Source organism: Empidonax traillii, unplaced genomic scaffold, assembly GCF_003031625.1.
Source record: "Empidonax traillii isolate 1590-97213 ecotype Southwest subspecies unplaced genomic scaffold, ASM303162v1 scaffold1430:size110176, whole genome shotgun sequence".
Classification (NCBI taxonomy): Eukaryota; Metazoa; Chordata; class Aves; order Passeriformes; family Tyrannidae; genus Empidonax; species Empidonax traillii.
In genome coordinates this window covers 21,997-91,815 of record NW_020956623.1, presented here as the reverse complement: position 1 = coordinate 91,815, position 69,819 = coordinate 21,997, and the positions used below count along the sequence as shown (strand labels likewise).

At 43.2% G+C, this 69,819-nt stretch overlaps 4 protein-coding genes across 6 annotated transcripts in view; 1 reads left to right on the top strand and 3 right to left on the bottom strand.

Annotated features, from left to right (window-relative positions):
* Positions 1-12,217: 12,217 nt before the first annotated feature.
* RIBC2 (RIB43A domain with coiled-coils 2) lies at positions 12,218-18,996 on the bottom strand. Its single transcript, XM_027907250.1, has 7 exons — positions 18,844-18,996; positions 17,270-17,351; positions 15,636-15,977; positions 14,891-15,009; positions 14,285-14,509; positions 13,321-13,487; positions 12,218-12,366 (listed from the first exon to the last, which is right to left on the bottom strand). The coding sequence occupies exons 1-7, from the start codon at positions 18,958-18,960 to the stop codon at positions 12,285-12,287; spliced, it is 1,134 nt and encodes a 377-aa protein (XP_027763051.1). The 5' UTR covers positions 18,961-18,996; the 3' UTR covers positions 12,218-12,284.
* Positions 18,997-19,180: 184 nt separating this feature from the next.
* SMC1B (structural maintenance of chromosomes 1B) lies at positions 19,181-42,207 on the top strand. Its single transcript, XM_027907246.1, has 25 exons — positions 19,181-19,453; positions 21,266-21,454; positions 21,945-22,057; positions 22,717-22,920; positions 23,318-23,556; positions 24,058-24,316; positions 24,630-24,770; positions 26,451-26,533; positions 27,035-27,242; positions 28,194-28,379; positions 28,788-28,967; positions 29,247-29,393; positions 29,992-30,129; positions 30,611-30,727; positions 32,030-32,136; positions 32,916-33,057; positions 33,802-33,947; positions 35,709-35,862; positions 36,628-36,726; positions 37,584-37,740; positions 38,470-38,624; positions 39,733-39,884; positions 40,388-40,457; positions 41,478-41,588; positions 41,801-42,207. Exons 1-25 carry the CDS (start codon positions 19,345-19,347, stop codon positions 41,909-41,911), a joined length of 3,717 nt encoding a protein of 1,238 aa, XP_027763047.1. The 5' UTR covers positions 19,181-19,344; the 3' UTR covers positions 41,912-42,207.
* Positions 42,208-43,193: 986 nt separating this feature from the next.
* Positions 43,194-51,992, bottom strand: FAM118A (family with sequence similarity 118 member A). 3 transcript variants are annotated; one of them, XM_027907248.1, is made up of 9 exons: positions 51,002-51,454; positions 50,729-50,782; positions 49,606-49,858; positions 48,473-48,694; positions 47,745-47,873; positions 46,519-46,804; positions 45,436-45,468; positions 44,277-44,418; positions 43,194-44,177 (listed from the first exon to the last, which is right to left on the bottom strand). In XM_027907248.1, the coding sequence occupies exons 1-8, from the start codon at positions 51,178-51,180 to the stop codon at positions 44,321-44,323; spliced, it is 1,254 nt and encodes a 417-aa protein (XP_027763049.1). In that variant the 5' UTR covers positions 51,181-51,454; the 3' UTR covers positions 43,194-44,177; positions 44,277-44,320. The 3 variants fall into 3 exon arrangements, with proteins under 3 accessions (XP_027763049.1, XP_027763050.1, XP_027763048.1); XM_027907249.1 differs by lacking the exon at positions 51,002-51,454 and adding an exon at positions 51,867-51,992 and having other exon boundaries at positions 43,194-44,418; XM_027907247.1 differs by having other exon boundaries at positions 43,194-44,418; positions 51,002-51,453.
* Positions 51,993-65,437: 13,445 nt separating this feature from the next.
* UPK3A (uroplakin 3A) overlaps positions 65,438-69,819 on the bottom strand; it is a 13,924-nt gene continuing 9,542 nt past the window's right edge. The window contains exons 4-7 of the mRNA XM_027907245.1: positions 68,732-69,005; positions 67,482-67,564; positions 66,873-67,005; positions 65,438-66,082 (exon numbers count right to left, since the gene is read on the bottom strand). Of these exons, the coding sequence (XP_027763046.1) occupies positions 65,995-66,082; positions 66,873-67,005; positions 67,482-67,564; positions 68,732-69,005 (578 nt within the window). The 3' untranslated portion in view covers positions 65,438-65,994. The remainder of the gene's footprint in view (positions 66,083-66,872; positions 67,006-67,481; positions 67,565-68,731; positions 69,006-69,819) is intronic.

Here is a 69,819-nt window from a genome sequence, read left to right as displayed (position 1 = left end):
TCTACACAGAGCATTCCCTGGAACAACATGGGCCAGCTGTGCTGAGCCCCTGAGAGATTACCCAGAGGTCTCTAAGGCAGAGCTTTCCTTTAGAGAAGCCATAACGAGTCTCTTCTGTAGATCATAGTGAGTTGGGTTTCCACTCCTTTTAATCTTTATTATGAATTTATAACTGAATTCTGCATGGAACACTAACTGTGAATATTTTCCTTCCCTGTGATGGAATTTGATTTAAAAACAACCGTATTAACTTGTAGTTAATCCTTTTTTAAGGAGATACCCACAGCCAGTGTCCAATGGCCAGCTGCACTACCCTGTATCCTCTCCATGCCACACTGGCTCACAATCACAAGAAAGTTCAAGCTAAACTGATAAATATTCTTTTTCTACTGTCTGCAGGGCAGCTAGGCTCCTAGGCCCATCTGTGAAGGCTCCCTCAAAATCAAAGATGAGTAAAAAAATACTTTCTGAATCATTATATTTTATACATTTCTAATTAGTATTTATATTAAGACTGGCTATATTTGTAAAGGTATTTAATTCTTTCTGAATTCAACATGAATTAGCACCTAAATATATTTAAAACTCCACCATGTAGGACACAACGGGGAACAGAATTCCTTTTAGAGGTCAAAAGCACACATGTGCCAAAATATTCCTGATTAAACTTTAGGGCAGAGAGGTGAACACACAGATGGAGGACAGGCTGGCAGAAGGAGGGCAGTGTTCACATAAATAGATTGTCTTGTCTGCAATAGCAGCTGAGCTGCTTGCCCCCCTCTTAGTGAGTATTTTCAGTTTTAATTTCTTTGATCAATAACGAACCTTTCCTCAAAGCAGCTGTAGAGTAAATCCCAGGGCTGTACAAGGGCAAACAGTGCTGGCAGGGCAGACACAGAGCAGTGCCCTGGGTGTGGGGTGTGGGCAGCAGCTTGGCGTGGACAGGACACTGCATTCCAATGTCTGCTCCTTTAATGACGAGGAGCGTAGCGCAGATTTTTTGCCAAAGGGAACTGATGCAAGACACCAGGAGCAAGGAACGTGAGTTTCTGGAGATGTGCTGTTCATGTCTGTTGGTAACAGCCAGGGCTCGGCCAGCACTGAAGTTGCAAACCATATGGTAAACATCACAAACACTTGGAAAATACTGCTGGGAAAACTCCTGGAGACAGCAAGGAGCATGTTCCAATTGCAGCATCCATGGGACACAAGGCAGTTACAGCAACACCGCGAAAATCAGAATATTTTAGGGGCCGTTGTTGGGGCTTTGGCAATAAAAGCTGTGCACGAGTGAAGGACATCTTGGGCTTTAGTGGTTACAATAATAATAGCTATAACTGAACACTATTGCAGGGAGGGGAAAGTGTGGGGTTATGTCTTGTTTGTTTGTTTGCTTTTTAACTGTAATCACTTGAGACTGCATTGAGTTGTAGGTTTGATTTCCTTGCAGGGCATCTCAAACAAAAACCCATCTTTAGCACAAACACATCCTTGTCTAAGATATTACCAACACCTAACATCTATTCAACTTCTTTCCAATCATTCAAATAGCCAGTGTCTGCTCCCCACCCAGCTTGCTGCACAGCAGTAGATATTCAGTACCCCATAACATTTCATACCCAGAGGTACCAGGCTGGTGGAAAAGCAGCCCTTTGCTTCCAACACCCCTGTGAGCACGAAGCCTAAGCTCCAGTGCTGCACTGATGGTTAGGCTGCCACTAAACTGCTGTGCTAGGAAGACTGGGTGTCTCTGATGAGGGGGGCTTATCTCCAGTGTGTTTGAAATTCAATCTCCCTGCCTCTCCAGAGCACCACACAACTGGGATGAAAGAACTTCCCAAAACAGAAGAATCGACTTCAGATGAAACCTTGTCTAAGTGAAGAATCCCATCAGAAATCCCTCCTTTCTCTACCCAAACACTGGGAGTACAAACACTGCACCTCAGCATCAGATAAGGAGTATCGTGAGCCCAGCAGAAAAGCTGCCCCTCCCGACCAATGGACGGCAAAGGCTTCCCACTGGGATGCTCTTAGGTCATATTCCACCCTAGGGAGCCACTGTCAGGGGACAATATATCAAATCTGCAGACGAGTTTTTACCTCAGCACGTTGAAATTTCCTGCCTGCAGCCGATTACTGCTCCATGTTACTCCAACTGCATCCCTGCAGCTTCCTGTTACATTGAACTGCTGAGCGATTTCTAGTTGAACTGGTATAATCTTTGTAGATAAAAAGTCTTCTAGGGCAAACATTAAAGGCTAAAAGAAAATAAACAGGGGCAAAAAGGAAGTTAGATTGTCTAAAATACTTCTTAAAACTAAATGAAATTGCTGTTTATTTTCCTAGTGCTTTCACACTTCTGTCTCTTGTACATTGTTTTCACAGCCTGGCCCAAATTCAACAGACACATAAATGTGCAAAACATGATTAACTTCCATTTAGGTTTGTGACAAAAGGCTCTTGGATACAGAATGGCCTTAACCGATCTCAGGGCACTCCTGAATCAGATGGCAATGAGTTATTACATGCCAGGCAGCAGGTGAGAGAAAGAACACGCACATTTCTCAGCCCTGGGTAAAGCAAAATCAGCAGCTAGAACTTCTTAAGACTCCAAACTTGAGACAGACCCACGAAGCCAACATCATTCCCTGTTCTTTTGTGCATTTTCCAAAAGACATCAGTGCTAAATTAGTGCCTGGCTCAGCAAACTCCAAAATGATCATGCCCCGTTGCCCCAGAGCTCCTCAGAAACAGAAGGTAACACTGCAGAGGGTGCCCAGCTTCAGCTCCACATGAGGAAGGGCTGACAGACGACAGAGAGATTTTGTGTCGTGCCACTATGACGTTTATGATTTCCTAAGCACTGGGGAGCCTGTGAGCTGCAATGTGACACGGGCAAATATACACTTCTGGGTGTGATCCACTGCTGCAACAACTGAAAACAAGCAACTGGATCTGGAGTCTGTCATTGAGTAAGAAAATTAAATAATTTGAAATAACCTGGCATATTCTACCTCAGCTGGGAGAAAGCAATGTCTCATTGCAGCAGAGGACAAAAAAATACCTTCCCTGTCTCCCAGTGGTACCTCTCCTTCTCTGTCCCACAGGACTGCTTCAGTTGCACTCTTTTGGTACTATTTATGCATCTTGGAGTGCTTTTTCCTATTGAAATGATAGAGAGATAGTGGTTCTGGTCCCCTGCAACTACCAAGAGTGTGTAATTTCCCAGAATTTCCTTGGAAAACCTACACTTCATACTTTATATGGGTGTATTCATTATGAAGGTAGAATAATTAATTCTGTCCAGAAAAACTCCACTGAGTAAATTTTGAAAACACTGCTAAGATTTGGAACCCTACGCTCTTCCCAGAAGGGATTAAAACTTCATGGTTTTGCAGAGAAGAAATTTTAGTCCATCAGAGTTTCTTGTTCTCAGTGGACTGCATTACTTTTATTACAGTACTCATTTAACATTCTTTCCCCTTTGCTTTTTTCTTTCATTTTCTGGGTTTTTTCCTTCTCCTTTTTGTTATTTTATGTTTTTCCTTTCTCTTTTCTCTGTCCAAGACCTTTTGAGACTAATTTAATAACGTGGAAGAACAAATGAAAGCAATGAAAAACCAACCCATGGAAACTAACAATCTCTTTTGCTCATACATTATTTCAGAAATGGCTTAGAATGTCTCATTTGCCCTGCTAATTACACAGTTATCCAAACAGCCCAGATGAAATTTGAATTATCTCCAAAAATCGAGACTCGGCTGCTCTGGGCAACCTGTTACAGTGCTCTGTCATCCTCAAGGGAATGACTTCCATCCCAAGTACTAAAAGGCAACTCCATCCAAAAATGGCCCCCCACACACTGTTCTATAATGAAATATAAATGTTTAGGTGAAACCAGAAAAACTAAACCTGAAAATTCATGTTGGCAGTCAAGCAAATCATCACAGGAAGGCCCTGTTCATTCTACTTCCTATCTGCTTGTGTACTCTTATCTGCTGTTTAGGGAGAAGATTCTCAGCTGGAAGTTTCAGTCTCTTTTTATTTTCTGTAACATGAATATGAAGATAACTCTGTATATTCAAACTCAATACCAACATATCCTTTGATAAAATTATAAGCACTGAGAAGAGAACAGAGGACACCAAAAGCACCGAGATGCCACTATTGACTTCGGTGCTTCTGGGTGGGGACATTAACCACTTTCAACCAAAACTCACAATGTCTCTTCCACGTACACCTCCTTCAAGACTCCAGAAAAAAAAAGGAAAAACTACATCAGTTTAATGGGACCAGTGAAGTTGTGTACTGATGCAGCATGATGGCTACTGTAAGTATTATACTAATATTTTCTCTAGATATTCCAAAAAATACAGCTAATACTGAGAGACCATGGAAAGGAAGAATTAAAAAAGACTTCTATGGTATCTAATTTGTGCTCAGTTTGCTCAGGGCCTGAGGCTTCAGCATTCAAATCTCCTCTCTCCCTTGCACACAGTCCCCACTGGGATCACAGGATGACAGGGCTGTTTAGGCAGATGGACAGAATCTGATTATTCTGTGCCTCTAGGACCTCACGTTTTAGCATATTAAAACTATTAACATGGCTCCATTCTAAAGATAAACAACAGTTTCTAGACAAAACAACAGCTTTTGTTTGCGTGAATGCTTTTTGCTGGATCTGAGCAGCATTTGAAAACCATACATTCTTTGTTTAATGTTCCCTGCCAGCAATGAGAACACCATTTGGGCTACGAGCTCATGACATCACTGCTGGAGAATGAAACGACTTTCCTGTCGACTTAAAAAAACCTGGACACCATCTCACTTGTGAAAAAGGTGATCTCCATTGCCTGTTCCCAGGATGTACATGCCTAGGGACTGACATTTCCTAATGGATACACCTCTTCTGTTTGCAGAGAGGTCAAACAAACCATGCAGAAGGTGGGCCCCATAATTCCCTTTTCCTCTATGCACTGCAGAAAAAGGAAAAACAGAGCTAGCACTGAAAAACTGCTCCTTACAGGAAAATATAAGAATATGCACAACCTATTGGATCAGCCCAGGGATCCAACCCAGATTTGTCAATCTGTCAGAATATCCCATCCAGTAGAACTTGGAGTCCATTGCACCTTATTATCTTATGTATTTTTATATCTCGATCTAGTGACATAAAATCTTTAGTGTATTTATTATATCTTGTTCTATCAGTTCTTCTGCTTTATCAGTCTCTACAATTTGATTTCATTTTTTAACTTTATCATTTGCCTGCAGTGCTGTTAAACAGTCTCTTCAAATTTCAAGTAAGCCCAGAAAGTAGATCTAAACCTAAGTATTTGTTTATATCATTATCTGCTACTGAATTATTTCATTTTGCAGACTAGAAATTGAAGTGGAGAAAGCTTAAGGAATGCTCTTGTGGTCAGACGTGACGTGTGGCAGACCAGGGAGACGCAATCACGGTCTCCAGTGTTCTGAACTATTGCACAAACTCATTTTTTCTGAGATTCAAACTTTTCTTTCTTTTTTTTTTTTTTTTTTTTTTCCCTTTCTCATCTCCAAAATGCCCCTCTCTTTAGAACTTTTTCCTCCTCTGCTTTAGAATTTTTGGGCAATCAAAGGCAAGCATAAGATATTGGATCGTGTTACGTTACGTAATTTCTTAATTGGTTTGGGGTTTGGGGCTGTGACAAACTGGCTCTGAGCTTCCCCCCCATCTGTCTCTACTTGTCTGAGCTCTGTTTCTCAGTGGCTACAATTTCTATCTGATAGGTGCCATAATTATTTACAGCAGCCATTGTCTTTCACTGGGTTTAAGGTATTATCAGGCTGTTCATGGACTTTATCAGCCAAGTGTTCTGTGTGCTCCTATTATAAAAAAGCTCTTCCTGATGTGTCTGGTGTTCTCAGAGAGCTGGGCTGGGGAAGGTTTGATATTTATGCTGTGTCCAGAGATCCCTGGGACTTGTTTCCTAAGAAAATAGGACTTGCACACTCAGAGTGCCCATACTGCCCCTCTTGCATTCCTGCTTTCCCTTCACAGAAACACATGGAATCCCTGAACAGGTTCAACCCAAATAAAAGATTGTTATACAGGTGTCTCTAACCGTTCATCTTGCTGACAAATAAAACTAGAGTAAATGGAAATAAGTTATTCACCGGGCTGGCCAACCTTGATCCTCCTTTATTGTTCATTAACTTTTTCTCATAAACGGGTCTTTCGTACTGAAATATGACAATAAAACAGTTTTCTAGCACTTAGGAAGGCCCTGAAGGAGGAGGCTGAGCCTTTTATTTTCTCCCAAGTCTTTGGTACATTAAGCTATAATAATTAATTTTGAGGCACATGGGTTTTATCTGACAGAAGTGCAAAATGTGTTTTCTTTAGCACAAGTTGCATTTCCAGAAGAGAAAAATGTTTACTATTTCTTTAAAATCTATTCAGCCTTACTTATGTCTAAATAGAGGGCTTTTTTCTGCTCCCCTCTGATGCATTTCCTCATAAACTGAATTATTTCACAGTTCTGTGGCTTATTTATATACAGGCTAAATTTAAAACTGATGCTGTATTCCAGACAGCAAGGGCTTTTGTCTTCAGAGAAGATGCAAAATCCTTTTCTTTCTCAAGGTACACAATTAAAAATTTGAATTTTATGAGGAACAGAGGTAAACAAACTGCTAGTTAGGAGAACATTGCTGTGAGATCCTCTCTTTTTCTATACCACTCACTTTTTGTGCTTTAGTTCAGCCTGGAATGTAACTTGAAGTACATGCTCATTCAGTGGCCTGTGACTCTTCCATCTCCACACAACTCGTGTCTTGAATATAAACATGCAGGAAGATTTTTCTGTTCAGTGTCTCACAAAATTACCCAGACTGTAAGAGGACAAAGTCCCTCCTGTGTTCCTGTGTTCACACTCCACCAGAGCTCCCCTGATTGTGCCACATGTAACTCGTGCCCTCGGTTTTGTAGGGATTGTTACACATCCCACTAAGGTCTCCAAAAGAGAAAATCCAAGAGCCTTTAGGCCGTGCCTTAATGCAGCTCAGCAGAGCAATAAGCTATTTCCCAGCTCCACACCAGCTGGATAACACTTGGCTGGCCTTGGCAGAATCTTCTCATTCTTCAGTCATTTCAGCTTTCAGGGAAAAACACTTTCTTTGTAGAAATAAGCTTATGATCTCTGTCAGAATGAACTCTGGTGCTGGCCATCCTTCCACAAAACCTGGATTTTATCCTTCTTCTATTTTTGAAGCCAGCAGGAACTGAACAGATGGCTTTGAAAACTGCCCTCTCAGTTCTGTGTATGTATATGCACCTATCCTTATACATTACAGCCTCACATGTCCAGGGGGAGGCTAAAAATCCATGCACTGTAATTCCAGCTATCCTAGTCTAGACTTAGTACTCGGATTTCTGAGCTGGATTCAGGTAACCACACATACAAGGAGACCTGAACCTCCCAAGAGTTCTCAGCTCAAAATTGTCATTGCTCCAGACTGACTGTTATCCCAGCAGGAGCCTGAACTCAGGGAATGGCAGTGGATCCTTGTGCATGTGATAAGACAAATGGCATTTTCCAGCTAAAAGATTTGCTGCAGACTGATTATTTTACCCATTTGCTGCTCAGCAAACTCCAGTTATTATGTGACTGCACAGTTCCTTTGGATTGAGCTTTCTCAGATATTGTAGTATTAAACTGCTTTCCTCACTCATTCCTCAGCAGTGCCATTGATTTCAAGGCTTCTCACCAACTTTCATGACATCTGTGACTAAATCTCACCACTTAATTGCCAGTCACAGCATTAAAACAGCAACTAATCTTTTCATGTTAGCAATGCAATATCTTGTCTTCAGTTATGTAGATGGCTGTTTCCTTTTGCCAGTTTTTCCTGTATATGCACTGGTTTTCAATCCTCACTTCCTCCCTAGCATTTTCAAACAAGGAAGTAGCATGAATTAGCTCTTAAATCGTATTGATGGAGAAAGGCCACAGAACATTTAATAAAGCTAACTAATTTTCATTTTTCATTCTTTTTCAATGTCCTTGAGCCAACCACTGCAATATATTCTGTTCAGAAAGCCAGAGCACACAGAGGAGCACTGTTTTGTTCAAGGTGCTATGACAGTGATGGATCTGGATCCTCGATATTTCCACTCTCTTACTGCAAAATGGCATCATTAGATTAGACCACGTATTATTATTAAAAAAGAATAAAACAACTCACCCTAATCCCTGTTTTGGGAGGGTAGAGAGAAGGAACTATTGGTTTTTGGGTTTGAGTGGGTTTTGCTGCCAGAGCTGCAGTTGTGCAATTTCCACCATGACATCTAGAGGCTGCTGTTTATTTTCTGTGGGCAGGATTTTTGTGGTTCCTTCCGTGAAGGATCAGGATTGCTGCTAAGAAGCCACAGGAATCAGATTTCTCAGGGTGAGAGAGTTCAGTGTCATTCTGCTCAGCAGCACTGCCTTTCTGGGCTAGAGCATCACCAGCAAGGACCAGTCTGACTGCAATGCCCTCACTTCCCAGCTCCAGTAAATCTCAACAAGGACAGCATACTGGGGAAAGGATTTAAACCAGCAGCAAGTACGCTGAAGTCCTAAAAAAGTATTCAAAGATTCATGCAAAAATGGGCACAGATCTGTATATCTGTTTAATAGCCTATTCAATGAAATTAGCTAAAGATAGCCAACCTTTAAAACAACTCTTATTTAGATTAAACCCTTCTTCTAAAGAGTAGTATCTATCCTGATTAAATGATCACCTGAAGTACTCCTCATACTCTATCTACATCCTCAGCCTCTAACTGAGTAGAAAGTCTGCTAGAGAGCCCATTTTCCCTGGTCCCAGGTGCTGGCATCTGAAAAGCACTTCATTAATAATTGCAACAAGGAACAACAGAAATCACAGGAAGAATTCACAGGAACAGACTACACAGGACACTTCCCCCTAATTCACACAGAATATTTCAGTGCTTTGAGAATGTGAAGTACAGTTGTTTTGCATTACAGGGCTGGGAACAAACACAGGATCCTCAGGAAATAAGTGTGGAGGTGTGTGTGAAGCAAATAAAGAACACAATTCCAGCAGGAAAACCAGAATTGCCCTGGTTTCCTTCATTAAGTGCTTTCATTTGTTTCTTAGTATTACTACAGTAACATTACATAAAAAGAAAATACCAAGAACATTTCACTAATAGCTGCAAATAAAACTTAACTTTGGCCTTGCAGCAGAAAACGCAGGAAATATTAGTAAAATGTAGTTTATTCATTCAGGAACTGATTTTTCCCCATTCCCTATTTTTTTCCAAGTTTAGAATCTCTATGGTTTGTACAGAATTTAATGACTTGTGATAAAACAAATAAAATGTCACCTACCCAACCAAATATAAAACTCAGTAATATAATAGGCTTAATTCTGATTATTTTAATTCACAGGCTTACTTCACTCAGGTCAACAGATGAAAAAATATAGTGAAGGGTCAAGCTTGAGCCAGAATAACACCAAGAAATCATTTTATCAGGTCTGGTTACTCCTTTTGGATTTATGATGTTCTGTTGTTTTTTTTAACTGAAAAATTGCTTTGTTTCTCAGCATGTTTGGTTGAGATACTTTAAACATCTTTCTTCCCTGTGCAAACAAATTTAGTAGAAGTATTAAATTTCACTTAAAAGCTGTTTTTCATTAGCTACTGCAAGGTTTAATTGCAGTAATTTCTGGTTTTTGAACAGAAGAGCTGAGCCTTTCCTACTCACTGCTGATTCAAAGCTCACCAACATCTGCACAACTTACTAGGCCTGAGTTCTAGGAGTCAGAGTTGGCACTGCATTATCACAACTTAGGAACTCAGCCTTCTCTTCTTGTAAAGTAGCAAATAAAACAGCAGAGTTATTATTCTTTAAACTTTTATTCTTTAAAATTTAATTAACTGGCAAAACCACTAACAAAAACCCCACAAAACAAAGCAAACGAAAAACCAACCAAGCAACCAAAAAAACCCCAAACCCTAATATGATATATATTTTGGGAGCCCTGAACTAGCTGACAAAGCTGAAGAAAAGATGTTTGAGTTACAACACAGAGTTCTAAGAAAATGCCCCTCAGTGCTAAACAATGACCATGAAAACCACTGTTAGGGTTATACAGAAATATCCATATTCACTTTGGAAAATATGGAATAATATCATTATGACACAATCTTCTCCTCATCTCAAACTCTTCATCTCAAAAAGGTTATATGGTCAAATTTTCAGAAGTACAGAAATTGGTAACAAGGACTGAGAAACCTGTGACAGCTTTTAATGAGAAATAAATAGACAAATTAAGCCTAGAAAAAGGGAAAATTAAATGATAATGTGACAAAAGTCTAAAAAAACTTATAAAAATAAGGGGAGCCTCTATTCACCTTTTTTAAACATTTTCACATTTTCACAAAAAGATTAAAAGAAGCAAATGACCACAAACATACCACAAAACACTGATTGCCATGAAAATCTCCTTGGGTCACACCTTTGCTCCAGAGTTAGGATGGAGAAAGAGTAAAAATATAAGAGTAAAAAGTCCCAAGAAAAAGTACAATGCTGGACTCAGGTCAACCACTGTAACTTCTTTTTTAAACTTTAAATACATACCTTTTCCAAACTATTTATCCAAAAAAAATGTCAGGTTTTGTATTTTGAAACAACAGGTAGAATGGAGCAGGATTGTTCTTGTAAAATGTGATTGACGAAGCTGAAAGTTTTCTAGAAAATTCCACGATGCCTGATCCCACCCAATTACTGAACTGTCAGTCTTGTTTGATTTTCTATCTAAAGGCTTACTCCTAATACAACTGAGAAACCTAGCCTTCTACAACTTCATATAAAGTGGTTTTAAGCAAGCAGTTAGGTAATACAGAAAGGCTTTAATCACACAGCCCTTCCTGAAGAAAGCTCAAACAACACCTGACTAGGTCCAGCATTATTTAGTTAAACTGTAGATAGAAAGTCTGCAAGCACCTCCTCACATGAGCTGGACAAACCAAGACAACTCCACAAACTTTTCAGCACTTGCTTTATTAATTTTTTTTCTGTCAGGAAACTAAAAGTTCAGTTAAAAAAAAGGTCAGAGTGTGAGATATTCAACACAGATCAAACCAACTTCAGTGATGTGAGAACTACTGTAGAGAAAGCACACTGGTTTATCCTCCCACCCCATCTGATGGCCTGTCTGCTCTAAGACATTTACCTGCCCTCTGAGGTTGGCAGTTTTTGGTAATACCCCAAAGACATCTGGCCACGTGTGAATCCCAGCCTGACAAATAAATGGAACTCAAATGTTATACATTAGAATCCCTTGAATATCAGCCCTTCTTGCTTCTTTGTATTCTGGCTCATCATTAACAGTGCCAGTGAGATCCCCTCTCCACGCACTTCATCTTCCAACTTTTCCTCAGTTCCTGTATTCCAGCCATTCTGCTTTCCTGCTTAAGTTCCTATCTGCAATTAGTTCAACTGTATCAATGTGCAAAAATTGGGACATATCTTTTTGCTCAGGATCATCCTGTCCCAAGGCACTTCTTGGGAAGTTTCTTTCCATGTCTCCCATGCCCACTTTTCCAGCGTCACTGAGTGAGTGAGGGGATCTGTAGGAACACTTTCCCCCATACTTTCCCCACTGACTCTAACCCCCATTCCCTTTCAGTGCCGTGCCTCAGAGCTATAATCACCTTGATGCCTGTCAAAATCTTACCTTCTTATTCCAACTATTCACAAAACAAAAGCAACTCCTCTGACCAACGTGGCCACTTCTTCCTCTTTGCTCACCTTTGTGTCTGGCTGGTTTTTTTTTTTTTTTGTTTTAAGAAAATCCAAACCAAAAAACCAAAACCAACCCAACCCAAAGTTTTCTGCCCAAGGCCATCTTTCTAGAACCTGCTAAGTGTGCATCACTTGTGATCTGTGGCGGCCAGCATTCCCCTCTGCCCACGTTGAATAAGGCAGCACTGTATTTTAAATTGCCATTTCTTCCCAGAAAGGCATGAATAATTTAAATATTACAGCTAAGCCTGAGACACAAGAGTCAAACAACCTACTACTGAATCTATCAGTACTTACAGAGCAACAGTCATGTTTAAAGATTATTTATGTTTTCCTATGTGGCCTAGCAGACTGTCCTTTAGTTTGAGTGCAGTGTTTGGACAGGGTAGGGAACGGATAAAAATAGTAAAACATGGGATTGCTCACTTAGAAATTTTAATGTCTACATACTTCTGTGTAATTCAGGTTGATTTATCCAGAAGGTCAGCGGGTGGTTGTGTTAAACTGGGCGTAATACTGGGCTGTTGGGACATTGGAATACGCTTCTTCTTTGAGGTAGATGTTCCTAAAAGGAAGAATATTTTTAAAGAAGCAGTTAGTAAATGTGTTCTCACTACTCTGCAGACGTAGCCTGAGAAACCTGAAGAAGATGTAATGCATTAGCAGCCATAAATGCTCATTAGAAATGGAATAAAATATAACTAATACTTTTTCTCCAAAATGTATGCCACATCTCAAAACAGCAAACTTGGGTTTTTTCATCCTGAGATATCCCTCCAAAAATCTCACAGTAAAAAAAAAATAAAATAAATTAACACAATTCCAGATTTTTGCTTTCACAGTAAGAAAGCACCATGTATTAGAAATTAATTTGTAAAAGTTATGTATGTATAAGCCAAAAAAAAAAAAAAAAAAGGAGAAAAAAAAGGACTGGAAGAATACCAAATCACCTGGGTTTGATTTTCTTCTCCTGAACTTATTACCTTCCTCCTTTGCCATTAGTGCAGACACTAGAGCTGCCCAGGGAGACACATCCAGTGGCTAGTTAAAGAATCATCAAGTTCTGCCACATGAAGTAGAAATGCTCACCTTGTGTCATGATAGGTTAACCCTGAGCTATCAGAAACTGGCAGATCTTCTGATAACCCATCCTTTTTTATTTCAGCAAATTATGATAAAGAAGCACGTACTGATTTACACCTGATAAAATAGTTTTCTGCATAGCTAACTGTACTCACTCTCTATTTTGCTATCCATATAAACAGTCTGTTGGCAATGGAGTATTTTTAGAATTCCAGCTCCTAATTCATTCCTGTAAGTAACACTCCAAACCTACTCCCTGAAGATTGTTTAAATAATACTGAAAAACACACTTCAGACGAACTGGGTTTTTTTTAAAGCATGAACTTGTGACAGGTGCATTAAAAAAGCTACAAACAAGACAAGAAAGAAAGCCAAGCTGTTGTGTTAATAATGGGAAAGGGGTTTATTTGAAAAGAACAACGCTCTGGGTACTTACTTCGCCCTCTGCTCCTGGGAGAGCTCTGCGTTCATGAAATCCAGGTCCCGGCGCCGTTCCCGGTGCTGCCGTTGCTGCTCCCTCTCCAGCAGGATCTGGGCTCTTGCGGCCTGCACGCGCTGCCTGTCCCACTCCGCGTCCCTCCGCCGTTCCTGCTCCTTCATCCTCTGCAGGAGGGGAAAAAATGCTTCATTCTCTCCTTGTTCAAAGATGAAGCTGTATGTACGAAGTCTTTCTTTTTAATTCTTGTTAGCAGGAGTCGTAACTTCTTGAGGTGAGAAGACACCTGAGGTGAGCTCAGACATCATAATGTGGGTAACTGGGTGTAAGGGCTGAGCTGCCACCACCACATGAGGAGACCCAAATGTATCTGACATCACGTGGGACTGAATCAAGAAACCAGGCCTGCAAAAACTCCCTTTGCTTGGTTGTACTCCTTTTCTGCCAGCTTAACAACATGAGTGGGTTCACTTTAGGGTCACAGGAGAGCCAGGAAAAGGACAATTCTATCTTCAGCTTTAATAACAGCACAGACATAGCAAAGGCTATGGTGTTGTAGGGATTAAAAGATAAAATCAAACACTATTCCTCAGCTGTCATGAATGCAGCCTCTGTACTGAGGGAGCCAAGTAGATTCCTACTTCCCAATGCCTAGGCCTGGACACTCCTGACTCATAGGAAGGGCAGATCTCTTCATTTTGACTTCCTGCTTCCATGAAACCTTTCGAGCAGAAACTATTAACAATATTTAGTGTTTATTGTAATTCTATTCCAGAGACACCTCCCAGCCACTCAGAGACACTGTGTTCACTCAGTGATTAAAGTTTGGGTAAAATGCAGGTCAGTGGAAAACACAGTCTGGCAACGGGACGTGCAGGGCAAACAATGACATTTTTCTCCGACAAACCTTGTCTATAACAGTATTAGAACCAGGGAAACAGAACATGCATGTGAGCTTAAATACCAGGTTCTCCTGAGCTTGTTCCTTCTGATAGTGACGAATTGCCATCAGCTGCTCCGGGCTCATCCCCTTCCAGCGATCCACAAGCACGCGGTCACCCAAGGGACTGAGTGCTTGGGCAGGGTTTTCGGAAAGGAAGTCTCCTCGAAGCAGGAAGGTAATTTCATCCATGTTGTCTCTCAGTGTTTGAGACTTGTCCAACTCCTTCTTATAAGCAAGTTCAGCAGCCTAAAGTCAGTGGAAGGAGAGAAGCGATGTTTTGTCTAAGAGAAAATATGAACTAAGGGATGAAACAAAGTTAATACATCATAACAGACTTCTTTCCAACCTGCAAACAGTTGTCAAAAACATCACATACAAATACTACACTAGTCAGCAAGGTGAGAACCAGGAGGGACAATGTCAGCAGAGGGTAACTAGATCCTTGGTTTCTTTGTTCACTTGGCAAAGAGATTAAAATCTCAAAATTGCTGAAACAACCTTGGAAGCCAGCTGCTAAGAAACCTCTGTGAAAACATCACTCATCGTACTTTTGCACATCTTATTTTCCTTCTGTGTCTCCACTTTGTCTAAGCAGCAAAGCAGCGCCCCCAGCCCATGTTAATGTACCTGGATTCTGTTGAAATCTTTGGTGGCTGCGCAGACAGCACGCCTGCTTTCTTCTTCTTGTCGTTGGAGCTCCAAAATCTTTCGGTCAATCTCAACCCTATACTTGTCATAAAGATCATCTAAATCAGATTAAAATGAAATATAGTCAGTGTCCATGGATGTGATGTGCCATATGAGTTAAGTAGCGGAAGGGACAGCAGGGAGCTACAGATACAGCAGGCTGAATAACAGAACTATTTCCAAATCCTACCATCCAAGCTTTCCATCTTGGGATTTCAGGTGACTCATGAATCAGTTTATTACATAACCTATCTTGTCTTAACAGTAAGTGTTAAAATGCAAAAGTATGCTAAGTACTGCAGAAAACAATGTTTCATGACGAGCTAGGAAACAAAAATCAGCATTATTTTGTCTGCTCCAGAGCAGTACGGACTGGGCAATTTGGCCTGATGAAGTAAGCATACAAAACGCAGCTGGGTTTTCGGCATGCCCCCATACCTTGTTTGAGGGGTAAACCAGAAACTGAACCTAGGTAATATTACAATCATCCCATGTTATTAAATATAGATTTCCTAAGAGGGAGCCTGAATACATTAGTTGTACTAATTCCTTAGTTTCTACTGCAAAGTAGAAACTGCTGCAGGACTTCTAAAAGTTAAATACTCAAGAGGCTATACCGTATTCTCATTGGAGACCTCATGCTTTCACAAAAAGGAGATTAAAACCTCATGCTCTTTTTTGTTACCTGCCAATTTTTGGTCGGCTAATGCATTCTTCCAGTCTTTCTGCTGCTGAAGAGACCACTCTCTCAGCTGCTCCTTTTGGAACTTCATCCTCTGCTCATAGTTTAAGTCTTCCCCTGCAAACTTCTGCATGCCAGAGATGGTACAGCGAGGGTCAGTGTCCGAAACTCGGGCAGGTCTGTCCTTCTTGAGGGCCTGTGGATCATTCAGGTCAAACTCGCGTCTTGTTTCTGGCGTCTGATTCTTCTGAAATTCCCTGAGAGCCTTATTCTGTTCCTTGATTTCCCTTTTCTGTTGTTCTTCCAGCAGACACATCAGCCTGTCATTCCTCTTCATGTCATTAGCTAGGCAAGAACAAACACAGTGAAGACACAAATCTTACAGGTCTTAGGAAAGAGTATTTGATCTGTGAGTGCCAACCCAGCAAACACTGTAATGTTAGTAATATTTACTTATTAAATACTTTCATCTTTTTAGGTATGAATTATTTTATTCATGTTACAATGAAATGTATGCCTATGAAACAAATACAATAATAAGCACTTCTAGAACTATGAGGTTTCCTTTGGTGAAACCCATGAACACATGAAATGTACTGTAAACTGATCCCTCCCATTTACTCTTAGTTTACAGCTACAATTGAAATATTTAAGTTGCTTATTAAGAAGCAAACAAAAATCAGGGTCCCAACTGAAGGAATATAGATAGCTCTTCCATAGTTTCAATCTTTTTTTTTTTAAGCACAGAACTAAAATAATTGGCTGGCACTAACAGCTTAATAGCTCCTGCCTATTTAATTAACACTAAATCAATTAAAGCATTTTTAAGAAAAACAAACAACAAAACCCCCACCCCAAACCGGCCATTTTAGCTATTTATATATAACTCAGGAGGAAAGATCATTTCCTCTGTTGCCAGACTCCACACAGCTGCTGGCAGTTTCCTAAGAGTCAGAGCCCGACAGGTGTATTTTCCAGCCAGGAAAGCCCTTGGCAGCTCCATCCTAGCTCCTCTTGAAGCCCAGGGAGAGCTCAGGCTGTGGGACCCTTTCCCCTGATGGCACAGGGATGCATGGCAAGCACAGAAGGGTCTGAGGGCAGGGCACAGCATGAAATATCTGTGTGGCTGCATGTTCTGACTCAGCAAGGGCTCCTCTCACAGCCCTGCTGTCCCTGACTCATGCTTGCACCAACAGTGATCTAGAAAGGATTCCATAGAATCCAAATATTCTATGGGAGAACAGCCAGGTAGGACATAGGCTCACTCTACAAGAAAGCAATCAAAACAGATGAGCCACTGCTATCCTGAAAAGAACAGTGGTAAGTAATTAGGCTGGGTTTTTTTTTTTAAATGTTCCTGTATGCTCAGGTCTCTAAATGACGCTATTTGTCTACAGGTATTAAGAGAAAACACTGAAAATTCCTGCCTCTTAGACAGTGTATCCCAGTTTAATGGCATCAATATAAATCTTAACACACTAAGGGAAATACATATTGTACCAATGCAGATGTATGAACATAAATAAGACATAAATTGGATGACTGAATTTAGAGAACATATGAAGGGAACAAAGAAAGCAGGAAGCAGATAGTGACATTTAACTGTTCACAAAATATCACGGCATTTATGAATATACCAAATTTTTCATGTCGTGCTTTTTCAATTGCTTCTTGAATTTTCCTTTCCTTGACCTGCACATCCAATGCATCTTTATCAATCTATTAAAATAAAAAAAAAAAAAAAAAGAGCAGCTCTTTAAATTAAAACCAGGGATTGTCAAGCTACGTTGACTCACAGTTGCACAAGACAGATATAAACCCACTACCAGTAGAGGGTCTATTACACATCACTAATGTAGGTAACTCAAAATAAAATCCAGGAACAGCAATATTCTTGTTTGTTTTGTTTTAATAATGGCAGGTATGCTCTAGCACCAGATCAGATGAAAACACCACATTTAGACAACCCATAGAGCTAGAAACATTTTCAGCTGCATTACACAGAATATGTTTTCCCCGTTACAGCTGGTAATTTTACTTATGTTGTTCTGCTTTCATTTATGAAGCAGGTAAGTATTTTGACAGTCAAGATGACTGGAAGTTGTAATAGTTCATATCTGAAAAAAAAATACAGACGGTTCACTAGAATTACACTGAAAAGATAACAGGGAATGTTATCTCACAGTCTTATCAGAGAGTGGGATTCATGGGGTTGCCACAATGCCCTAGAGGTGTATCATCTATGATGAGTCAAAGACACAGCACAGAACATCCACATCCTGAGCAAAGCATAACATAGGGCACAGCATCCACTGGGAGCAGCTGCCTCCATTGGAGGCAAAACAACCACTCGTCATATTTGCTGGCAGATGGTGGCAAATTATTAGACAGAAACATGGATTTGATTTCTTTTCTTTTGGTGTCAAGTCCCTTGATGTATTTTTTAAAATGTGTCCAAAAACAATGACAATTCTTAAATAGTCAAAACTATTTTGATAGTCTTTGAATAAAAACTATTCAGATGAAGACAGAGACAGATCATGTCTGAAAATACAAATGGTTAGTGCTCTAAAGGACAACTGACTACAGCAATCAGGCCAAGAGGTGAGTTTGTAAGCAAGGGGGAAACTGTAAGGGATTCTATTATCCAAGAACAACGGTGTCACTAAATTAAATATCAACTCCTTCCGAGGTCTCCCTGGGGAAGCCAAGCTTTCAGTACAAGCACAGGGAATTCTGTTCAGAGAAATTCAATACAGGTTCATTAGTAGTTTCTGGCAACAATACAGGTGGGTCAGTATACGACCTATGTTACACTACTGGCCTCCCCGCTATTCCAGCAGCGTTCGCTTGACACGAACCCCTCCAACCCCAACCCTTCTGTGACTCTGGGACAGCTGCCAAAAACAACTCCTGGCGGTGCCGTGAGCCTCAACTCGCTTTCACCGGCAACTTTAAAAGCGCCTCTAAAAGATGCTCACGGGCTCTTTCTCCCCGGTTCCCTCCCACACACACGCGAAGGGGACAAGGGGACGCTCTGAGGGAGGATGGACGGAGAGCACTCCTCGCCCGCCCAGACCGGCACAGCCGTCCCTTCCCTCCCAGCCCTGCCCTGCCCGGGGGATCGCCTCCACCTCGAGCCGTTCTGCGCAGACCCCCTGTGAGGGCCGGGGGTTCACGGCGCCATCCCTGCCCCCCTGCCGGCCCTCACCCCGATGGTGCGGAGCCGCGCGTTGAAGATGCGGCTCCGCCGCAGGAACTCCTGCTCCCGCCGGCGCTCCACGGCGGCCGCCTCCCGCTGCTCCCGCAGCTGCCCCAGCCCGATCATGGCGCTGATGGCCGGCTCGGGAGCTGCACCGGGGAGCTGGATGAGCCGCAGCGGCCGGGACAGGCCGGGTATGGCCGGGATAGGCCGGGACACAACACGGGCCGTCGCCATGGGAACGGCAGCGCCGCCCGCGCGGCCCGCACGAGGCGGGAGGGCTGGGCGGGGCTGGCAGGGCAGGGCAGGGCAGGGCAGGGCAGGGCAGGGAGGAAGGGAGGGGCAGGGCAGGCGAGGCGCTGCCGGCCGGGCGCGTTGGGGGATAAAGTTGGGAAACAGCGGCCGGTCGGGGCTCCCCTGTGCCCGCAGGCCAACCGCGGAGTCGCCTCCGTCGCCTGTGTGTGTGGGGGGGGGTGTTGAGGCGGGGAGCTCCCGCCCGGGCGCCCCGGGATGGGTTACCTGAAGCTGCTGGTGGTGCAGGATTTCAAGTCGTGGCGCGGGCAGCAGGTGATCGGCCCCTTCATGAGGTTCAACTGCATCATCGGGCCCAATGGATCAGGTAGTGTGTGTAGGGGGGTCTGGGGCAGCTGCCCCGCGGTCTGGCAGCGCTGAGCTCGCAGTCTGGGGGCGCTCGGCCTCGCGGAGCTGCCAAAAACCTCCCCGTGCGCCTGCAGGAGGGCGGCACGAAGAGGAGCCTGGGCGGCTCTTGCCCGGCTATCCTCGGCCGAAGGTGCAGGCCCTTCCAGCCTGGAAGGGCAGGAGCGGGGAGGGGTGATGGAAGCGTGGTTTCGAGTTGTCCTTGTGCTCTCCGGGCCGAGCTGAAGGCCTGGTTTGCGAATGCGCCTTGTCTCGGCCGCCCCACTGATAGCTCAGCTTACAGAGAGGGTGTAGTTTCAGTACTCCCTGTTGTAAACTGTAGCGGTGGGAACCTGCTCCCCGGTTGCAGTGAGTGGGTTTTGCCATGCTTTCCCTGGAAAAGCTCTGGAATATGGCCCCTGCCTTGTAGTCCGGCCCACGGGAGCCGGGCTTTGTAAGTGCAGCTCCGCATTATAATCCCTAAGTACTGCAACTTCTTAAAAGATTATTCCCTTCTTCTGAAAGCTCCATTCCACAAGTTGGATTTTATCCTCTGTTTTCCATGTGATAGGAGGTGAGGGTTGTCCTAACAGAGCTGCGTGAATGGGCTTTGCTTTTCATCTTAGTTTTCCCAGATTGTTCATGATTTAGTCTGTGATTTAGGTTTTTTAGTCTTTTCACTTACCTGATTGAAGTAAGACCATGAATGTAAGTTCAGTATATTTAGCATTTTTATAATGTTCTTTATCATCCTATCCCCACTGTTCTGTATTGGGAAGTCTCTAAATTTACCAAGTGCTCTTCCAGTTAAATGTGAGTACATTTTATAGATGAATCCAGGGGAAAAAACTGTGAATATATAATCTCTGAATTGAGTCCTTTTTTTTATCTATTATCTGTTTATCTATTATCTGTTTATCTATTTTCCTCCTGGTATTCTTCCTTTTCTGATATTTTTGAGAATAAGTCAAAATGTTGCCTAAGGAGCAAAGTCTAAGGCTGAAAATAATTAAGCTGTCAATAGAAATTCTCAAGACTAGAGGGGAAAAACCAAAAGGGGATTCCATTAGGAGAATTTTCGTGGAAGGACTGAGGCCGTAAAGCTCTGATGCCGTGGTGGGTGGATCTAGGAAAGTGCTTGTGTTATTCAGGAGACTGGTGTTGTAGTGGAAAGTTGTAGATGGAGCGCTCGTGCAGCAAGGCTCCTTCACTGCATTCCAGAAAGGACACAGCCAAGGAAGGAGCGTGATGTGGCTCACTCAGTTGGAGAAATGATCTCTGGAGAACCCTGGGGGGAAAAAAAAAATACATTCAGTAAAGCTGAATAAATGAAAAATCAGTTTTGTGATGATTTTTATTACAGACAGGCTTATTTTCTACTGCTGGTGTGTTGCATCTTAGAGATGGGTTTCTTTATTTGCAATAGTTTGTCCTCAGTAAAATAACTGAATCCCAGAGTGATTTTGGGTTGGGAGGTACCTTGAAGACCATCCAGTTCCCCCCCCTGCCATGGGCAGGGACACCTTCCACTATCCCAGGTTGCTCCAAGCCCTGTCCAATCTGGCCTTGGACACTTCCAGGGATGGGGCAGCCACAGCTTCTCTGGGCACCCTGTGCCAGGGCCTCCCCACCCTCACAGGGAAGAATTTTGCCCTAAAAGAATAAAAAAATACGGAATAAGAAATAGAATTAATAAAGAATTTTGCAATTCTGCCTGTTTTTTTAGCTGGTTGTTAATCAAATGCCTCCTTTCATTTCTGCCACATCAAAGCAGTTTTTAAAAATTTCTTTGAAGGGAAATCCAACATAATGGATGCTGTGAGCTTTCTGATGTGTGAAAAGACATCCAGTTTGAGAGTTAAGAGTGTTCGGGAGCTGATTCATGGAGCTCATGTTGGGCGACCGGTCTCTTCTACGGCCAGTGTGAAGATGGTGTACTGTGAGGAAGATGGGGAAGAGAAGACATTTTCAAGAGTTATCCGTGGTGGGTAGTAGAGACTGCTGAAATCCTGTCTGTTGCCTGATGTATAAAGACAGATGTATAAATGGAGACAAGAAATGCTCAGCTCGGAATTTCAGATGCCCGGTGTCATTTCAGAGCTGGGTGGGTGAGCAATTCGGTGTTAACACACATTTTGGTAGTGGTATAAGTGGAAAAAAAACATACTGGGGCCAATTAGTTCAAAAATTCAACAAGCGATTATTGTATGTTCTTGGCTCTCTGTGTATCTGTAGATGGAAATGGGGACTGTCAACTTGTTGCAGGCACGAGCACTGGAGCAAGTCAGTGCCATCTGAAAGTGTCAAACTAGAGTTCCATACAGAAAACTGGAATTATTGAGAGGACTAAAGGAATAATTGAAATCTGTTTTCCTCTTTGAGGAAATCGCTCTGTTAAATTGGTCCACTGGTTTAGTTATTTTCCAGTGTTGTAGCCATTTTCAGTAGTAATTCTTTTTTCTTCCCTCCTTTAGGCAGTTGTACTGAATTTCTTTTCAATGACAAGGCTGTCAGCCGGTCTGCTTACATATCCGAGCTTGAGAAAATAGGCATTCTTGTCAAGGCCAGGAATTGCCTTATTTTTCAGGTGAGCATTCAAGGTACTTTGTAAGGAAAATAAAAGCCTCTGAGGTTATTATTTCATAGATACACAGTTACCTGTTCGATAGAAAAGAGGGCACCCTTAGCTACCCTTAACTACAAGCCAATATATTTTTTCCTGACCTCGAACCAGAACTACAAGACTACAAAATAGAAATAGTGGGCTTTGTGTGTACATGAGTGCACTAGTAAGGAAGAAGCTAATCTGGAAGAAATTGTGTGCTTGTGTTATTCACAGGATATAAGAAAACGCGTGTCTCTCTAACTGCTTGGTGTGTTAAATTCTAGGAACGTTAGGAAAAATTCATCTTAAAACACTTCTACTCGTAAAGATACATCAAAGTGTAAAGGATCTTTTGGTTCAGATTGAGGGATTGAAAATTCTGCTGGACTGTTGGTTCCCAAGAATTTAATGACATGGGTCAGAAATGCCTTAGCCTTGTGATGAAATACATTGCACAAAGTTGTCTCCCTTACTGTTGCTGAGGAAGACTCCTGAGGAAGAACTGATTTTTTTTCCCTCTTACAGAAACATTTATGATACAAATGGAGATCCGTCTGTACTATATGCTCCTAAAATTCTTTAGGCAATGGAAGGATCTGCAGTGCTACATTATTTACTTTTTGGGGGCCATTTTGTTTTAGGGAACAGTGGAATCCATTGCAATGAAGAAGCCAAAGGAGAGAACTCAACTTTTTGAACAAATCAGTAATTCATGGGAATTGGCTGAAGAGTATGAACAGAAAAAGAAGAAAATGCAGCAAGCAGAAGAGGATGCACAGTTTAATTATAACAGGAAAAAAAGTGTTGCAGCAGAACGGAAACAAGCAAAGATAGAGAAAGAGGAGGTAACTCAGTTATTCCTTTTTTTACTTGTAAAGATACCATATTTTTATCAGATTTTTTATGGATTTAAATACAGGGGTTTTTTTAAAAAAAAACAATCCCACATTTCTGTTGTTTTTAATCTAGGATTTTTTTTCAGTATGGCATACTGTATAATAATTTAGTATCATTTAAAGGGGTGGAGGAGTACATATAATGAAGTCTAAATAAATGAAAGCATAGGTTTGCCAGTATGATTAATTTAAATATTGATTTAAATATTTGAGTTTTATGATTAGTGCACATTGCTGGAATGACAGCTACTGGTACATCATCTCATTTCAATTTGGGCTTGAAATTAGACTGATAATGATGGAAAATCATTTTTATGAACCATAAATGAAATTTTAATCCTGGTAGGCAGAGCATTACCAGATGCTAATCAAGGAACTGCATGAAGAAAGGATACAGATGAAGCTTTTTCTGCTTTATCACAATGAAAAAAACATTGACTTCCTGAAAACCAGTTTGGATGAAAAAAATATGGAGGCTTCTATCAAGAAAGAGTCTCTTTCTGCAGCAGAAAATTCATTTAAAGTCAAGAAAAAAGCGCTTGGTGTACTAAACAGGGACCTACAGCAGATGGAAAAAGAAATGAAGTAGGTTTTGCAATCAGATTCTGTGGCAGTTGAATTAAAGCATGTTCTGTGCTGGGAATTGCTTGGCAGGTGTGCGTTTCCTGTTGCACACGTGGGTGAGAACCCAGTGCTGTGGGAGTCAGTTTGTAGTTCACTAAAGTAAGATCTACACGTGGTTTTCGCTTTCCTCACATGCCCAGGTTGTCAGTAACTTCATTATATAAATTTCTGTCTGCTATTAAAGTTTAAAAGGTTATGCTTCACTTCCTAAATTACTGTTTTCAGTGGATATAAAAACAAATCCCCACAGTGGAAAAACCCCTGGGTGCAGCCACAGCCTTGCAGTTGAAAACTGATTGTTTGCATGTGTGGTTGGGAGGGGGGTGCTGTTCTTCTTTTCTCTCCTCTCTTCCCTTTCCCTTGCTCCTTTTTGCTGTGTGGCTTTGTTGTTTTGTCTGTGTTTTGTGGTGGCTGGCTGGTTGGGTTGTTTGTTTTGGGTTGGTTTTTGGTTTTGTTTTTTAGGACTCTGGAAGCATCACTGATTCAGCAGAGACCCCTCTATATAAAAGCAAAGGAAAACACATCCTACCAAATCAAGAAAGTAGAAATGTCTAAAAAATCTCTGAGGGACAAGGAGAAATACTGTGATAAGGAAAAGCAGAACATAAAAGAGCTAGAGGTAGAACTGAGTGATATTGAGAAGGCGTGGAGAGCGTTTGAGGAGAAAGCTGAAGAGGAGATAATGCAGAGAGCAGCACGTGTTGAGCTGGGAGAAAGTCAGGTGAACTGGGAGGCCCAAAAGCACTGTTTACTAGAGAAGTCCACAATTATTCCCCCCCAAATCACGGGGAAACCATTATTTCACCAATGACCTGTAATTTCTGGTAGTCTTTTTGTTCTTGAGCTCAAACGAAACCAAACTTGCAGATTTTATGTAGAGACATGGTTCCTTGTGGGAGGGCAGGACAGAAAACATTCAGCAGGGTCTCAGGGTGAGAGGGTGACAAAGTAGGCAATTGCTACTTGAGGCTGGAACAGCATGAATCTTCCCACTTTGCAAGGAGTTAATTTATGATTGACTTGTTTTTGTCCAGCTGGAGCGTTACAGAGAGCTGAAGGAAATAGCAAGAAAGAAAGTGGCTACACTAACCCAGCAGATGGAGAAACTCCGTTGGGAGGATAAAGGAGATCAAGAAAGGCTGAAACTTAATCGGAGGAAGAAAAAGGAAATTGAGGTATTTGTGTCAAACTAGAATTAGGTTTTAAGGAAAAAAACATGTCCCTGCTCCTCCCTCGGGTATAACTGTCTGTAGAGATGTGTTCTGTGCTTTGACATAATCAAACCCATAGCAGAGGGAAGGCATTGCAAGTGTCAGTTCAGGTTCTGTGTAGCAGAAAGTTTAGCAAAATGGCTTCTGAATTTGATCAGAGATTGGTTGTGTGGGCACACACAGAGGATTTGTTCGAGAGCTTGGACTTTAATATTTTATTTACTAAGGACATGTGAACTGCCCTCAGTTCCTGGGTTTGGAAGTGCAGTTCTTCTCTCTGAGATGTCCCACAGCTGCTGTGTCTGTGTGACACTCACACCCTGCACAGGTGTGTTTTGAGCACAGCTACCTTTCTGCTGAGATGGTTTTAAGGTCAGTTGTGTGTTTGAATGTGTTGTAGTTGGAAAAATCTCCTCAGTGTCCACTCCTCTCTTGCACTCCCAAGGCAGGTGTTTGGTGTGAATACAAATCACTGCAGTCATTTTGACTCTGTATCTTCCATCATGGTAGATCCAAACGTGTAACAATAAATACCTGCATTTCCTGCTGTGGCTTGGTCACCATGCCTGGTGTTTGCTTCTGATGGAAAGAAAAGCTCAGCTGACGAGCGGGGCTTTTCTGGAAACCTTGTCCTGTTGTGACCTTTCTTGCTTTTCTTTCCAACTGCTAACCCTGCAGTTTTGTCACAGACTAAGAATTTACAGAGGCAACATGCATTTCTTCAGCATTTAGTTATGGAGTCAAGGTTTGGGGGAGACTCCTTACGTTCAGAAAACTTAAAAATCCATCAGAAGAGACTTTATGAGCACTCAAGTTCCTAACCCTGCAATCTTGTACACATGAATGTGCTTCTATTTATTTCTGAAGTACTAGTTAGCAGGAAAATGTAGTTGGTATCTTGAAGTGAAATAAATTCTATTGCCTGTGCTTCTAAAAGTGGGTAAGTCCCATTGCATTGTTGAGAAAGGAGTAAGGGATTCTTGAGAATTCTCCTACCCATAACTCATGGATATTGAAGTAGGTGTACAAAGAGGTTGATTCTCCATCCCTAGAGCTATTTAAAAGGTCACAAGAATTTCAGGAGTTAAATTAAGGCTCAATAAAATGCACAGGTAACAGTAATTTTTTTTCTTCTCATTTGCCTTAATTAATGTATGGGTTTTTTTTCAAATGGATTAACTGAAAATACTTGTTTCACTGTTGGTGTTTGGGGTTTTTTTACTGCAGTGTTTTGTGTCAGTTTGGAAGCTCTATGCCGGCTTCTTTGTGTGTCCTTAGAAAAAAATTAGTGATGTAGAGCCAAGAGAAGCACCTCTTGTTTTAACACCTATAATTTACTAAGTCTGTGTTTGTAGTTGTTTTAAGTGTTGGTGTCACCATTCTTTGTGACAAAGAGGCTTTCTCTAAGCTGTAGCTGAACATGAAAAGTCCAGCAATGGCCTTGATAAAACGATTTCCCTTTATTATTCATGGTGCAATTTGGCATCTGTTATTGCAAAAGAGATGCTGTTACTTCAGTGTGAAATACCAGTAAGGAGGAAAAGATCTGTCTCAGCACTTGTTCTGAATTAAGAGCTTTATATCTCGCTATCAGCTGTGGTTTTCTGGTTGATTTTGGACACGTTCTGTTTGTTGATTGCATAGGAAACCATAAAGCAGACTGTGGAACAGATAGAGGAGCATAAGAAGCGCATAGAGAAGTTGGAAGAGTATGCCAAGATATGCAGGTATGGGTACAAAATTAAAAGCTCATTTGATTTCTTGTGTATTAGACATTGTCGAAATAACACAGCAGGTTTCTAATTATTTCTAATGATTTTCTTTGAAATTTTAATAGGAGTTGGAATTCTTACTAATTCTACTTAAAAGCTTATTAAAGTAATATGGCTATTAAAGTAGCTGCCAAAATGAAGTAGGAAGTATGATGACTAATCCAGAGTTTTGAACCAGTTCTATAATTACTTCTAATTTCTTGCAAATTATGTCACTATGGTTATGGGGCTATCAGTGGACAAATTTAGCAAGGGAACAGGGCAGTTTTGTAGTTGTGTTGCTCTAGAAAGCATTAATACTTACCTTGTGTATTAGCTCAGTTCTTCCCTCCTGGGTCTTGTCTTCTGCCTGTTTTTTACTCCTTTTGAGGTGAGGTGACTGCAGAATGACCTTAATTTATCCTAGAAGGTGTATAAATGAAATAATGCTTTTGGTTTGTGCTTCTGTCTCCAAAGTGAATCATTAGCAGAGAAAAAACAGCAGGAGGAGGTGCTGGCTGAGGAGATTGAGACCTCAACAGTGAGAATGGCTGAAGTGAATGAGGAGCTGAACAAAATAGTTGGGGAGCTGCAGAATGCCAGGATGGATTACCACGAGGGCAGGCGGGAGCAGATGAGAGCAGAGACCCTGGAGAGTCTCAAAAGGCTGTACCCAGATTCTGTGGTAATGGGCTGGTCTTATTGCCATGCTTTTTTTTTAGAGCTGAAAGTTCTACCTTACACTGAGCAAGCAGCTGGGGTAAATTGGACAGGCTGGATCCCAGTGGATCATGGTAGGCCATGAAAATCCAGTAGATGAACCATGAAATACCTGAGTGTGTTGTTCCTGAGACAACACTGTGAGAGACCTATCACTTACAGCTCTTACCAGTTGTCTCTTCATTTGTTTAAGTCTGATAAGGATGAAACTGTAGATCTGTAAGAAGAGACCAGTAGCTGCGTGTCAACAAGCAGAAAAACTGTTCTTGCATGAATTCAAAGGTTATGGTGTTCAAAGTGGGGCATCAGTAGGTTCGATCCTTCAGAGGAAGCTCAACTGTGCTTGTAATGACAGGAAGGGAACAAAAGGTCTTTTGGGAGCATGTACAACAAACAGCTAATTAGTTTTATCTGTGGAGGTGTTATTTAATGATTATTTGGACTGTGCAGTACAAGAAAAACAGGTTTTATTCTGTTTATGCTACTGAAATAAGCAGATACTTCTTTTTTGGGTTGAAATTGGAATAGTGCCTCTCTTGCTGCCGTTTTCCAGTTCTATTTATTTAAGACCTTATTGTCATTTTAGGATCTTACTGAGTGTTAGATACTTTCTTTCTTTCCAAAAAAGATACTTAGCCAACTTGGTCACTCTCTTATGCTTCTGGAATTGTATGCTAGAGATGCTCAGTAAAACACTGAGATACATAACTGCAACCTTAGAGAAAAAATTAGATCCCCTCAGAAGGCATACTTTGCATGTTGGGTTGATGACTACTTCAATTTCTGATTCTTCTGTGAGAGTGCAGCCAGTAGATGTGTAACACGTTTTCCTCTTACAGCTTCAGTGTCTTGTGTGCAGAAATATTATTCATGTCTAAACTAACATATTAATATTTCTCAATATTTTACTCTTCAGTTTGGAAGATTGCTCGACCTGTGTCATCCTATCCATAAAAAATACCAGCTTGCTGTTACCAAGGTGTTCAGCAGATATATGACTGCTATTGTTGTTGCCACTCAAAAAACAGCAAGAGATTGCATTCAGTTCCTGAAACAAGAACGGGCAGAACCTGAAACGTTTCTTGCTTTGGATTACCTTGATGTGAGTACACTTCCCTTTCTCCTGTCATCAGCAAGTTAATACACTCATACATCTTGATACTGGATCATTTCAGCTTAACAAAAGTAGGCTTAAGTGTTAAGGCACAGGACTTGGGAAGTGAATGTGGTGGGGCTCTTGTTGCTCACTTCTCCAGCCTGCTGAGGTCCCTCTGGACGAGGGTGCGGCATATCAGTCATTCCTCCCAGCTTTGTGTCATCAGCAAACTGCTGATTGTCCTCCTCCTTGTCCCTGTCTGAGTAGAGGAGTGACACTTGAGTGTCCCTAATCCTCAGGCACCTCTCGCAGCTGCCATTCTGTTACCTGCGCGTCCTGTCCCCAGACCTCTCCAATTCGGGCAGGTTTTGTGGTGACAGCAGGAATTCTCGGCACTGCTCCTTTGCTTTCCAGGTTAAACCAATCAACGAGAAGCTGAGGGAGATAAGGGGAGCTAAAATGCTGGTGGATGTTGTGCAAACACCGTTTCCTCCACTGAAAAGAGTGATTCAGTTCGTGAGTGGGAACAGCCTGATCTGTGAGACAGTGAAAGAGGCCAAACACATCGCATTTGATGGACCAGTGAGGCTCAAGGTGAGGAGCTGGAGTTTGCTGCGTGTGTTTCCCATTGCAGCCATGGGTTTGATGCCACTGAAATAATTCTTTTCTACATGTGCTATGAAGGATTGCACATAAACACATGAGTCTTCATGTATCCCATGTTAGCAGGTTTGGAACACGAAAAGCATTGAAGTCTAATTCAAATGTGGTTGTTGCTTGTTTAATTGCCACATCTCAGGCACTGATTCATGGGGTATTTTGGCTGGTTTTGTGAAGATCCATTTGGGTTTAATTTTTTGTTTTTCCTTCCAGACAGTGGCTCTTGATGGAACTCTGTTTTTGAAATCTGGAGTGATTTCTGGAGGATCCAGTGATTTAAGATTTAAAGCTAGATGTTGGGATGATAAAGAAATGAATAAAATGAAAGAAAAAAGGGATAGCTTGATTAATGAGTTAAAGGTAGGTCTCTTAACAGTGCTTACTGCAAGGGTCATGAAGTTGTAAAAGTTGTCTGACTTAATTCAGCTCTGGGAAGGGGATTTTCTGAAGAGGCGACTTTAAAACTTGTAGAAGATGCAGACAGGACACAGTAGCTGCTTGTCCTCCTCCAGTGAATAATAATCAGCTGTGCATCTTGTCCTTAGCTGATGGAGCAGTTCACAGGGGGAGAACCAGGACAACACCCTTGGTCCAAGCTGCCTGCAGTAAAAAAAGCTGCTGTTCAAAGTACCTGGAGACTTGTAGTGGGCAAAGACTGATGGGATCTATCAATATGAGAGTATCTGCATGGACCAAAACCTGCCAGTGTAAAACAGTGTCATGCCTCTAGTGCTTGTTTCTATGAGAGGGATGGAGTAGGAATTTAGGAATCTGCAAGCAGATGCTTTCTGTGGAGAAGGAAATCTGTTAGAAAATACTTGTGGAATATGACCAGTGCTGTCAGCCTTTACCTTGACTGAGGCCTGTGTCAGTGAGGCTCAGATCTGCAAATGACTCATTTTCCAGTGGGTCACCTCTCGTTTCCGATGCCTTTTCTCCCCTCCCAACCCTGTCCCAGACCCTGATGAAGACCAAGCGTAAGGAGGCCGACCTGAAGCAGCTGCGTGCGCAGAGCCAGGGAACGCAGACACGGCTCAAGTACTCACAGAGTGAGCTGGAGCTCATCAAGAAGAAACACCTCGCTAATCTCTACATGGTATCGTGCCAGCTCTTCATCATTCTCACCTTTAATAATTGTATTTTTTAAGCTGTAATTACCGGTGGTGTAAATGCTTCTTCCTTGCGTAGTTTTGTTAATTCAGTTCAAGTTTTACATACAGCTCTTTCGACTGAGGGATTAATTGAATATAAAAAGCAAGATTAGAAAGTGCTTTACATGAGCCTTTCTCTGTTTTAGTTTTTAAATTTGGATTTCTGGTAGGTTGGTGTATCATTTAATAAACTTCAGAAGTCTGTCAGTCAAAGTGCAATTTTTGTGCTGCTTAGTTTGCTTTTCTGCTCATTCAAACTAATCATTCCATGCAAATTGGCAATAGTAGTGGGTAAGTGGCATTTGAGAAGGCAATAAAGGTTTTGGTCTGAAAAACACAGTTCATCTGGAACAGAGCTGTTTATTAATTTCGAGAAAGTTGACCCTCCTGTTAAGAAAAATTACCCTATTTTTCCTTTCTATCTAGGAAAAATCAAAACTGGAAAGTGAACTGCTAAATATTGAGTCTCAGCATGATATGCTGAAAGAAGGAATAGCACAAAGAAAAACAAAAATAGAAGAATTTCAGACAAAAATTAATGAGGTAATTCCTTCTGTCAGAGCTGTGACAGCTTATGCTGTTATGCTACAGAAACTTCTTATGTTCCTGCTGAATTCTAGAACTTGGGCAACTTTTAACATTATAAACAACTTTATCAACAAGACTTTTAAGTTATTCCAGGAATTATCCTCTACCTTTCTTACCAAGCTGGCTGTGAACAGGGGGATACTTGGATGTTAATATGTCATAGCTCTGCAGTTACTCAAGGTGTATCATAGACATGCAGCTTAGTTCCTGGCCTCTCCCCCCTTCTCATCAGTCAGCCTTGGATTAGTCCAACTGGAATTCTGCATGGAAAAAGGAGCCAAAACTGCTGTGTATTCTCTGTCCTGCCTGTGGCACAGGCATGAGGGAGTGCAGATCTCTGTCATCTGCAAGCACTGGCACTGTGATTGATGGTTAGGCTCTGAGAATTCCAGATCTGGAGAACTTGCTTTTGCTTGCTCAGGGGGAAAACAAACAAACAAACAAACAAAAAACACCAAAAACCAACAAACCCAAACCTAAAAAAGGGAGGCTGGTCCTCACTTTCCAAAGAGCAGTGTGACTTGTAACTGGAAGTGGTATAATATACCTGGCTGAAAGAGCCCTGAGTACTAAAGCAGTGTAAACTATACCAGGTTCTTACCTGTAAAGTCCTCTTAAAATTTTGTTCAGCCCATTAGGTTTCCTTTCAAATAGGCTGTTGCTATTCTTCATTCAGTCCCATCTTACACACTCCACCTAAGATTTGCCTGCTTAAATTTTTCATAAAAATCTCAGGACTGGTTTTGCCTGAGGCTTTTGTTAGTATCCAGTGCGTAATTAGTAAGTGAAATATTCCATGGCACTGTTTTTGCCGTGACTTTGCTGTAATTGAAACATGGTAATTAATATTTATGAATCCCTTGAAGGGATTAAAATGAAGAACTGAACTGCACCCAGAGACGTGGTGTATCTGATTAGTGTCCTGTCCAGCTTTCTCTTCTTCAGCTGGCTGAGAACAACAGGCAAAAACCAGGGCAGTTGGTCCCAGTGATTACTTTTAATTGTCTTTGGAGTGACCAGCTGCTGTCAGGAAGAACTTAGATGAGAGTTGTTACACCTTGCAGATCATATGCCTTGTGTCTGGCATTTGGACTGAAAGAGTTATTGGAAACTTTCAAGTACAAATTACTTCTCAATACTTGTTTGCTGTTTCTTAAAGTACTTCACAAACCCAGCCTGCAGCACGAAGTGACTGTCCAAATGTTTTACACCTGTGAGTGACTAAACATCTTGTGCTCCATTCCTCTGAATTCAAAGGTTGAAGATGCTGTTTTCCGGGAATTCTGTGAAGAGATTGGTATAGAAAATATCCGTGTGTACGAACAGGAGCACGTGAGGCAGCAAGAGGAGATTGCCAAGAGAAGGTGGTGTTTGGCACTGATGTGTAAACCAGGGGCTGGGATTAGATTGGGCACGCTGGTACTTGGGAAACTCCAGCAGAGGAAATAGCACAAAAGCCCAGGAGACAGTGAAAGGTTGCCCTCTCACTGCAGGGATTAGTTAGGGATTAGTGGCACTGCTATGCTTTGGGGTGATGAGACAGTTCAGAGTCAGTGACAGCTGGCAACAAACTTGGAAGGTAACATTTGCTATTTTGGTAGCTCTACTGTAGCAAAATAAAGTGAAGAATAGTTTTCTAAAACCCACATTGAAAAATGGCGCTATCCCAGCTTGAGAACAGCGTGAAGGGTCACTCATGTATCCAAAATCTTAAGGGGAACTGGGTGTAGGATGCAGGGATTTGGTACAGGAGCATAATCTTAAGGACAGCAGGCTCTTAGGATTGTCCCAGGCAACCTCAATTAGTATTCACCTCCCAGCCACATGTCCCAGGACCACAGATGTGTGTCTTCATGAAGGAGAATGTTGAACTAGATGATTAACTCCAGTGTCACTTCCCATATTTGTGTGGCCATATTAACTATTATCAGTGTATACTTGTGACTTCCAGTATATCCACAGGATGTGGTGTGGTGGAATCCATCACCCAAACGTCTGCAGATTTTTGTGCTCACATGGAAGATATAAAAATGCAATCTGACTCATCAGAGGGGAAATGTGCCTTGTCATAGCTGATAGTCACAGTCAGTAAGTGTAAGTAAGTGCTGTGTGCTGTAGGTTTGAAGGCCTGTGCTTTGCCTAGGCTGGAGTTTGAGAACCAGAAGACGCGGCTGAACGCTCAGCTGGAGTATAATCGGGATCACCTCCAAAAATTAACAAACTCAGTCAGCAAGCTGAGGGAGGCGGTTAAGAAAGATGAAGCTGAGATCGTCAAGCTACGGGAGGTAACTGTGCAATCAGTCTCGGGCTCTGGGACTCTTCTGGGAGGAAAGAATGCACTGAGTTACAATATTTAATAAAAGTGATGCTGAGTAATTCTGCAAGAGGTTCATTCAGTGCTGACTTTGTAATTGTTTAAAAAAAATGCAGATGCATTTAGCCCTTGGAATAACCTGCCGTATTTGGGTACTCGTTAATTATTAAGATAAGCTTACTCAAATTGTGTATTATTGTTTTCAGTTATATGTGTTTAGTCGATACAAAAAGACAACGTACAGCTACAGGTAAAACCAGCAGTACATGGCTCAGGTTCAGTAGAAGATTTTATGAGTAAGACTAAACAGCTCTGGTGCTTTACGTTTTTAGAGTACCTTACAGGCACTAATAGATATAAGATAATTCTGTGAAACCAGTTTATATTTTCAGTTGATGTAATATGTATGGATTCCTCCTCCCCAGTATTCTTTATTCCTTGTTGTGCTGATGGTGCTTGTTAAATAAGCTATGCTTGTGGCACCCAGAAAAGGGAAGGAGAAAAGATGGGTAAGAGTGCTTTGAATGAAAAACAAAAGTCAAGTGTATAAAACTGCCACAAAGTGGGGGGGGAAATCTGACAGTGCCTTTCAGGTTTTGTGTTGTAACACGTTTGAATGTAACAGGTGTAAATTTATAACTCTTTCTTTCTGTATAATAAGGCTCCACATCAAGAGTTTTGTTGGGGTGTTAAAAATGTGAATATTTTTATGCAGGATGAACAAAAGCTTCTAATAAAAGTGAATGAAATGGTGGAGGAGCAGCAACGACTTAAGGATGGATTAAGTGCTCATAAATCTCAGGTTACAAAAAGCCAAACTGAAGTTGAAGAGTCCAGGAGGAAGATGTTAACTCTTAATAGGTAATTCCTACTTGTACTGCTGCGAAAATGGTCAATGTGGTAATATTTAGAGTAGATTTGGTGCTCAGATGTTTGGATTTCTCATTTTATTTTCTTGTGAAAGGTTTATTAGGGACGTGGTGATTTGCATTTACAGTAGGTGTCAGTTTAACAGTGTTTCTAATCCAGTGTGAGGTTCCCAAAGGGGGTGTGAAGGAGATTGTTTCATGGGAGCCATCCCATAAACCATGATCTTATTATCTACCTCATGTTAGGTTTCCGTGTGATCTCTGAGCAGTAGGGAGTGACTTGGGCTAAGTGTGTAGTAGTTTACACTTGACTGGGGATGTGTGTAGTTCCCTGGCAGTTTCACAGTTTGAGTTGTGCAGCAGCTTCAGTTAATTGGATTTTTTTTCCTGATTTTATTGTTATTTTCTCCAGATTTTTTGTGTGTTGGATACCTTAACCTGGTACTAACTTTAGACTCACTATTTTGTCCTACTGTTGTTTTAAATCAGCTGCTTTGGGGACAAATTAGACTTCAGTTTTGTTATGCTTGCTGATTACTGATGTGCTTAATGTCTCTTAATCGGGAGTTTAAGATAGATTTAAAACCCCCTGTTGGCACAGTGTGGTTAGATAAACTTGGGGAATTTTCTATGAACTCATGGACTGTATGCCTAGGAATTCATGTTAGAGTGTGTCATTTAACAATGTAAGATGTTACATTTCTGCTGCTGGTAACTTGATGCTATCAGGGGAATCTATTGCAAAGAATCAAGCTGTGCTTCAAGGAGAGTAGTGATAGAAGACAGCTGATTGAATATTAGAAGGATCAAATCTCCCTCCGTGTTCTGCAGAGCTGAACAGAACAGTTGTAGTTAGGGAAGGTGAGGTTTGAACATGCTGCAGAGTGAGCTTGTCAGTACTCTGAAGCTCAGGCTCCCTCTGGAGTCCTGTGGGAGAATGGAGGGGATGGCACAAGTACAGCACCTTTTTCCTGGGTTCGATGGGGATTGCAGGGGAAGGAGCCCTCGTGGTGCCTGGAGACTGATTTTCATAGAATCAGAGAATCAGCTGGGTTGGAAAGGACATCTGAGATCATCAAGTCCAACCCTTGATCCACTACCACCACAGTTACTAGACACATCCAGTCTCTTCTTAAATACCTCCTGGGACGGAGAATCCACCCCCTCCCTGGGCAGCCCATTCCAATGTCTGATTACCCTCTCTGTAAAGAATTTCTTCCTAACATCTAACCTAAACCTCCCATGGCAGAGCTTGAGACCATGCCCTCTTGTCTTACTGAGAGCTGCCTGGGAGAAGAGACCGACCCCCACCTGGCTACAACCTCCTCTCAGGGAGTTGTAGAGAGTGATGAGGTCACCCCTGAGCCTCCTCTTCTCCAGACTAAACAACCCCAGCTCCCTCAGCCTCTCCTCATAGGACTTGTGCTCAGGTCCCTTCACCAGCCTTGTTACTCTTCTCTGGACCCGCTCCAGCACCTCAATATCCTTCTTCAACTGAGGGGCCCAGAACTGGACACAGTGTGTCCTCACCAGTGCTGAGTACAGGGGAAGGATCACTTCCCTGCTCCTGCTGGCCACACTGTTCTTGATGCAGGCCAGGATGCCACTGGCCCTCTTGGCCACCTGGGCACACTGCTGGCTCATGTTCAGCTTGTTCGGTTTTCATGCTGTGTTTATCATGCTGGTTTTCTCTGGATGTTTTTAGCAGTGATGCTTCTGCTCTTGAGTTGTTTTGTTCCTTTTGTGCATGTAGGGAAGCCACAAAACTGCAGAGGGAAGCTGCAGCTCTAGAAACTGCTCTGGAAGAGAAGAGACTAAAGAGACATAATCTGCTGCTCGAGTGCAAGGTGCAGGACTTGAAAATCAAGCTCCTGTTCGGAACACTGGATGACATCAGTGAAATAGAGGTACTTAAAAATGTTTACAGAAGATAGATATCCTGGGGGAACAGTTATTCAGTCATGAATTTAAAGATCTTTATTCTTTCCTTACAGGACTGTTTGTCTCCCATAGTAACACTCAAACAAATGTGTTTTTTTCATGTGGTCAGGCCTCATTCCTTCAAGGGAAGGATTTTTGTTGCTATTTGTAGGCAGAGATATTGTTTGAAGTATTTTTGCTTGTGCATGATACATATTCATCTGAATTCCTGGTGGCAGGAGAGGTACTGACAATGAGAGGTAGCACAGGTCTCATTTGAGGGAAGGTGGCTGTTAGAAACTCAGGCTGCAGGGTCTAGAAGATACTCTGGTTATGCTGTACAGAGCTGAAGCTCTTTGAGGGCAAGTGAGCAGAAGGAATGCCTCAGCTGACACCTTCAGAGCCTTCCCTTGGAAGGGGATTGAATTATCTGGGGAATGTAAATCCTTCCAATCGGATGCACAGTATGCACATGGTTCTAACTATGCTACAAACAAATTGCTGCTACTTTCATCTTGACTCAGACTGAGATTAGCAGATGTTTTCATCTTCGTTTAACAGGTGCCTGTTCTAATTGGGCTCATGGGATCTTAACTGTTCACTCCATTTGGGCCAGGGCAGGAGCCATGCAATAAGTTTACTTTGCACCATGCTACCACTGTCTCTTCATTTTAAATCCTCTTAATAAAATGGTTTAACAGTTCAAAAGTTAACTCTTGTACTTCTGAACTGGAGTGTCCCTCATCTTCCAGCTGGGAACTGAATCAGAAGGCACCCAGGCGGCGTCAGGGATCTATGAGAGGGAAGAGGCAATTCAGGTGGACTACAGCAGCCTAGGGGAAGACCTGAAGGTGATCATTTTGGTTTGAAATTATTGCAGATGGAGTGTTTGATTTTAATTTTGGTAACAAATATTTTACTTGTTGAAATTATTTGTTTTTCACCCCTGTCTTTAAGTGAAACACTGCTAAGCTCAAGTGCATGTATCTGTGTACTCTGGTTTTGCAGTCACACATAGCATTGCTGTGTGGGGTTTCTGGATGGGTCAGACTTTACCTTAAAGCTTCCCTGAACCACAAACGTGGAATTGAGAAAGAGTCCATATAACCTTGATTTTTCCTTCTTGCTTTCCCTTCTGCCTTGAAGTTCCAACACTGTGTCATGGCTCAGAACTCCAGGACCCAGTGGTGGCTGCTGGGGGTTGTTCCCAGTTCTGTCTGTGGTTTTTGCAGAGACTGGGACTTCCCATCCTTCCCTCTCTAACAACCCCTTAGGTCACATTTTCTCAGCAGGTTTTGTAATTTTTTTTCCTCTTGAATCCTAAGCAAAGTAAGTAAACATCAGAGGCCAGGTACAGAGCAAAGGATGGATCTGTCGTCACTGGAACTTGTCTCCAAGAATTCCCTGAGAATCTATTTTCAAAGGTTTTCTTTACAGATCAAGTAGTGAAGCACTAATCCTTGTGTTGTATTGTGAAGTGAGGGAAGGGAATTGCCTCTCTGTTTTTAAAGGTCTTGTGGAACAATACTGAGGACCTTATAGACTGTTGTGAGAACTAAGACTCTTGAGTGGCATTTTTTGGTTGTTTCCAGTTCAAGCTATTAATGAGTGGGGTAGTTGTCTGAGAAAGCTCAAGTGCTTGCCACGTGTGTTGAGATGTCTTGGCCTATGAACCGATGAGATCACTCCAGCATTCCTTTCTCTTCAGGACCTGGAATCTGACAAGGAAATCGAGGCTCATCTGAAGCAGATGCAGCAGGAGATCAGATCTAAAGAGAGCACCCTAATGAAGACAGCTGCTCCAAACCTCAGGGCAGTGGAGAAACTCCAGATCGCTCGGGGCAAGTTCCAGGAATCCATAGACGGTAACACTCCTTCATGTGCATCTCTTTTGTGACTTAGTTTTCACCTTAATGAGAATTCCTCTTCCCTGGGTTGGTCCTGGCTGGCTTTGCCTCTTTTAGATACTAAGGTATTCTTTTGTGCTCGAGTGTTATCCTCAATTTTAATTATACATAAGCAGTTTTTTAACATACATGTGAGTATGCAGTTGAAATACAGTTTGAGTGATTGGAAAGAGACTTTGTTGCCCAAATGACATCATAAAGTGTTTTCACTTGCTTTCTGAAAATAACTGATTTTTAATCTTAAAATTCTTTAAATTTTTCTTACATAATTGAAGGAACTGTGAATGTTGTCCAGAACTCAGAAACGAGCATTTCTTCAAACTGATGAGTATCCTCAGCGTTGCACACATGAGCACAGGAAGGGTTCTGGAGCTGTACCAGGTCAATGCTGGAGCTGCCTAGGGCTGCCCAGCTTCCAGAAGGAATTAGGAGAAGAATTTTGTTCCTTGCTCCAATTGAATGTGGTGTAGAGCAGATGGAATAGACCACAACTTCTCAGATTGTGGGGCCTCCATCTGAAAGACTGCAGAGGGAGGAAACTCCTGGTATTAGTATGCTCCCTGTATATGCATTTTTTTCTGCAGTAAATGTTTTCCTTGATGCTGCTTATGGTACCCAGCTTAGATTGTTCTGTGTGTTTGCTCAGGGGCTTCTTACAGAGGAATTCCTGTGATCTTCTTTCCTCAGCTTTTGAGAGCAGCAGGAAGGAGGCCAGGACGTGCAAGCAGGAATTTGAAGAGGTGAAAAGGAGGAGGTATGAGCTGTTCAGCAGGTGCTTTGAACACGCCTCCGTAGCCATTGACAGGATCTACAAGAAGCTGTGCAGGACCAGCAGCGCTCAGGTGGGTCATGGGCTCAGGGCCTTGGCCTAAGAGGCCAAAGTAACACTTGGGCTTTGCAAAGACAGTCTCAGTCCTGCAGAGGAAAATGGCCCAAATAATAAAGATGCGGGAGTTGAGGGTCAGAGAAGGGAGATGACAAGGCAAAGCATGCTGGACATTAGAGAGAGAAAGATATCTCTTAATAAAATTGGGAACTGCTCAGTGTGGGGTAGTTTTACTCTTTGTGTTTATCAGGCTTACAAATTATCAGGACACAAATGTGAAATGCTTTGGTTACATCAAATTCCATAGACTGTGGAGTGTTTAAAGGGCTCAGGATTGGATTCTTGTCTGGTTTAAAACATCACACTCATCAGATTCTGTGTTTCCCCTCAACATGTTATGTATTGGTTTGGTTTTCTTCGGCTGTGTCTGTGACCCATGAGAAGACATTTGAAGTCAGGATTAAGTATGGGAATTTCTCTTTTATCTGTCTCCCCCTGTGCAGAGGGGAAGAGACTGTATTCTTTTATTGTTTATTTTATTAATGGGAAAAACAAGCCACGTAGCAAAGGTCTTACCCATTGTACCTCTTAGTGGTTTGGAAAAATGATAATTCCTTTAAAATAATACTTTCAATTTTCAGCCCTGGGAACCAGGATACAAAGTATGGAGAAAAGCTGCTTTTATTAAAGTCTTTCTCCAGCTCAAAGCTGGGCTCTGTAAAGCTAACCTTCCACAAAAAAAATCTAATTTTGCCAGTATATTGTCTTCCAAGCTAAAGAAACAAAGCTGCTTTTTAAGTCTAAAATTTTAATAACAAAAAAAAGCAGTTACTTAAAGGGTGATAAAATCGAGTTTGTTCAGTAGTTGAAAGTTTGCAAATAACAAATATGTGGCACCATTTCCAAACTGGTTTTGTTAATGAGCCTCCTCGTTCCTTAACCAAACCATATTCCCTGGGAATTTGGTAATGCTGCTCTCAGGAGGGATGAACAGATTCCCTGCAAGTTAAGCCAACTCCCTGACTGCCACATTAGCTCAGGCAGTATTTCAACCTAAAACATCCCCATCTTAATCATTTGATAAACGTCCCCGTTAGCAATGCCATGTGTGTGTTTGTTTCCAGGCATTCCTGAGCCTGGAGAATCCCGAGGAGCCCTACCTGGAAGGCATTGGCTTCAATTGTGTGGCCCCCGGCAAGCGTTTCATGCCGATGGACAGTTTGTCAGGAGGGGAGAAAACCGTGGCAGCCCTGGCCCTTGTGTTTGCCATACACAGGTGAAAGTACTGCCCTGGGATTGGCCAAGGGGGGGAAAAAGTACTGTGGGAGCCTCCAAGGATCTGCCTGAGGAAGTGACAGGAAGAGAGACAGTGCTCCATTTACAAACACGTTAAAAAACCTGCTAATGGAGTATTCAAGCTTTACCAAAGCTCTTATTCTTTACCTTATTCTTTGCCGTGACTTTAATATTATATATTAAACGTAGAATTTTGATAAGTATGAACTGTTTACTGGGTTATTGTGTACTATTTAATATTGTACTATTTAATAGTGTATAGTATAGTGTATTTAATAGTAATAGTGTACTATTTAATAGCTGGGTTATTGTGTACTGTTTAATATTCCATGTTAAATAATATCTAATTATTTCATTAAAATTATAAATATATATATATATAATATTGCAAAATACTATCAGAATTTTATTATGGAGTAAGTAATTAGAATGTTTATTAACATTTTGGCATCCAAGTGCAAAATACTGTCTTGCCTCCTGCAGCTTTAGGCCAGCACCCTTCTTTATTTTGGATGAGATAGATGCTGCCCTTGACAACACGAACATTGATAAAGTAAGTTACCCTTTATCAGCAGTATCTGACACCTTTTGTAGAAGGGGGGCTACTTGGACTGCAGGGTGTTGGGATGCAGAGATTGATTGCCCTGACTGAACCTGGTTTAAATTAGATTGGGTTTAGGGCTGAAGGGTTGTGTGAGATACCAGACATGGGAGAGGTTTAAATTCCTCAATCTAAGTGTGTTTGATCAGTGCCCAGGCTGGGAATGTGAGAGGTGAGGAGGGTGAAGGTGTGAGCTGCGCTGTGTAACTAAGTCCATTTCTTTCTATTTTTTCAGTTTGAGGGTTTATTAAAGGAGATCTGCAATAAGTGGAACTATATTGTGAAGTGAACGTGAATTCTCTAACTTATTAAAGGCAGTTCTTCCATTAAAAAACTATTTCCATGCCAAGTAGATAGAACTGTGCAGGCAGAGGGCTCATCAAAAATGTACTGGTTTTCCTGTAGGCAGCATTTAATTTACATTGAGGGACACTGCCTTACTCAGTCACCAGTTCATAACTTAGTTTTTACCTTTATTTTGCATTATCATTGGGAAACATGCTGCTATCTGCAGTGAACTAATAGGTATTTCCGATCTTATTCTATAGCTGGTAACAAACTTTACACAGCTTTTTTTTTTTTTTTTTTTTTTTTTTTTTTTTTTTTTTTTATATTTTTTTTTTTTTTTTTTTTTTTTTTTTTTTTTTTTTTACGTATTCAGGAATTTCCACTTTCCTTTGTAGTTATATTCTGTAGAACTGGTTTTGGTGGCACAGGCCTCTTTCTATAACCTTATTCACTGGAGTGAATGGTTTTGTTACGTGTTTTCAGAAAGCAGCAGATCTGAGGGGTTGTCTTGAGACCATGGCAAGTATCTGCCTTAAGAGTGGTTTATTTGTAATTTTACCCAGCTTATTTCATGATGGAATTCTGCAGCTCTCACAGTTCAGTTCTCTCCTCACCATTCCCTGATCACAGCGTGGTTTCAGGCTGCCAGAACTAACTGATGACGTATTTGCTTTCTTTCCAAAGGTCTCGAGTTTCATCAGAGAACAGGCCCATGAGCAGTTCCAAATGATAGTTATTTCCCTGAAGGAGGAGTTCTTCTGCAAGGCAGACGCCTTGATTGGAGTGTGTCCAGAGGTAACAATCCATTAGGACCAGGTCTTGTTCAGTGATGCTCGTGGGGTGGGGTGGAAGTGCTGGTTGACACCTGCAGTGTTTGGTGGCTGGGCAGGGACAGGCTCCAGGGAACGTCCTGTGGGAGCTCAGGCTCCAAGTTGTCTCTCGCAGTTAGGAAATGCTTTTTTGAAGTAAGAGAAACATGTTCCATGGTGTGATCTCCCCCTTCCCAGCACGATGACATCATGTTCAGCAAAGTGCTGACCCTGGATCTCACCGAGTTCCCGGAGCGGGAAGAGCAGGACAGAGCAGAGAGGCCCAGACACAGCTCTGTCTTGGCGTAGCACCTGGACAGAACCAGGGGACAGCAACAGGAACTGGGTTCACAGCTGACTCTTACAAACGTGAGTTGGAACGTGGCTGTTCAAGGTTGATATGGGAACGTTCACTTTCCAAGTGAGGCAGTTTTGCAAAGCAGTAATGGAAGGAGCTGTTACTCCTTCACGCAGTTTGGTTAAGGGGTGAGAGCGCCCGAGGTTGTTACTGAGGTTGTGCACACCGGTACACAGAGTTCTCTCCCAGTGTTTTGGGGTGTTTGGGCTGTAAAAACGAAGAGTGCAAGTTCATAAGCACATCATCCCACAGAATAAGCCTCTTGCCTTTCTTAGGGCACGTCCTGTGTTGCAGCTGTAGCACCAGTGTGGTGCTCAGGTGCTCCCTACCCCAGCCAGGACTGTTTGTGTTGCAGCTGTATCTGCTGGCCTCCAGAGAGGATCATTTCCTTGGTTTAAAACAGTAAGATACTGGAATGTGCCTGCTGTCTGTCTGTGACACCCAGAAAGACTTCAGTGTTCCACTGCAACCTTATGCAAACGTTAGTTTACACAAGCTCATGCTCTATCTCTAGAGCTGTGGTGTAACCTGGAAACATTTCACCTCTATTTTACCTCACAGAAGTCAAAAAATGAGATGCTACAGAGGCAGCAGCATTAGAAAGAAGTATATTGGTTGGTTATTATGCTGTCTCAGTACAGCCAAGTTTATTTTGCTGGCTGTGCTTCATCCAAGCAGCAGCAAAGTTAATGAAGCTGGGGTACAGAACACTGTTTGAGGGAGATGGAATCACTTCATCTGGCCTGTGTTCCCCCCCTGTGTGTGCTAAGAAGCTTCCCATGGTTTTTGGTTGTTCATAATAATTGTATCTCATGTTCACAGAGCAGGTTCCTTTTGTCCCCCAGACTGCCTACACACACCTGCCTTGTTTGTGTGCTGGGAGCCCTGTTCTTGTGCTTCCTGCTGGGCACACGGGAACATCCAACCACATCCACGTGCCCACTGCTCCTGCAGGCAGATGTGTGTTACTGCCACACTTTGTTAATAAATTGAGTCCTGAATTTATGTCCGTGCCGTTATTGAGAATCCAGATGTGCAAAGAGCTTTGGCAGTGTGAGGGGTGGATGGAGGAGCAGCCTCTGAGGTGTTCAGAGGTGTCTGACCAACAGCAGTCTGGGTGCCGCTAATGCACAGGTCCTGGTTTGTTTGGGGGGGGTTTAACCCATTTGCTGGGAACAGGTGCTTGAGACAGAAAAATGCAGTGAAGAAAGGAGCAACCTGAAGAAGAGGGACAGCTGCTACACAGGAAGAGTTTACTTTAAATATTTTATTGAAAGAGTGTCTGTCACCTTCAGAGAGATGTCCTTTCAAATTCATTACACAGCTTGAGCAAAACAGGGTAATAAATGGTCAACAGGTTGGTTTTCAGTAAGTATCTTACTCCCATTTAAAAAAAAAAAAAGGTTATGAATGAAGTAGAAAAAGAGCCCTGGGCAATGGAATTGCAAACAGCCTTGAACATGCCCCTCTGTGGCATCAGCTTTTCCAAGCCACTCAAGTAATAATTCTGTCTGTGGGGGAGAAGTACCACTCCCTGAGACAAAGAGGTGCTACAGTGCCCCACCTTCACCCTTGGAGTTCATCCCAAGGCAAAGGTACACACCAGGAATTGTCTGCAGATCCATCCTTGGGTACCGACTGGGCTTCATTCCACTGCAGCAGGACTCTGTCACCTGCTGTCCAAGGCAAGGGGCAGCACAGTCTGTGGTGTAACATTTAAAACATTTCCACAGAAACTCAGAGCAGAGAGGTCAGGGAGCCCTGTGGCCCTCGGGGCTGTCCCTGTGGATACAGCACTGGTACAGCCCTCCTGCCTCACCAGACTCAGGAAAACAAATCTCCTGCTGAAAGTGAAAAGCAGGTGGGTCACTGTGCTGTGGGTTCCATAACTGTGGAACACCACTTTCTGTTCCCCAGAGTTTAGGGATCGGAAGCCTGGAAGCAGCCTTGTGCTGACAGATCCCTGGAGCCCAGCCTCCAGCAGCCCACGCCCAGTCCAGCTGATGGGAAAGGAACTGAAACCCCTCACTTTCAAAGGCTGCTGTGCCAGAAGCTGTTTCTGACAGATTCCGAAGTTGTGGCTTCAGCTGGGCAGAGTTTGGTCCAAAGGGCTGGGGAGAAGTTGGACCTGCTCGTGTCTGACCCTGCAGGCACAGCCTGGCAGTGTCAGGCAGTGACTCTGGTGGCTCCAGCTTCACATGCATCACACATTTACAGCTTTAGAAAGGAAAGGCTAAATATGTACAGTTTTATTCCACTTAGAACCATGGAAATACCAGCTCAAAACTTTCCATGCAGCAGATGTAGAACACCTGCTGTTAAAAAGCTTCTGGGGTGGGCTTTGGGTGTTTGGGGTGTTCTCATTCACTAGTGGGTGTATCTGACTGCTTGATCCTCTTAGGGGAGTCAGTGCCACTTTCTCCCAACTTCCTTTTAGCACAGTCCACACATGAAGTTCCTGGGGAGGAAGAAGGAAAAAACACCAAATTGTTGCTACATACACGTGCTTGGTGTCATTTTTATTACAAGCACCAGATACAAAGATAAACACAGTCCTGGTCCCCTGAGGTTCTTGTTTATGGATTCTGAATTATATGTAACACTAACCCTGCTGAAAGTCTGTTTTACTTGGTCTGTGTTCCAAATTACAAGTGTACAGGAGATAAAATTACCTATAAGAAGCTTTATGTTAAGAGGAAATGGAATAAATTGCGCTCAAGTTTTTGGTTTCTTCTTTACTGATGCCTAATTTAACTTTATTGAAAATGGGATTCATGAACTCCCTTGAAAGACAGGTAAGCCTGAGATCCAGTTGGAATTACAAACCTAATCTCTGACTTTACACCTGCCCCCAAGTGTCTGGGACCTTGTGTGCTCTGTGATTGCACAATAATGAAGTACTACTTTCATACACTTCTGATGTTCCTGCAGCAGCACAGAGCTCTCAGGAGAGGGATCTCTTTGTGCTCTTTCAAAGGGAGGTTTTGCTGTTTTACACCATAAACTGGAATGTATTATTGCTCAGCTTATTCAGTGAAGTATCACAAAGCCACCTGAACAGCTTAGCTGAAAATTCACCTTCAGTACCACACGCTTCAGATTCACCCTTCCAGACCTCCTTAAGGAAGGCTTTGGAGCAGAAACCTGTGCTTGGAAATCTAAGTAAGTCAAAACCTCATGGATATTAGTACTACCTTAGAGTACTCTAGTCAGCATTAATAGCTTTTTATATACATTTCCTGGAGCTTTTCCTTTCTATCATTTATCATTTGATTGACAGCTGAAGCCCAGCAGTTACCTGCTGATACGCAGAAAGAAGATCAGAGAGGGGAAAAAGAGAGAGCATGCAGCAGACTTTGAGGGGTAAAGTAGAGCAGTGCCCAGTAATCCTGCAGTTACTTTGGAAACCAGAGATGTACTTTTCTCTCTTTGGTAGGATTATGGAACTTCTTGTGACAATAAAAATGTTACTTACCCAGCAGTGTTGTGCTGTCCACCCGGTCAGCATCTAGAGAAGGGAGAGAGCAGCAGCACAGGTTACCATCCTGAAAGCTTTTATAACTCAGGCACCAGCCCAAAACAGCAAAGTTGTGTTTAGAATCCCCAAATGGTTTGGGTGGGGAGGGACCTTGTAAGTGAGATCACAAGGCTTTCCAAGTCTGAGTAAGGTCCCTCTTCTCACATGTCTGGTGCCAACCAGGAACTCCCAAGGAAAAGGGTAGCATTATAGTCTGATACTTAGTTGGTTCCATTTAGAGCTTAAGCAAACCTGTCTCCCTCCCTGTTTTAATATCAATGGCTGCTCTGCAATAAACTGGATTCTCCAGACTGAACAGGCTCTAGGTACTGCTCAGACTATGGAAAGCACATCCATCAACACCAGTACATCAAAACCAAACCAGCAGGCTGAGTTCAGTGTCCGGAACTGCACACCAACTTACTTTTAGTTGTCCACACTGCAGATAAACTTCCTGAAACCTCCATGCTGTGCTAAATATTTTTTTCTAGCCTTCATGGAAAGAAAAACATAATGCAGTCTAACTGAAATATTCATTGGGTCACAAAAAGCAGCATACACTTTGGGCATGCACCTGCAGCTTCCTCTGAGGGGTGCAAGGGGAAGGTTCCTGCTATGCACCACTTGGAGTAACTTTTGACATAACAGTTTCACTGAGTTGATAAATAAAAGAGCTGTCAAATACTAATTCTTCCCAAGGTCATTTACTTATTTTCCTTGGTTCTCTGGAGAAACCAGAGCAGACCTGTCCTGGTTTGGAAAACATGAATCTTTTTCCTCTGATAGAGCTGTTGTTTCTCCCCATGAGCCCTGACTGTGATAAGCCCAACATTTATTGGATGCACTGATTTAATTTCCCATTCTGTGCTTGACCAGATACTGTTTGGCCACAGTTTTGTTCCAATCCTGCACATCCCTCAGGAGCCAAGGAGCTGCACACGAGGTCAGCACCTCGTGCAGGGCTCACACAGGGAACTGCTGGGCACCTGCTCAATCCAGCCTGCACTGGTGAGGAGGCCACGTTCCCTGGATTTTCCTTACCTGGACTCCTCTGCTTGCAGATCTGAGCAGTGAGATCCTGGACGTACTCTGGGAATTGCTGGAAGCAGTCCCCGTAGGACACCACCTTTATCCCGTGCAGCAGCATGTCTGCCTGGAGCTTAAAGAAGTGATCTTCATTTTCTTTAAGCACCAACATGTAATGTTCTAAATCCACTTTGTTCTTCACTGTGTAAAGAAAAAGGGCTTGGAATATCTGGTCACGCAGAGTCTCCCCGCAGCCCAAAAAGAGGAAGGACTTGGTTCGGTACAAGTTCTGAAGAACTTCCTGTGAAGGGGCAGAAACAAACAAAAGCCACATTTAGTTCAGCAGGCAAAGCCAAGGTCAGGATGTCTAAAATAAGCCAGGCTGAAAAGGAGCAGCAGAGCAGAACCTTCACCAGGGAGCTGAAAGAAGCAAATGTTTCAGGACCAGGCCAAACTGACATTTTGTAACTATTGTTTCTACCAAAAAAAAAAAAAAAAAAAAAAAAAAAAAAAAAAAAAAAAAAAAAAAAAAAAAAAAAAAAAAAAAAAAAAAAAAAAAAAAAAAAAAAAAAAAAAAAAAAAAAAAAAAAAAAAAAAAAAAACCACCAAAAAAAACCACCACACAACCAAATACAAATACATGGGGGTTAGAATTAGGTGACCTCTCTAAGGTCCCTTCCAACCCAAGCCATTCTGTGAAGTTTAAACAGACACATAAGTGTTGCCAGCGAGGGAATTTAAATGGAAAGAACTGTGATGACAGAATATTGGGCTCCCGTCAGGTCAGTCTGTAAATAAGGAGAATTAATATTCTTGAACAAATGTTTGAGTTCTTAAACCAGCTAAGATATGACATTCAGTCCAGAGCTGGTAACAGACAGTCAGGATTCAGAGCTGGTAACAGCTCAAGCCCCTGAATCATGAATCCAAGCAATCATATGGTGATGAATCCTTTTCCTGATGTCCAGTATTTTGGGGCTCCTGTTCTTTCCTAAGACAAATACAAAGAACTCCAACTGAGACATCCAGATGAGTGGTTTGACTGTGATTTAGCAGGAGTGTATGAGGGCACTGCCCTGGCAAAACAGCTGCCTTTCTGAATAATTCTCAATCATTTCTCTGGGCCCCAAGTACTTCATTTATATGACCCCACACAGCCCCAGCCTTGGGTAACATGTCTGCAGTGATCACAGTAAAACAGTTTGGCAAAACACGGTAAAAAATTTAAAGATCACACAAACCATCACTTCAGGATCTTGAGTAACATCCTTATATCCCGAGGGATCGAGCACCATTCCACAGGGATCTGTGTATAAGCCATGAATATGAAGAACTCCATATTTTACATGGCCTCTTGCCCACTGAAGAACCTAAAGCAAATCACGCAGTTATAATGTACCCCAATCACTGAGATCCTGGAAAACTAAACAGCTGGACTGATTTAGGAACCACATAAAGCAGAAATAACTCCTTTTGCACTTCCCTGCAGCAAGAGTTGTAATTGCTAATTACACAGCTCACTTGAAATCATAACAAAGAGGTGATGGCTGACAGTGCAGCTGCCTCTGCCTTTTGGGGCTAAACGAGCATTCAACCAAGCAGCAAATTCCAGCAGCACTGCCAGTAAAGGTATGAACAGCAAATACCTACCAGCCAGGTGAAATCCTACTTGGGATTTTAACGGTGACTTTAACAGAAGTTAAATAAATCTGTGGGTTTTTCACAGCCAATGGGGGAACTGGTCAATAAACGTGTCACTGAAATTCTCCTTGGTAACTGTTACCAGATTACTCAGAATAAAGAGGCACGCAAAGGAAATGTCTGGGCATCTGCTGCAGTTTATAGACATGCTCTGCCAATTCACAAGTTTTAGTCTTGACACTCTCTAAACAGGAAAACATCCTCCAATGAAGCTTTCGAGCTGCCTTGTCTTATATTCAATCTACTAATTTTACTGCTCTCATCATACCTTATCCTTATCTTTAAGGTCTAAAGATTCCATAGGTTTGCCCTGTTGCTGACCAAATATCTCGAGCAAATTATCGTAGTTTGTGGTCAGAACCATTGTGCCTCTCTCCATGAGCCTCAGGATGGACTGCAGGACCACAGGGTTCTGGATGTGCTGCTCCAAATTATCAAACACCTCCATCAAGCAATCCTGGAAGAAGTTGGGCTTCGTGTCCCCGGTACGCTGAGGAGAGAGCAGAGCAACACTTCATCAGCTCCATGATCCCTGCCTCCCAGGGAACCCACTTCACCCGGATACTCAATGCCATAGCACACCAAGCGAAACCAAAATAAATCCCAATTTATTTTCTGGTGTTGCCTCCACTCAGTGCAGCTCCAAACAACAGGCTGGGTTTCTCAAGAGAGCTTCTAATACAGGTACAAGAAAACAGCACTAAAATTACCATTCCCTGGATTCAAAGTCTGGGATATACTATTGAAGGTGGCATTTTCTTTTTTTCTGTTTTTTCCTTCCTGGCTGAGAAAACTATCATTAATGATTAAGTATACCACAAACACACACAGACTTCCCTGAAAAGTGGGGGTAGTCATCACACCAGGCCTGTAGAGAGGCTCCCCATGTGTTGCAAAACACTCCCCACAGCCTTCACTTGGCGCTATGTCTGTCACCCTGAATATTTCAGCTAAAAGGAAGACTTGGCAAAGGGCTTAACAGAGTCTGAAAACCTCTGGGAACTCAGCAGATGGTTGAGAACCCAGGCATGTATGGACTGTCCTTAAGGAAGTCCAGACAAGTCCACTCTGTGTGGCCAAGGCCATCAGTAGGGTCAGGGCCTACCTGTATTTTCAGGGTCTCCCTGGTTTTTTCCACAGAGCTGTAAATTCCCCTTTCATTTCCCAGAAGTGAATCACAGCGAATATTTTAACAGTCAGGACTCCTGCTGGCATTAATTCTGATGAAAGCTGACTCACACTAAAACCCAGGGATGTTTGAGGCTCTCCAAAACATGATTACCCACAAAACGACCGTTTTCACCAGAAAAAACGTCAAGTTTTGGAAATAGGTTTTTGTTGGTAATAGAAGAGAAGCATGAAGTAGTTTTAGGAACGAGCAGAGGTCACAAAGACACTCACTGGGGACATCTTCCTGATGAGATCATGGGCAACCACGAGCAGGTCTCTCTCTTTGGTCACCTTCTTGCGGAATTCCGCCACGTCCCCGGGGTGCAGCACCTCCAGCTGCTCGGCTGCTCCCAGCACGGCCTCAATGCAGCTCCTCCAGGAGCACAGGGCTGGGATTCCCGGGGCCACCGCGGCGCTCACCCCCGTCCCGATCACCACCAGCAGCTCCCGCGGCTGCTTTCGGACTAGGCTTTTGAGGAATTTTCTGGAAAACAGAAAACAAAAATTCCTTGGTCGCAGTGCGTTCTCTGCCCATCCTGAAGGTGTAATGTTTCAAAGAAATAATTTTTTGGTTCTTTTCCTGGGCAGAAGCAGCATCTTCATTCTCATTTGTGCTCAGTGTAAGATATGTGCACACAGCAGTCGTGCTGCTTCAGACCAAGGGTCCATCCAACCCACTGCTCAGACGTTACTACCCACACATCCCTCTCAGAGCTGAATCTGCGCTATGTCCACACTCCCTGCACAAAGCAGCACAAGGAACTGTCAGGAAAGTCTTACTTGATTACTCAGCACAATGTGAAATGCTTTTAAACCATACAGCAAAACCCCTTCTGTACAAACAGGGATTTCAGCAACACAGAACCTCAAAATACCCCTGATTTTCCAACTACCTTTACAGACCTTTCAGTTCCTGGTAACATGGATGTTTAACACCTCTTGTTTCACAATCACCTGAAACTATCTAACTCAGACTATAGTGTTTAACTTGAAATGGCCTCAGGCAAAGCAATAAGTAAATGTAGACAGGGTTGCCAGCTCCTGCCTACACAGAAAATGTGTCTGATGACCCCCACCCCTGCCTGCTACATTCAGCCCAAATTGTTTCCTCTCAGGAAGTTTATTATTTATTCCTCACAAACAGCTTAACTGAGCATGAAGCATTTGGTCAATGGAGAAACTAGTTACTGGAATCATTTCAAGTTTTCATGCATGATGTTCTTGTATCCAATATTCAGCAGTTTATGCCCCCTGTGGTTTCAGATTGTCATAGAGACACTTACATAAATATATGTATTTGTGCATATACACACACACACACACACACAAATATAATCTTTCCAACACAAGTTACCTGGATTTCTGCTCACTTCTAATTGTGGCTCGTTCTGGTGAATCCATCTCAGCCCTGAACAAAAAAAAAAAAAAGCTTTATTAATTACAGTAGCAACTTCCCAAATTCAATAAAAGCATCACCTCACCAGAGGCTGCTGTCAATACCAACATTTCAGACCTCGCCGGTTCCTTTCAGCCCCCGGAGTTGGTTCCTGGAAGCAGGAGCTGTGCAAGGACGTGGGAGCAACGATCCCCTCACGGCTAAAGAGCTGCAAGTAAGAAAAGGCCAAATCTCCCCGCGGTCGGAGCACCGGGAACTGCTCTGGAACATCCCCTGGGACTGCCTAAAGGCGTGGGCAGCTGCTCGTCCACAGGGTTCCCTCGTGGCACGGTGGGAGCCGCAGTGATGCGGGAACGCCGGACAGCCTGGATGGGAGCCGGGTCCTCGCTCCAAACACACGGCGGGGACATCCACACGCCTTCTAATTTCACTTGCTTTGCTGCTCAGGGCACTAAGTTTTATTTAAGGATCTGTCTATGAAATCAGAAGACCCCGAGTCAAAGGTTTAACGGGATGAGCGTTTCCAGGCGGTTTCATGTCTAAAAACCGCCCCAAACGCTCCAACCCTAAGGCAGCCGCGGGCAAAGGGATGCGCCGGACCCGCCCGCTGCTTCCCGCCGGGAAAAGCCACGCCAAGAGCGGGAGGCTGGGCAGGACAGCCGCTCCTCCGCTCGCGGGAATGACCCGGAGGGATTCCGAGCCTTGCCCGCCGCCCGGGAAACAGCGCAATGCCGGCGAGTTCCGGCGGCTCCGAAAGGCAGGGTTTGCTTACAGGGTTTGGTTCAAACCGGCCCCAAACCCGCCACCCGTGGGTAGGCGGGGGGACACAGACACATCTGAGCCCCGGGAACGGGGATGGGAACGGCCACGGGTCCCGGAAAATACTTAAAAACCCTTAAATACCCTTCCAGGCAAAAACACAGACCCGCGGGGCTGCGACACAGTCCGGGCTCAGCGACAGGAGAAAGGGACCCCGCGGGTTAGCGGGGTCGGTGCCAAGGAAACGCGGAGTCTCAGGGATGAGAAGGACCGGGGTGAGAGGAAAGCGAAGCTGAATCCAGAAGGAAGAAGGAGCAGGAGGAGGCGGCAGCGTTACCTTCCGCAGCTCTAGCGGCGAGGCGGGGCTGGCGGCGGCCGCGGCATCCTGGGGCGCGATGCTGTGAGGCGGGGACAGCGGGTGGCACGGCACGGGTCACCTGGGCACGGGTCACCTGGGCACGGGTCACCTGGGCACGGGTCACCTGGGCACGGGTCACCTGGGCACGGGTCACCTGGGCAGGGACAGGGGCGGGCCGGCACCCCGCACACAGCGGGCTCGGCTCGGCGCATCCCACCGCCCACAGCCGCAGCCTCCGCCCCTCTCCCTCTCTTCCTTTTTTTTTTTTTTTTTTTTTTTTGGCTTCTAATCTCTTAAAGCCAAAGCCTAAAGCTCCCGGGTACGTCCCAGCCTGGTTTGTTCTGGCGTCTGGTGAACAGCCCGGCTCCCTTTTTGCAGCTCTGCACATGAGACCCTGGCGGTCGGAGGGGTAAAAGGCTGGAATTGTGCCAAGGGAGGCTGTTCCAGATCTGTACCCCCAAATTCCAGTTGCAAAATTTGTGTTGGAGTTGCCTCATTCTCGGGTTTAATGTGGTAATTGGAATTTTCAGAGCTAGGTATGGAAGAAATTCTTCCCTGTGAGGGTGGGGAGGCCCTGGCACAGGGTGCCCAGAGAAGCTGTGGCTGCCCCATCCCTGGAAGTGTCCAAGGCCAGGTTGGATGGGGCTCCGAGCACCCTGGGCCAGTGGAAGGTGTCCCTGCCCCTGGCAGGGGGGAAACGAGATAATTTTTAAGGTCTCTTCCAGATGAAACCATTCTGTGGTTCTGTAATTGTACTCATGGTACCATTTCACAGACTTAAAGACCTGAAGCACTTCTTGGCATAAACTCCCCAAACACAGTCATTAAAAAAAGTTTCCTTTGTTTCTCTAGTCAGAAACTTCCATTTTTTTCAGGTACAGTTGGGGCTCACAGGTTTTGCATGCTGATGTGATAGACCTGACCATTCTGGTTTGTTCATTAAATGGCAGTGTGGATGGATATTCTGTATAGTTTTAGGGAGAACTCTGATAAGGATAGCCAGTTTTTACTCCATATCCAGTGTTTTGGCAAAAACACACTGAAATCACTGACTTTTAATCAGTGTCCTTGTGAACTGTCTGCAATATTTCCTAAACATCACTCCTCACCTTGTCATTTTCCCTGTATTACTGTACTTAGGCTTAGCAAATATGTGGAGAATCGTATTCCTAGTGACAAGGAAGGTGGGGGGTAGGATCAGGGAGAACAGGAAGGGAGGAGGAAGAATGCAACCAATCTCACCTGAAAACTGAGGTGTGAGCGAGCTGGGGAAGCTCTGCAGAGCCTCTGGCTCTTTGCTTTTCACCCCTCCCTGCTGCCAGTCAGGCAACAAGGAATTTTAGCATTGGGAGTTCAATAAACCTGAAAGGCAAGATTGTGTTTTGAAAGAACCAGGTGATATTCTTCTCCTTAAACCTCAGCAGCAGTGTATGAAATCCAGCTTGGAATGCTATTTGACACTGCACTGTAATAACATTGGAATGTATTACTAAAGAATTTGTTGAGTGTCTTAGAATATTTTGTCAGCTGTAGATAGCAGTTAAAAGACTTGCTAAATATTTGCCTGAGCTTGAGCCTCAAGGTCAGGCCCATCCTGTAGATTCACAATGCTTAATATTCTTCTTTGGTTCACATTCATTTAAAAAATAATGTGAGAGGAAATTTCTGTGAAGAATAGCTTTTGAAAGCATTTCCATTTTTCAGTCTGAATCAATTAATCTGAGAAATGTTATTATCTTTTCCTGTAAGTTTTTCTCCTTTTATATCCTTAACCTATTATTTTAAAACTCCAACAGTAACACATTACATAAGCTCTGGATTTCCTTGCAAGGAGTTGGGAAAGTCACTAAGGACAAAGAATATCAATACTTTCCAATTAAACACATTACAAAAATAACCAAATAAAATACAATCAAAAGGAGGTTAAATACTGTTCCAAATGCACAAGAGATGACATTGTCTATTACCATGGTATTATTCTGAAATGTGAACAATTAAATATGACAGTGGCAGGCCAACACCATTAAGAGAAAAATGACAGAAAATTCAGGAGCAGAAGTCACAGTGAGAAGAGGATTTTGGAGTGAGCTGAAACCTGTGAACTTTGAAATAGAAAGGAGTTTCTTTCAAGAAGCAACAACGAAAGGCAATCAAGGATGCCTGAGAGGTGAAACACACACTTCAAAAAAATACCTGCAGCAGCTTACCACTTGATTCAGAGAGAATGAATCCCTGTCTCTCGTAGTAAATCTGTGTGTTTATCCAAGTGTACCAAACAACACATTAATTCAGTTGCTTGTCTGGGGCTTTGTTGCAGACTTTGGAGCTATTACTTGAAAGGATGTAATCAGGCTAAGAAATGCAGCTGGTGGGTTTTGGCTGGGAGAGGCAACGCATCTGATTGTTCAGCTGTGGTTCCATGCACTGAGATGCAATGCTTGATTTGCTTTTGGCATCTTGCCCTTTGAGAAGTTATGAGAAGGTAAATCCTAGTTCACCTTATGCCAGAACCTGCTGGTTTGAAAGAAAACAAGTAAAACTTGTCATGAAAGTTTACTGAGCTTGCTGAAAAGTATCTTAAAGACACCAACTAACTCATGTCTTAATTTTTTCCATAGCAGGAAGCCAACCTGCCCCTGTTGATTGAGATAAAATTCCTTGCACAATGGAACTGCTGGTTATTCCCTGCGAGGGGATTACTCTTTTCTACCTCGGAGGTGACTGGATCTTACTAGTTTGGCATCTTGGTAAACAGAAGAGTTTATAAAATACTTGGAATAAAGAAGATAGTATCAGAAATTCAAAGTAAGTTTCAAAAGCCAGAGTCAGTTCACTTAGAGTTCACCCCTGATTGAATGTAGAGATTAATTTTAAAAGAGAAGTTTTGACTTCCAGCACTGTCTGTGTGTCCTGCGGAGTGACAGGATCTGTAAAATAATTCTGGATGTAACTGCAGATGTATTTTTAAAGCTGCCAAGTGACAAGCACATCTTCAGAGACAGACAGCAACAAAGTCTCTGCACAGTCAAATGTTACCTAACAGAGCATAATTACAGGCGTTGCTGCCTTCCCTTGTACCAACTTGCCTTCTTTAGTAACGCTGAAAAGTGTGAGCATTTCAGTACATCACACGTGGGAAAAGTACATGTGAAAAAGGGTAAATGATGGGGGAAATGAGCTCTGTTAACTGCCATCTTTCTGACCTTGACTTTAGTTTGAACTTGTTTAGAACAAAGTCTGAGTATATGAGTGTGCTTTGAAGAAAGAACTAAGGAGTGTAACTGGCTGGAATGTCCTTTGATTACAGAGGTGGTATTTTGCACTCTTCTGACCAAAAAAAAAAGGGGAAAAAAAAAGAAAAAGCCAACAAAGGATCTCTGTCAGAAGGTCCTTATCTGTTCTGGACAGCAACAACATGTGCAGCAGTGGGAGAGGGAGGAAAACCATCGCAGAGAGACAGAACTGTAATGGATAACAGGGGCAAAATAAAACCAAAAGGAAGACAGCTTAAATAAAAAATAAAATTAAAAAAAAAAAAAAGAGAGAGAGAAAAGGTAAAAGGAAACAAAGCATTCCAGAGATTGGAAGGAATGGATTTAAACCAAACATATTACTGTAAAGAATGGGCAGAGAGAAAGCCAGACTGGGAGTTGCGAATACTCAAATTTTGCCTGAGTAAGTTGCTGCTGTTAAAAAACATAACTAGGTCAGAGAAATTAACCTTGGGAATATTATTTTAAGACCTTGTCGGTGGAATGGCAAAAAGGTCTGTCTTGGTTGTCAAATATCAGATGCTTGCCAAAATATTTTCATAAATAAAATCTGTGTAAATGAGGGACAAAAGTAGAGGTGTTACTTGCTCTGTCAGAACGGATCAGATGTGGTATTAAATAACAAGGTTGGTTTTTCTCCTGCTTGGTGGGCTTTTATCTTCCAATGTCTACTTTTGTGCAAGAAATACAGACAAAATTCCATTCTGTGTTTTCAGGGCAAGAGACTTTAGAAGCAATTCAAGGACCTTTGTCACCCAAGTGAAGAAAGGAACTGATAACAGGAGAAAAACGAACCTGCTCTAAAAACACAGATACTTGTGATGGTGTGGGGGTGCGCACACACACACACACACACCCCTCATCCTCAGAAGCTCCTGATGTCCCTTGACCAGAGCAGGGGAGCTGTGAGGCACTCCCTGATCCCACAGGAGCTCTGGTGCAGGTGGGAACAGTCAGAACCATCAGCTGCTCAGCCAAGGTGGGAAACCAAGAATAAGCCATTATGCTGTGTGGCCCTGCTAAACCATTTACCTGAGTACATAATTGCAATAAACCCACAAAATCACTTTGTAAATGTTGAAGTGCTCAGTGACTAGGTGCTGCTAAACCCTTCTGCGCCCCGATTTTTGCATCTGTATCATTTACACCTTGACTCCCTTTTCATTCCTGCCTTCCATATGAATCATTCCAAAGTGCTTCCCATTTGATCTTCCTGTGGATACTTCAGCCTAGTAGTAAGGAATAGAGTAAGTCCAGGCTCATTGCCCAGCACAGGCATCTGTTTCGCTCAATCACAGAGTTCTCCCTCTCTTTTACATACAGACAACTCCATCTGGCTCTCTCCTATTCTCTCCCTCTGCCATCACCCCAGTCCATGATTCCTTCCCACCTCAGTTACCCTGCACAACACATTTCAGCCTCCCTTTCTTCACATTGCCTAATTCAGGTCTGTTTGCTCTGTAAATCCCATTTGTGATCACTCTCTCCTTCCCTTCAGCACAGTTTTATCTATCTATCAATCAATCAATCAATCAATCCACTCCAGGTTTTTGCAAGCTGTATTGCCCTTATCTCTTCCTTCCTCCCCCACAATGCACTTTTCCCCTGGGGACACTTAAACCAAATGATTTCCTTCCCCTTCTGCAGTCACAGCTATTGAGATGAGATCACCCCTAGGACACCTTGACAGCGTTAACCCTCCCATGGAACCACCCTGGGCTGTAGAGTGGGGAGTGATGGCAAATGAAAGCAGCTACCACTGCACCTGACAGCGCAAGGGAACACTGGGAGAGCGTTTCTGATTCACCAAGTGAAAATAAACTGCAGTAAGTTACTTCTCGATGAGCAGAACCAACAAGCCTCCTCTCCTGTACGCCAGTGCAGCCTCTGGTCGTTCCCAAAGCTGGGGCCGGTGCCAAGGGAGAGGCAGCAGGTCCCGCCTGCCTCCCCTGTGGCAGGCACTTACCTCAGCCCCGCTGGGCAATCGTAATTCCCTTTGGGATCGCCACGCTTCACTCAAATGCGCCTGAGGGTCCCCGACAGCTTCAGGAGCCGTCTCAGGAGCTGGTCCGTTCCCCCAGGCGGGAAAATGGAGGCGCAGTGAAGCTCCCGGCAGAGATATGGACGGAGAGGCTGGGGCTCATCAGGGCTGAGCTGTTCCAGGCGTGTGGCAGGTTCCAGGCGTGTGGCAGGTTCCAGGCGTGTGGCAGGTTCCAGGCGTGTGGCAGGTTCCAGGTGCGGGCACCGCGGCCTCGAGCTGCCCCTCAGGGCAATGGGGAGCTCGGGGGCCTCGTCCCCTCCCAGCCCTGGCACCCGGGGGCAAAACTCACCCCTTCCCCGGCAGGACGGGCAAGCGGGAGAGCAGTAAGGTAGCCGGAGTTGTTTATTGCTTGGTGCAGAAAGGTGTGTTCGGTGGGGTGAGCGGCCTCGCCCGTGCTGTGCAGCTGTGCAACTGCTGAGGAGCAGCCCCCTCAGCCACGCCCGGGGCTCCATCGCCCCCTCACAGCCCCTTGTCCCTCAGCCGTCCCTCCCCGCTCGGGAATCGCGGACCCTGCGGCCCCAGAGCTCCGCTTCACCCCCTCTTCTCCAAGAGATAACCCTGTATCCAGCCCTCTTTTATCCCAAACACCACAAAAAGGAGCCCTCCTCCTTCAGTGGAAGGGGGTTGAGGCACCCCACAGCTCCTGATGGAGGGTATGACTCACCAAATCAAACTAGATCACTACCCTTAAAAAAGAAATAAATAGATAAATGAAGTGTCTCCTGGAGTTTTAACTTGTTAACTAAATGCATTTTAAAATTTTACTGGCTTGTCTGTTTCTTCTTTCAGCTCAGAAGTGGTTTTTAAACCCTCCCAGAACCCAGCGCTCCTCCAGGCCGGAATCCAGGACTTGTGGGATGAGTGCCCAGGGATACTGTAAGTGAAACAATGCACACTGGTTCAGCCACAGGTGATTCAGTGCTCCATCAGTGTAGATAAGTCTGTGGAAATAATGACGTTAATATTCCGTTTATGAGAAAATGGTGCATAATATTGGGAATGTGCCAAGGCATACGCAATACCCCAGTTTTCAAACACAGTAAAGGAATATTTAAAAAAAAAAAAAAAAAAAAGAGGAATATGTGGGCTTAAAGTATTAAAATGTGTAAGTATTTGCCTTCAAGCAAATATCTTTTTCATCCTGGGGTGAAGTGTCTTGAATAACGTAAGGGGAATCCTGCGTTCTATTTATGTTACTGAATTCCATACTAATAACTGGGTGTATAAAAGTACAGCAGTTAGTTAGCAAACAAACCAGTCTTTCTCAGGAATGTGATTTGGAGCTTTTTTTCCCGTTGTGTGGAACAAATTCAGGGGTACCAGAGCAAACAGAGGGCCACCCCAGAGGCTGAGGTAGGGTTGCTGTCTCATTGCAGGACAGATGGCACAAGGAGCTCTTGTCTTCACAAAGGAGGATCTCTGAAATGTTGCACAGTGCAAATAAGGACAAGAGTATATACAAAAGCGGTTTAACTGGCAATGCCTGGTGTATCTTAACAGTTCCTAGAAACTAGAATGGTGTACTCAAGCAGAAACAACTCCTTGTAGAGATGAACCCTGTGCCAAGTGCTTCATGAATTGTAGGACATTTTAAGCAGTGCTTGGCACGGTGCCTTGCAGCTGATGCCTCTGTCAGATGACCTCAGAGAAAGGTAAAACCCATCATGTGTGGTGATAATAATTGCTCGGAAGATGCATTTTGTATTAGTTTAGATGTGTGGCAACTCTAGGGTATAGTTAATGTATTCTATTCATACCGTGTTTACATTTAGCTGCATAAGGGTGCATTTGTGAGTAGTTTATTTCTGTATTGCAAAGCAATACACGTGTGGCTCCTGGTGTGTATATGTGAGCATGTAAACAGTGTAATGACATACAACTTAGGTTGGAAGAGGCCTCTGGAGATCATCTAGTCCATCATTCAAAGTAGAACTATGTCAGATTGCTCGTGGTCTGGTCAAGTTTTGAATGGGTAAGGGTGCAGAATTCACAGATTCTCTGGACACCTGTCCCAGGGTTTTCTCCCCTTATGGAAAAAAAAAAAAAAACCAAAAGTTTTTTTGTTATTTAAAAAAAAATTCCAGAGCCCACTTTAACAGTAGTTATTTTATATTTGCAGTTCCTACTATCTGGAAAGAAATTCTCATTTGGCCCCTTTATACTTGAGTGGTTTTTGTTTGGTTGGATTTTTTGTGGGTTTCTTTGTTTGTTTGTTTTTGCATTCAGCAGATGTTGCTACATCTTGCAGCCAAACAGCAGCAAGCGTGTAATAACAAACAGCAGAACAGCATTCCCTGATGTTCTTGGCTCCTGCCTTTCAAGTGACCCATCCTATGTTAAACTTAGCCCCAAAACACAAAACAACCCAACCCCAAACTGCAAGATGTTAAAGACAGTGCAGCAGATTTCAAAGCTGTCTTTTTTTGAGTTTATATCTCAGCGTAAGAATGTAAAACAGTATTTAAAAATTGAAAGATAAGGTTTTATAAATATTTAAATACTCATATGTTCAGACTAATACCTGAAGGCATTCTATAGATAAACAATGTCAGCTACAAAAATTAAGTGTAGTAAGATTGGATTCAGTCAGTGCAGCGTTATTTTAGTAAAACTGAATGTGAATTTACCCAAGACTACTTCCATCAGGATATTGCATTGGATTTACCATTTCATGCCTGTGTAACGCTCTGTTTTCAGGTAAGCTTTTAGAGGTCTGGGGGAGAATGTTAGTGATATATGGAACCTCCTGCCTTCCTGCTCCGTCTCCACCGTTCCACAGCTCTTCTCTTCCTGGCTACATTTACCCTCTGAGGCAAAAGCAATAACACACAGGCCTGTAAATAAATAAAAGTGCCCTTCGTGTGCAGCACACGTGTGAACACTGAGTGAGGTGTCAGCAGAAACTCTCAAGGATGTTGAGCAGAGAAAGGTTCCAGTACCTGTGTGTCCCTTAGTGCAGGGGCAGAGCAAGGGAAGAGAACCAAGTGAGCTGCAACATTACATTGTGCCCTGTCTGTGTGAGCCCTTAGGGCAGCTCTTGCATCAAAATAGAGAAATCAACCCCAGGAAAGACTAAAGGGAGTACAAAGGGTCACTGCAGTAGATTCCTGTGAAATCATCGTGCTCTATTTCTTTCACTCCTTTACCTCTGCGTTAGGGGTTTTCCCCCTAAATATTATGTCACTCCAGTCAAAACAATAATAGTTTTAATAGAGGAAGACTGAAAAATTATAGGATCATGTGGTATTAGACATTTGAAAAACCTAAATCAAAGTCTTCATTGGGATTCAGTTGTTCAGAGGGAATTTCAAAAACAGAATTTGGGTTAAATTTGTTACTATTTCTTATCCTGTTAAGAAATGTTTACTTTTACTTCCAAATATACCCTAAATCTGTACCTGTGCTTCTGAGTTTATCCTAAATGCAGTCACTCAATACATTTTTAGGGTACCCATTTAAATGGAGTCCTTTCATCACTCAACCAGCACAGACATTAGAGGAGACTGCTCTAAAGGCATCTGTCTTAAGGAAGACTCCTGTAGCCTTTAGCGTGTTTGGAATTGGGCTGTAAATCTCAAAACGTGTTTGAAGTTGGGAACTGTTCCTTGTGCTGTTTGGCATGAGGGAGAGGTTGGTGAAGCTGATGCGTTACATTCCAGGGAACATCTGGATTTGCTTGAGTGGTTCATCTTGAAAAACAATACATATCCTGGTCCCAGAGTAACACATGAGCACGGAGTGTTCACAGGCCAGTTTGTCACTCTAGAGCAAGAGAAAGGTCTCTCTGGTTTTAAGAATGAACTATCAGTTCTGCAGTAATTTTTTTTTTAAGTTACTGCCTGTGGATTAGTTGTTTCTGTAGTCCTATAATGCATCTAGTTCTGTGTAAGAATTGAATGCAGTCAGGGAAGTTGTTTAAAACAGCAGACAGATAACCACCACAAAAACCTTGTACCTTCCTATCATCTGTTCTAGCATAAGCAATATTTTTTGAGAGGTAAAAGCTTCTAAACAAGTAAACAAAACAATGTTCTTTCACTGGGCTGTTGCAGTACATTTAAAATGATGATGACTTGAAGACCTGATTGCACCTGATAGTTTCTAAGTCAACATTTTATAGTTCCTATCAATGTCCATTTAGAGAAAGATCCTTAGCTCCTGTAACACAAGACGCTGTAATTCTGCCCAAAAGTGTATTTGTAGAGTAGGAAAGATATGGTCTGATGCATGTCCATCACAGCTTGCAAAGAGTAGCAGGAAAAGAAGTGTGAACAGGGCAATTGGATGAGCAAAACAAAATATTTATATTATACAATGAAAATTCTCACACAACTCCCCCTCTAACCACATGTGAAGTCCAGCCACTCCTCACAGCACTCTCTGTAACGTTTGTCAGCTTTTCACATCCTTATCTCTCAAGTCCTGGTAAGTCAGCTTAACCTTAGGCCAGGGCCTAATCAGTGATTTAGTCATCTGCTTGCAGCTCTAACAGTCCCTCTTGCTCTGGTAGCATCCATCTGTTCCTTCTCTTTTTTCTCTGAAGGCTTCAGTGTTGCCTTAATTTAACTGTGCATTTTAATGCTAAAAGTAAAGGACAGACATACATAGCTGTGCCCTCAGCATGCAAGATGAGGTTCCTGGTGACCAGTGCATTCATCCAAAAACTCATGGCTAACTGCAGGCTGTGTGCCAGGAGGCTGCCCAATTCCAAGCAGTTTTTAAACCCTTTGGAGCAGCAAGGTGTGATGGACACAGGCAGGGAACTGACCTTTTCCATATGGAGGTGGGGGAGGCACTTCTATTGCCTTGGTTTGAAATGAAGCTGGGAAATGTGTTTGTGAGCATGGCACATGCCTGCGCTCCTGATGGGCAATGTGCCAGTGCATTCACCACCACCTGGGAATCCAAACACAAACAGGAAGTGCTTGGTGCAGCAAGTGAAGCTGCCAAACCCACCACTGCTGCCTTGGTGGTTGGGTATAAACTGAAAAGGGACAAGCAATGTTACCAGCAGAAGAAATAACCACTCTCATTGCTATAGTTTTGTTCTGCTGTGGACAGAAAGGCCAGGTTGAAAATAAGAGACAACAGCAGAGCTAATTCTTTTCCACAGAAGAATGTGATGGACAGGAAACTAGTAAAGGACAAATGTAACATTATAACATCTCTATTTCAGCTAGGAAATGTTTCTACCTCTTCGCACCAAAAATCCCAAAACCAACATGGACAAAGTGTTTTGATGTTCATTGACAGTTTTCAGGTTCTTTTTTTTCCTCTGTGAAAACATTTATAACAATACTCTTTGCTAGAATTCTATGTATTGAAAAAAGTCTTTTTTCCCCAATCTCACATGCTTGAAACTCAGACTCAAACTCTTAATAAAAGTGGAGTTAAATTGTGATACAGGAACACATAGAATTAGTCCCATCACATTATCTTGTGATTACCTCATATACCATCAGTATTGCATGACGTTTAAGCTGAGATTTCCTGTTCCTGAGCCAAACTTGGAGATAAACCCCGGGGTTCTCCTGCAGCTGCCAAGAGCAGATCCATCATTTCACCAGGGCTGCAGAGGGATGTTCTCCTGTGGGATGAGCCCTTGAGCTGGGCTATGGCCAGCTGGGCCAATGCCAGCAGGGGGGAGGAATCGCACATTGATAAACTCATTGCAGCTGTGCATCATCTTTCAAACCTTCAGCAAATCCCAGTGGGATGTTTCCTGGGAAAGGACTGCAGTGCTGAACACGTTCTGCTGCTAAACTATGTGTGTCTTAGTGCAGAGAAAACAGACAGGCTCTGATAGGTTTGGCTTACATTACACAGCCAAGTGTGGAACAGAATCTATCCCAGAGTTACCCGTGCCACTAGGGAAATAGCAATCCCTTGTATTTAAATAGCTTCTTTCATCCAGACAGACTTTTCTTCCAGGCAGACCTCTTGTCCTCCCAGATTCAGAGCAACTTTTAATTGCATGGTTCACATATATCTCTTAGGAGAGCAAAGAGTTGGTGTAGGTATCTGGAATACCTATGGCATTGGCTAAATTTGGTCGTACATTTTAACTTCAAGAGATGTGACAAGGGCTTAAAAATCACTCCTAATGTCAGACTAAAGGACATTTCTGGTTCATATGATCTCAGTGTGGTAATACTGCTACTCTTTTTCTGTCATTACTTCTTCACTGGCTTTCTGTAGAGGTGCTTCACTGCAGAGCAAATCGTCAGACCAAGTTCCATTTAACCATTTAGAAACCTATTCATGAAGTCGTATAATACACGAATGAGGGAAACTCTTCCCTAGAATTCATCATACACTTATCTATCATTTTTAATCCAAACCCTTTCAAAAGCCCTTTATCACTGACTCACCTGCTGTGAGAGCTGAATCACTGTGTGAGAGGCAGACAGGATCACTCCTCAGTTCAGCTGTTTTGCCTCGACAGGCACACAACCCCTGCAGGCAAATATGTAAAAGGTGAGAGCATTCCTTCAAGGAGCCCTGGCAAGACTGGGATTGAAAGTTATTGTACTTGACTTTGGCAGGGTCAGAGCCAGCAATAACTCATATACAGAGGCCAGTGCACTTTACCAAGTGTAGGCAGAGAAGGCTCAAACACCCTTTATAAACCCTTTGAGAGATGATCATTCTGCTGAGACTTTTGCCAGCAACAGTGAAAGATGTTATTAATTACAGGACAGGATGTGCAGCATCTGTGCACTTGTTTAAATGGGAGTAGCTTGGAAATCAAACTTGCCTCCAAAAAAGCAGCCAGCTGATTATAACAGCCTTTGGCTACAGTCAGCTTCATCTATACCTGAGCTGCACACAAAAGAATTGCCAGCCTGGTACTGTTTGTGTCCCGTAATATCCAGCATATTTTTATCTCCAGGACAGCTACACATGAAGCTCACCCAGGCAGATATCGAGAACAAGGTCAAGGAGGGAAGGGAGGACAGTGAGCAGGCAGCTGCTTACTTAGGCCCAAGACACTCTTCCTATATCGATTAGGATTTAGATTTGGGGCTGTTGGTGCCATGCATTCAATTCAGTGCAGACCAGCAGCTTCTCTTCTTCAGAGATCTCAAGTTATTCCCCACCATCACACATTACACTGATAAAGCCTAAGCACAACCCCAAAGTGTTGGATGTATGCAGCACTTCAGTAGCAGTTCCTGAACTCTCTTCACAAGTGGGATTTTTATCTGTATTTTCTGCCACATAGCAGCACCTGCAATCACCCTTTTCAATATATTTTGCAGGGTCGTTGAGGGAATAACAACCATCATACTGTGCCCAAAGCAATAGCTGGGAACAGAGGAACAATACTTAGAAAACACCCAGTAAATATCACTGTTCAGCTCTGTCTCATTTCTGTGGATGCTTTTATTGTAAATACATAAGGCTTAGAAACTTTTCATTTTACCCATACATATTCTAGGTTCAGGTATACTAAAGAAATGCTGTTAATCATGGACACCTTGTATGTCTTCTGCACAACCAGGATAATGATCAGGACATACCTCTGATATGCTCCAAACTGGAGTTTCCGTCCCCTTTTTCCAGCAAGGAGCCAAAGGCAGCGCAGGAAGGAAATCTGTATTTAGAGGGATGGCAATACCACGCGCAAAGGCACGAGTAGTAGTGACCCCGTTCAGGTGCTTTGGTGTCTGTTGTTCTGCCTGGGCACAGTCCTCAAATACCCACTTCACAGCATAACAAGTGGATCCTGACAGGATTAGCAAAAGCTGAAAGTTTCAGCTTGGGAAGAGCTAGAACTGTTCCAAGGGAAGTTCTCTCCCTGTCTAAAAGCAGGGTTGCACAGAAAAAGGAGTCAAATCCCAGAAGAGTATTACTCCAGGTACTTCCACATCCTGTCAGAAGGACAGCACCCCCCTCCCTCTTCTCCCTTCAGCCCTCGTGTAGCTGAAAAGACAGGACAGGGAAGCTTTAACATGCTGTAGTCAGAAAACCCAAACACCAGAAGCTCAGGTACAAATCCCTTCAGTCCTGAAGTTTAAAATGCCAAATCTCTCAGTCACCAAGCTACCACTCTTGACAGAAATTTTTTTCATTTCCATAATCCAAAGAGAATAAGTCCCCCCCCCTTGAAATAAGTATCAGTGAAAGATCATCCAGTGATTAAAGTGATAGTAAACTACCTTTGTTAGAATAGAATACTTATTTATTATATGACACAGTTTAACAAATTTACTGGAAACTAGGAAAACAATAACCGGTGACAGCTTTGTACTTATCCCAGATTCTTGCTACTATAGGACAGTTGCTCCCACATGCTCAATAGGTGTAAAGAAGGGCTTTGAAGTTGGCATCAATGGAAAAGAAAGCAGCACATATTCCTCATCAGTTCCTCTGGAGGAACACTGACACACAAACAGCTCCATCCTGATTGTCTGACTGCAAGAAGCAGGCGAGGGCTGCACTAATGCTCACTCCAGATGAGAGGTCTCCATTAGACAACCTCTGATCAACCCCCAGAGCTGAAGGATCTCAAAGATTTTTTTTTTTCTTCATTCCAGGCATTTGATATTCACTATTCACGTTCTATATGCTATGCAAGGTAATTAACTACATCAAATCTCATTAGGACAAGGGCTGTATATATATACACACTGCAAGACTTCAAAACAGCTGTCCTTGGTTCATCATCTCCAGTTGCCTGGTTGTGTTCTGGAGCCTTTTTGGACTCGTGTTGAATAGAAGAGATGGTCCTGTGTGTCTCAGCATGTGGAGCAGTTCAGCTGCAGCCCCACCCTGACTGCAGCCAGGCTGGTCACTCAGAGCCCAGCTGTGGTCTCGGGTCACTTGGCTGAGTAGTCTGAGGGGAGCACTTTGTGTCTGCAGGAGGACTTTCTGGTCTCCTGCTGGGCAAGTGAAAGGCTTTTTTAAGTTCCAGGAGAGACTGAGCAGAGCCCACTGTCACCACATTCCACAAAGGCTGATGGATAATTAAATCATTCAGCACCTCAGAAGCCCACAGATTTATTTTTTAAATGAACATTTGCAATGCAGCCTTTGCTTTTCCATCTGTACTGCAGGAGAGCCTGGCAGAGCTGACTGAGCTCAGAGCACTTGCACTGTTTTCAAGTGACTGAGAGAACATGAAGCCCTGATACCCACGAATCCTAAAATTTAGTTAATTCCATCCCAAAGTTCAGTTTAGGAATCAGTCAGGCCTCCTGGATTTTCCTAGGCAGGGGGCACAGCAGGCTAGGAAACATGCCCAGACTGTGTTAGACAGCTCCAGCAAAGCCTCACATCTACTGAGAGGGGTAACTTATTTCTTCTGGGAATGAGTCAAATAAAATCCAGGTATTAATTAGGGTATCATACAATCTTTACAAATTCCTGCACTCCTTAAGAGTTTCCAAACTCCCGAATACATGGAAAGGGGAAACATGCAAGAAAGAATATACAGGCTTTAAGTACCTGCAGGTGTACTGGCTTTTTTTCCCCAGCAGTCCTTACTAAAGTCTGGCTTAAGTAACCTTACAGCTGGGTAATAATTCCAAGAGCTGCTGATCTTAGGGAAGGTTACAATAACAGACTATTTTCCTGTTACCAGCTTCAAGATTTGACCACCACTGGTGTGTCATCCCAAAGCAGAGCAGCAGCAGGGCTGGTGGCAGGGTTTGGGTGCTCAGTACTCACACGACAGCCGAGGACACAGCAGCCAGAATCCCAGCAAGCAGAAGGAAGAGGAGCACGCTCAGGATGGAGGTGATGACAATCATGGCTCCACTCCTTCGGCCAGGCCACGTGTCAATTTGCAAGGGAAGTTTAACTAGGAAAGCATGGAAAGAATGTTCCTGTGATCTCTTTCTGGCCACGAGCACCCCCACCAAGCAGGAGAAAAGCTGGTGATTTAGGAGAGGCAAAGTGATTCTATCTGTACCTGAAGACTTCGGTGATTTATGAGAAACAGGTTTAAGACTCGATGTCAGCATTTAAAGTTTATGAGCTCTGCTCAGCAAGTTTGTCATGAGGGCAAGTACCTCTATTCCTGAGAAATGTCAACAGCACCAAATACCGTGGCCTGCATCAAATCTGGAACTGCACATGCAAATCTTATCTTTATTAAAAGAATTGTTTTGAAGTACACAAAAGTAGAGAATTATTCCAGATTTAAGCCTGCTACCCCAATGTTGAAAGGCTGAAAAATAGCTAAAATTCTAGGAAAGGACTAGTTGTTGCTCCTAGAGCAGTAGTGTCCTAAGGCAAACACAGCTATTCAAAAGAGCTGAGCAAACCCAGACTTACCTCTTCTGGTTTTGATTGGATCAGACCAGAGAGTTTGGTCTTTCACAATACCTTCAGTGTTATCTATTAGCACATACTTAAACCTGTGGGGGAAAAGAGTGTTAAATGAGGTATTTGTAATCTCAGCCCCCTCACTAGCAAGTTTAAGACACTGGATTAGCTGGCCAGTCTTCAGGTTTCATCAAAGCATTAGATGGAGACAGTCAAAGGCAGCTGACTATTTCCAGAGATCTTATAAAGAACAGATAGAATTCATGATGGAAAATCATTCTGCGTTTTGTCGTGCATAGCCTGCACTTGGTTCCTGTGAGCCTTGGCAGATGACAGCTTCCCAACAACAGTTTTCCCCGGCTTGCTATTCCCTGTTGTGAAGAGCCTCGTTATTTAGGACAGCAAATGGTTCTGATTTCCATATGGAGGTCAAAGACTTTGTCCAACAACAGAGACCTTTGGCACTTTCCCTGCTAGAGGAGAGTATTGAAGAACCAGGCCAACATCAGATTTGGCAAAGAAGTTGCATTTCCATTCCACATTTTCAGAAATGAAGGGGGAAGACAATTTTTGCAAAACTAAGAGCCCATGGGCTTTTCAGAAGCATTTACAGCTCCATGTGACTGCCACTTTCCCTCTGGTTTTACATAACTGGCAACAGCAAAACAGGTGTTTTGGGTAAGGGCTGTCAGGGTGCTCCCATTCCCTGGATGGCCAGTTTGGCCAGGCAGCAAGGTCAGACAAGTCTGCAAGCTCCCTGGCCCTCACTGGGAAGTCTCCAGCAGTATTAGGGGCTTCCTGGAGCTGGAGGCCAAGGAGAACTTTGGCTGCCCAGAATCCCATCAAAACAAAGCAAGCAGAGCCAGATCCACATCTTCAATTCAGCAGAATCACCAAGTGCAAAATACGTGGTGAATAATCTCAACAATTTTCCAGTTAAAACCCTTTCCTACCAGCAGTTTCGAATCAGGTGCTGTCACTGAATTACATAGGAGCAGACCTAGCAGTTCACACAGGAATTTTCCTAGTGGCCTATGAATTTACCCTGGCAGAGCTCAGCCCTGCTGGGGCACCACAGAGTACCCTCTGCCAGGTGCTGGAGCAAAGCCAGCCACCTTCATAGCTACACGTGTGATAGAGCACTTCAGTTAGGGGCTTGTAATCCACATTTTGCCTTTCCTGAGGCGCTTACAGGCTCAGTGCTGCATCCCACTGTGTTTTAAGAGCAGAAATCACCTTCTAAGAAATGAGAACGATACCTGTAAGTTGTGTCTGGTGCGAGAGGGGGGTTACAGACATCGAGGAAGTTTGGGTCGTACAGACAAGTCCCGTCATCCCCGACTCTGAACAGGTATTGTTTCAGGACATCAGAAACTTTGCTGACATCTCCTGCGTCCACAAGTCTGGGAGGGGAGGCACAGCTGGGTACATGGAACGCAGCAGCCTTGTAGGGCCCGAGCTGCCCCCCATTTGTTTGCTGGAAGGTGCTGTCCAGGGGTTTGCTGCTGCCATCAGTCACCAGGGAGCTCCTGGCTGCAGGAGAGATGCTTTTTAGCAAGGCTGTTAAAACAAGTCCAGCCCTTTCCATTCACCCTCTGTTTGGTTGGCATCTTGCTCTTCTACCCCAAAACACTCCCAAGAGAAACCAAAAATTAGCTACCAGTCTGGCTGTGTCTATGATTCTATAATCCCACCCCTTCCTGCTTAGTTGTTGGTGAAGTTTTCATACTTATCCCTCAAACTGTGAAGGGTCTCGGAGCAATAATTTTCAGCAGCTACCCTCCCAGAATCCCTCTTTTCCAAGGAGAATGTGGTGGAGTAGGAAGGAAGGTGGCGAAGGCTGCTCTTCCCACACACCACATATGGCTCTAATAAGGATCCAGTAAATCCTGCCATTTCAGATTTGATCCTATAGCCAAGGCAGAGCTCCTGAGTCACAGCTCTTGTCTCCTGGCACACAAACCCTTCGGCCTCTGGTCACACAGCAGCTGGACCTCCCACAACTGCAGGGTGTAGGGGCTGCAGGAACACGTGTGTACCTCCATTTCTGGCCAGCCAGGCATTCCAATGCTTCCAGGGAGTCTGAAGGCCCTCCCAGCTTCCAGCCAAGTGTGACTCTGTGTCCAGCAGGCTTTGGAAGCTTAGTTGCAGTTCTCAACCCATCCCTGCTGCAAAGCCAAGGCACGAGTTCCAAGGGATGCTCCCAAGTTCTGTAACTGTGGGTTAATTTTATCTGGAGAGCCCCTCCAGCTGCTCAGTGCTGTCAGCAGGGCAGGAATGCCAGTTCTTCCCAAGCTGTGGTACAATGGGAATCATTTTTGCCTGGAAGCATTCTGCTGGAGCAGAG

Excerpts from the sequence above, each read along its gene's own strand:
- RIBC2 (XM_027907250.1), bottom strand. The coding sequence starts at position 18,960 with ATGATCGGGCTGGGGCAGCTGCGGGAGCAGCGGGAGGCGGCCGCCGTG. Across the intron at positions 17,352-18,843 it reads CGCGGCTCCGCACCATCGGG|ATTGATAAAGATGCATTGGA; the intron begins GTGAGGGCCGGC and ends TTATTTTAATAG. Across the intron at positions 12,367-13,320 it reads TCCCAGGAGCAGAGGGCGAA|GAACATCTACCTCAAAGAAG; the intron begins GTAAGTACCCAG and ends TCTTCCTTTTAG.
- SMC1B (XM_027907246.1), top strand. The coding sequence starts at position 19,345 with ATGGGTTACCTGAAGCTGCTGGTGGTGCAGGATTTCAAGTCGTGGCGC. Across the intron at positions 24,771-26,450 it reads GGAAGAAAAAGGAAATTGAG|GAAACCATAAAGCAGACTGT; the intron begins GTATTTGTGTCA and ends TTGATTGCATAG. Across the intron at positions 38,625-39,732 it reads GCAGGACCAGCAGCGCTCAG|GCATTCCTGAGCCTGGAGAA; the intron begins GTGGGTCATGGG and ends GTTTGTTTCCAG.
- FAM118A (XM_027907248.1), bottom strand. The coding sequence starts at position 51,180 with ATGTCCCCGCCGTGTGTTTGGAGCGAGGACCCGGCTCCCATCCAGGCT. Across the intron at positions 47,874-48,472 it reads ACCTTAAAGATAAGGATAAG|GTTCTTCAGTGGGCAAGAGG; the intron begins GTATGATGAGAG and ends GATTTGCTTTAG. Across the intron at positions 46,805-47,744 it reads CTCAAGATCCTGAAGTGATG|GAAGTTCTTCAGAACTTGTA; the intron begins GTTTGTGTGATC and ends GCCCCTTCACAG.